General features: G+C 38.9%; 1 protein-coding gene across 1 annotated transcript; it reads right to left on the reverse strand.

Moving 5' to 3' along the window:
- Window positions 1-3438: 3438 nt before the first annotated feature.
- On the reverse strand, window positions 3439-32283 carry VPS4B (vacuolar protein sorting 4 homolog B). The gene is made up of 11 exons (XM_026675368.2): window positions 31983-32283; window positions 23619-23730; window positions 22417-22567; window positions 21170-21237; window positions 18694-18813; window positions 16274-16430; window positions 14445-14593; window positions 14147-14228; window positions 13138-13357; window positions 10930-11067; window positions 3439-5857 (listed from the first exon to the last, which is right to left on the reverse strand). Exons 1-11 carry the CDS (start codon window positions 32004-32006, stop codon window positions 5756-5758), a joined length of 1323 nt encoding a protein of 440 aa, XP_026531153.1. The 5' UTR covers window positions 32007-32283; the 3' UTR covers window positions 3439-5755.
- Window positions 32284-52096: the final 19813 nt, after the last annotated feature.

Raw genomic sequence — 52096 nt, forward strand, 5'->3', positions numbered from 1 at the left:
CTGAAGAGTAGAGGAAAGCAAGCAAGCAAAGAAAGAAAATCATTCTGCAGTGTGTGTGTGTGTGTGTGTGTGTGTGTGTGTGTGTGTGTGTTTTGAAGAAAAAGTTTAGCCCCAAAGCACAAATGCGCAACAAATGGTCCCGCAAAGCAGCTCCTAAATGCAATCAGACCATCAGCAAAAAGCCTTTCAAAGGTTTCCAAGTTCTTTGTGGCAGGGGTGGGATTCAAATTTTTTAACAACCGGTTCTGTGGGCATGGCTTAGGTTGTGGGCATGGCTTGGTCATGTGACTGGGTGGACATGGCTTTGGTGGTCATGTTATTGGCTGGGCGTGGCCAACTCAACATTGCTCACATCGAGGCACGCACCTCCTCGCCTGGCCTCTCATGACTGTGGGGATGCTGCAACAGTCGTAAGTGTGAAAAATGGTCAGTCACTTTTTTCAGTGCCGTCATCTCGTTTAAGTATGAATTACTAAAATCAGTTAAATGATTGTTTAATAACAATATTAGGATATACAATTGTTGATTGATAATATGAGTTACTATGTAATATAACTACTATGATGGTTATGAAATAGATGTACAAAAAGGAGTGATAAACCAACCGATGCACTGTCTGTAAATATATGAATAATGATGTTTTTATGTCATGTCTTATGTTGTTTGTGTTTTTGTTTGTTGTTAAAATCAATAAAAAAAAAACCTTTTTTTAAAAAAAAGTAACTTTGAATGGTCACTCCACACAAGCAAAGTACCAGCAAAGGAGGGGGAAAAAACTCCAGAGGAGTTCCAGAGACAGGAAATCTAGTCCTGCCAAGAATGTAATAAAGGTTAATGGAGAGGCAGTTTCTGTAAGCAACACCAGAATGTTTCCTTCCTGCCTTCCTTACAAGATTAGGACAGTAATTTCTTCTAACAACTGGTTTTCCCAACTGCTTAGAATGTTAACAACTGGTTCTAGAGAATAGGTGCTAACTGGTAGAATCCCACCCCTGCTTTGTGGTCTGGTTCCCTTTAGGACTCAGCTTCTGTTGCATGACATGACCATTTGATGCATGAAGAAGTTGATGCATGCATAAAACTGGAAAAAAAAAAACCCACCAGAATTAAAAACCTCAAAAATGGTTCTGAGAAACAAGACAAACTACAAATAATTATTAGAGCAATAAAATAAAGTAATTAAAAAGGCCTAGGGCAAAGTAGAAAGATTTTAATTATGGGAAAAAAAAATAATGGAGGCATGACTAACCTCCAAGGAGCTTATATTACTGACACCAGTGCCTAGAACTCCTACTTTGCACTGTTTCAAACCAGGTATCAGCAGTGCCATTAGCTATTATATTCTCTGTAGATTATAAAAAACAAAGTAGCCCCAAAATAAAGCAGGGTATTTCCGTGTACAGCTTGGTCTTTGACTTTTAGACCCATTTAAGGCAGCTCAAAATACCCTGCTTAGTAGCTAACAGGTAACTAGGGCAGATTTTATAGGGCAGGCGCTACGTATAAGGAATCTACTGAAGCTACTGTATAGCATTCTAAGTAGAGCCCCACCTACCATGTTTCCCCGAACAGGCACCAGGTCTTATTTTCAGGGGAAGTCTTACCTGCTTACCTTAGGACCATCACAGCCAGGCCTCCCATGCCCTGACATCTGATGCGCCACTGCCGAACTTCTTTTGCAGCTACTTGTGGCTGCTTGAGGCAGGATGCCACATGCTGTGTTGCACCAGTGCTGCTGCTCATGGCAGGAGGCCACATGGCATGCCAGGCCAATGCTGCCGCATGCAGCAGGAGGCTGCGTGGTGTGTTGTGGTGTGTGTGAGAGCACTGGCATGGCACAGCATGTGGCGTCCTGTCACGAGTGGCGGCACCGGTGCGATGTGGCATGCGGTGTCCAGCCATGAGCAGCTGCATCAGTGCCATGCACATGGCATCCTGCCGCAAGCAGCGGCACCAGCATGATGCACCACATGACATCCGGCTGTGACTAGCTGCGTCAAGCAGTGGCATGACAGGTCTTGGGGCGTGGGATGCCTGGCTGCAGCGGTCCTAAGGGAAGTGGGAGCAGGGCACGTGGGGCAGCTCCACCCTCCCCACCCCCACCATACCTTGATTTTTACTCATCACCCCACCTCATACAACCAGACAGTGGGATGGAGTGGGCGGGGTCTTAACCAGGGCTTATTTTTAGGGTAGGCTTACTTTCAGGAAAGCATTACAACAGAATCCAATCCTGAAGTCATCAGTGTATATTCTTCTCTGACAAGGTTACTCATATCCTGGAAAAAACTTCAGTTGTAGAAACTAAAATTGTAAACAGTGGAACCCCGCCTGCCCCAGCCTTTAATCAGACCTTTTCTTTTCACATCTCAGACAAAAACCTGATCAAGAATCTGACCTCTCTGGCCAATTATGCATTGAGATGACTCCATCACAAAACTACAAGTTGGACTATTCAATGCAACCTCAAGGCTATTCCCACATACCACTACAGTTGTCTTCACAACCATACAAAAGTGACTAAATTCCACAATATGAAAATAAGCTTATTTGGGAGGCAGACCAGGAAGGAAAGGTACAGGTAGTCCTCAGCTTACAAACATTTGTTCAGTGAATGTTCAAAGTTAATACAGCACTGACAAAATGGACATACAACCAGTTCCCAAATTCTGGCCATTGCACCTTGTAGTCACAATCCAGAGATACTCAGTTCATGACTTCTGCATGCAGAATACTGTGGACATGTGATTGCTATTTGTTACCTTCCCTGCTGGCTTCCCATAAAGAAAATCAAATTCCACCGCAGGAAAGATCTTCAATTGCTTGTGTCACTCGCACCTGAAGTACATTACTGCCCACATGAAGTTGGCCTTCCCCAACTCATGCCTGACCTTCACCTGGTCTCCCACATTCTTTCAGTCTGCTTACTTGAGACTCCCATCTCTTCCCGCTTAACAACCTGCATATCCTGTGGTTGTGACAGCTACTGGGTCAGCTGGGATTGCCATCACTGAGATGGTCACGACATTGTGCTTTATGACTGCATTGATAGGTTGTTAAATTCGTAAGTCACACACCCTCAATTCTAAAATCGAGTTGAACAGTAGTCAGAACAATCTTCTCACTAGCCAGATATTATCCACTTCACTGATGCTAAAATGTAGTTCCTATCATGTAGAAAAAGAGCCCAAATGAAAACTACCAAGCTACCAAAAATTGCAAGTCTGAGCAGAGGAATGATGGAATGATGCCTTGCCAAAATTTTCCAATTCTTCATCCGTGGGAAAACAGGATGGAATCCTACATTTTGGAAGGTTCAAGATTCTACAGTCAATAGATGAAAAAGTCAGTGATGCTCTATTGGTACTAAGAATTTTTGGGTATAACTCCCACTTGGGAATCACTTGGCTGGACAAAAAGCAGTAATTTTATCAGAAATACATATATAATACCAAATTTATTTTAATTTAATTTTATATCATTTGAGAACTTTGGTGACCTACAGTTTCCATGGTAAAAGTGTTGAATATTTAGTAAATATGCCCATATAGCAGTACTGTAGTGAATCTTTATGAAATATTATAGCTGTTTTCAAGACCTTGTATTTTTCAAAACAAATATATTGCAATAGGCACAGGAAGCAAGCTGTGAAAAATTGAAGGAAAAATGGCTGGACATAGATTAGGAAGACTCAGGTTCAAAATCCCACTCCATGTGGAATTCACAGGGTCCAATCATCTCTTTCAGCACAATCTACCTCACAGAATTGTTCATGGGATATTATGAAATGTGATCCTTGCACTTTGGCTTGAGTTCCCAGAGAAAAGGCAGGGTATAAAGGCAATAAATAAAAGCATAAACGGGATAGCAAACAGATCTGACAAAATGACATGAGGATAATGTACATGACTTTACAACTTGGACATGTTCTCAAAAGTTCCTTTCACAAGATTTCAAAGTATAATTTGCAGAGTCATATTGAGCAAAATAGTCCATATATTTAACATAAAGGTATATATGATTCTAACATTAGAAATGTAAACTAATGATATCTTGCAACTTACTTCATCCAGTGACAAATTTCAACCATTCCTATGATTTCAGAAAGTACACAAAATACAGACATGAGAAGGAGACAAAACCTCTAAGATGACCATATAGTACTTTACAGAGAAATCTGCAACACCATAAGCATCTACAAGATACATTTCCTTAACAGAAATGCGATTTGTGTTACATAGATACTACAGCACTCACTTATCTACAACCAGGGCAAATTTCCAAGGCACAAATTCAAGTGCTGTCATGGCTGCATTTGAACACAATTCAATATGACGAGAACAATGTTCTGGATTTGCATATTTCCTTTTTCTCCCTCACAACCTGGCCAAAATTTTGGAAGTTTCTGCTTTTTATTAACCAGAGGCTAATGTTTGTTGAATCTTAAATTCTGATTAATTTTAACTCTGGCATATTTAATAAGGCTTCATTACCCATGGTTTGAAGCTTGCTTATTTTAAAACATGTATAAGATTAATTATAATTTATTGATTTTGGAATGCAAGGCAGACTGCACTTAAAGTAATCCAGAAGCAAGAAACTTGTAACTGCACCTTCTGTTATATGGAAGGAGGAAGACTTTAAGCCTGAGGTTCAGTAAAAACTTTTTTAATGTGATGTTGAAACTGGTCACTGTTATCTTATAGATCGCACTGAGAATTTATTTAAAATGCATACTTTTTAACAAAAGGCTTTGGGAGCAAAACATGCACTGTGCTTAATATTTAATATAGTTTATCTATTAAACTAACAATATAGATTTTCTTTCTAAATTTTTAAAGGTAAATCTTGAAGAACAGCATCGCTCCTGAGCATCCTTAGGAACTTCAGGCTGTTTAGCACTTTGTTCCTAGAGCTTCTTTCAAAACGACAGTCAGTTCAGAAAATAACTACTGTCAACAAATGACTGGTTAAAAACGTGGATTTCAGATTTCTCCATGGAATTTTAATAGAATATGTCCCTTGCTTGGTTTAAATTCCTATAGAGAATAAAGCAAGATGAAATCAGACAGGAAGAGAAATTGTCTCACACACTATTTACATTTCAAGTCTATTCTCTGGTAGGTTGCACAGTGAATGTCTGTGAGTTATTCAGAACAATGCTTGATGTTTTTAAGGCAATACCATATTGCAGAAATAAAACAAAACAAAACACCAGAACTTGAATTCTGCACGCAATTAAGTATTGACCTTCAGTGCCTCCTTCCTTCTGAAACCCCAACTGATAGGAACATTTTAATCATATGCATTACCTAGTTCCAGATGATAATTCAAGAGAGAACATTTGTTTTGAAAGTAAATTCACCGATTATAAAAATCAACACTTGACAACCAAATAGAATTCAGTTTAAAAAAATACTTTTGAAGTATTTTTTAGGCCAACAGGAGCTTATAAATACTTCTGACTTGGGGTAGCATATATTATTTCTTACTGAGAATTTTTCCAAAGGGGCTGTCAAATGTTAAAATATATATACCACATTAGTCCATTCTTTTTTTGCCAACAAGTCCTATTATCGTGCTCCCGATAAATGACATTTAATAGATATTTTTGGAAAGTGATATACAAGCCCGAAGAGCTTTGCAAGAGGCTCTTTAGTTCATATGCAAAAGAAGGAACGAGCAATCTATTTATTGGCAACACAGAGGCAATAATGCCAAATAAAGAAATAATAGGATTAGAGAGCTGTTGGGATTAGCCTTCCTGTCCAAAATCTTCTGTGAACTTCTTTAGTTTTTCCAGGTCCTGCTCATTTACTGTTGGTTTTGTATTGGCTAGTGACCTCAGCATATCAGCCTGCACATAAAGGAAAGGAGAGTTAAGAGCTGCACATTTCTCCATCATATATATTCATATAGATAGCACACACATTACAATTACAATGAGTTATGGCATGGGAGAAGAAAAGCAAAAGGAGCTATAAAAACAAAGAAACCATAACAGCCTCTAACATTTCAAACAATTGTTCAAATAATAATCACAAATCAGAAGTCTAACAATATTATTGGAAATCTAACAATATAAGCTACCTCTCCTCTGTATTACTGGTACAGGTAGTCCTCGACTCACAACTGTTCATTTAGTGACCCGTTCGAAGTTACAATGGCACCAAAAAAAGTGACTTGTGACAGTTTTTCACACTTATGACCATTGCTGCATCCCCATGGCCATGTGATCAAAATTCAGATGCTGGGCCACTGGTTCATCTTTATGACGCTTGCAGGGTCCCGGAGTCATGTGATCACCTTTTGCAACCTTGTGGCAAGCAAAATCAATGTGGAAGCCAGATTTACTTAACTACTGTAGTAAGAAAGGTCACAAAATGGAGCAAAACTCATTTAACAACTATCTCGCTTAGCAACAGAAATTTTGGACTCAACTTTTTTTTTTTTTAAAGTCAAGAACTAACCGTGTTACTAACATAACAACTGCAGCGATTCATTTAACAACTGTGGCAAGAAAGATCGTAAAATTGGACAACATTCACTTAAGAAATGTCTCGCTTAGCAACAGAAATTTTGGCCTCAATTGTGGCTGTAAGTCAAGCACTATCTGTACTTAGAAGGAATGCATTGCTGTAAAATGATTTTATTGCTTACGATTAACAGCAGAGCCCTCTGCTTCTACTCAGAAGCTAAGTTCACTTAAGTGGTTTACTTTCAAGCACTTACTTATATAGTACAGCCTAAACATTTCCAACCAGCAATCACATTTCACAATGCTTTACTACTTTGTGTGTTACAGCCCAAAGGGTTGTAGATTTCATTCTTCCTTAACTCAGAATTTTAAAATACTCTAGAGAAAGATTTCAAAATGCAGATTTATAGGAAAACAAAATAACCATGGGATATTTCACTATGGATAGTTATTTCTATTGCAAACAAAGTGAAGTGAAGAAGTTAACTGCAGAAATGTAATAGGGAGACTAGACAAACACCCCCTCGATGGCATAAGTTAGCCTCTTCAGAGATGAAATCAAAATACATTTGTAGTCAATGAAGAAAGCCTTTCTCGTAATTGTTTAAAACAGCTTCTCTTTTTCCGAACAAGTTTTGAAAAGAGAGGTGGTGGCTTTGAGTTGGTCAGATTATCGTTATGTGTCATGCAACCTCAATGGGAGAGGATATTTTTCCTGGCAGAGCAGGTCTGCTGATTGAATGGGAAAGAAAGGTATGTGACAGATAACTTAGGGAACCCAAAGGCGATTCAAATCTGCAGTCTCTGCATAGAAAATACAATGCTAGTAGAACTAATGCCACATCTGGGAGATTAAATTATGTGCCTATGAATGCTTCGAACTAGTACATTTAATTACATTCTTACACAGAAAGATCTTTCTATGCTTTGTAATTAAAAAAAAAACCCCATAAAATAGGCCATCATCTTGTTATGGTTCAGCAATACTTTCTCAGGTCTTTGAAACAGAAGGAAGATAAGAGTTCAGAAAGTCTCTATTGAGCCCTAAAGAAAGAACATGTTTGCACTGCTAATTTTGTATTCTATATTTGAAGCTCTTGCTTCAAATTAAATGTTGCATATGCTTCTTTACTTCAACTCTCTATATCATTTTTCTTTGGGGAAGGGTGTGCATTTGAATCAGCTTTGATCCTTGGCAATCACCGGAGGTTTTCTTGGCAGCATTTTCAAAAGACATTTGCTATTGCCTTCCTCCTAGAAAGGGAGTGACTGTACTAAGATATCCCACTGCTTTTGTGCCCTAAGCAAGAACTGATGATCTCCCAGTTTCTAGCTTGGTGCCACTCTCTCGATAGATGCTTAGTGTTAGTATCTACAATGAGAACCATTATATATCATTTCCACTAGGTTCCAGAAACTTTATTTGAAAGCTTAGTTATACTTTGGTCTACTGAAATCAAGAGGACGTTAGATTGATCTGTCTTAAAAGGGATAACTTTGATTTAAGTTGAAACATTATATTAAGCCATAATTGTTTAAGCATTGAGATACACACCACACATACATGAACACATGCAATAATTAGATGGATTCATGCAATATACGAAGCAACTGGAAAACAAATTGGATTTTGAACTAACATGGTATGTGAACCCAGCTTCGGTCTAGATTTACTTCAATGTTTTGTAACATAAAATTATTTAAGCTGGTTTTTTAACATTGGAACTTTTAAGTTTTTATAAAGAAGATTTTTTTTTTTAGCATTTCTCAAATCAGGCCGCCATTTTAAAAAATCTTTTAAGTAGCATCTAACGTAGTGTTTGTTTGCTTGTGCAACAATTGTTATCTGGATATATAAACAAGCAAGAGATGAACCCTAGATTTGGATTAAGTTATTAAGAAGGCTGAGCTGTTTTGCATCACTTTTGCAAAAGGCAAGGTCTCCTTTAGTCAACAATGGAGACTTTGTGGGCAGCTGTTTAGCAACATTAGATCAGAAACTTGCCTTCTGCCTTCTTTTACGATATTTTTCAACTTCCCAGTGCAGCCTACAGTCCTGGTAGTTGCAAGTCTTCTTCCATTCAAGTATTAAACCACTTGGAGCCCTGATAAAATCAGCCAAGTGTTGTCACCTACCGAAGCATGTTTTTGTAACTAAAATCATTTCCCCGCTTTTGAGAGAGGCATACTATTACTTGCTTAGAAGTTGACAAAGTATGACTGCAAGCCAAGAGCTCATTTTGTAAATAACTTCAATTGGTGTTGAAGGAAACTATTCCTGTGTGTTAAGGTGAATGAACTGATAGCAATGCTTTTTAATTCATGACAGATACAGTCATGTGAAAAAGTATGGTTAGTCACATGGTATTGGTTGCATAGTGACTGTTCAAAGTTACAATGGTCCCATCTGGGGATACTTATGATCTTTATTTGAAGTTAGAATGGTCATGTCCCCATAGTCACGTGACTGACCTTTGGCCTCTTGGAAACAGGACCACATTTATGGCTGTTTGCATGATCCCATGACTGTGTTTTATGATGGTTTTGCCAAAAATGGGTAATTCCGGTTTTTAGTAAAATTGCACCCATAGTAAATGACTGGTTTACTTAATGATTACATGTGCCTAACCATTAAAAAAAGCTGTAAAATCAAATTGGACGCATGAGCTACCGTGTTTACCACCATCATGAATTATGACCGTGATGGGCAGGCTCCATTACAGTCATAAATTGAGGTCTACCTGTATAGCAATCCACTGAAATGCTTGGCTTTGCATTTATGTTCATTAATCTATACAATGGATTACAAAATGTAAATGGTATATAGTACTAGCACAAGCATGTAGACTTATATTACCACTTCACAGTGCTTTACAGCCCTCTCTAAGCAGTTTACAGAATCAGCATATTGCCCCCAACAATCTGGGTCCTCATTTTACCCACCTCAGAAGGATGAAAGACTGAGTCAACCTTGAGCCCGTGACAATCTAACTGCTGGCAATTGGCAGATTTTGCCTGCAATATTGCATTTTAATCACTGTGCCACCACAGCTCTTACATATTTATTATATCCCCTTTATCTATTAGTATTCTTGAAATGATCAAATATTTGTATATTTAAATATATCGAAAAAGTTAAAAAAAATCAGTGGGGTGTACTTATTTCTGCATATGACTGTAATTCTTATTCATTTTTATCTATTTGAGGAAATTAAATCACTGAGTTCATATAACACATTAAGCCATAATTTAATTGGGATCCTGAAACTTGTTATGCCATAAGCCAAAGGTAGAAAAACTTTCAGTGGCTGAGGGCTACATTTCACAAATATTTTAACAGAAACTAAAGATTATCTTTCAGACTAGATAATCTGCAAAGAGATTATTACAAACTCACATCACTGTGTTGCAATGCAAGTAACCTAATTCTAAATAATGATGCAGTAGGTTTTTGGGTAAGAATCTTGAATTATTGATCTTCTTTGCCTACATTATTATGTTCCATATTTCATATTCAATCTTTACAAGCTTTATGATAGCAAAAATTCTCGAATCATTTAAACTTTAAGGTTAACTCAGAATTCTAGAAGAGAATTCTGAAAATTAGAATTAAGAATTAAGAGAATTCTTATTTATATTATATTAATAATATAATATTAAGCATAAATTACACTATACAATTAAAAAAACTTATCTAGTACCATACCCGATTTGTATAAAAAAAAAATTCAGTTCAATTATTAGCATTTTCAAAGACTTAAAAAGGCTTCATTTTGAATCTTGAATTACTGATAAGTCAAAGCAACTAAACCTAAGTTAAATGATCAGGTATCTACTTTGACACAATACATTCCTATGTATTTATACATAAACATAAAGAACAATTTTGGTATAGTGGTAAAGTTGTTGGCGTAGAAACAGGACACTGACGTCTAGGCCTACTTTAAGCATGAAAACTATCTGAGTGACTCTGAGTCATTCTCTATCTCAATCCAAACCACCTCAGAGTTTGTTGTGGTTAGGGAAACAGGAGGCGGGATGAAATATGTTTACAGCTATGAGTTATAATTAACATAATAGTAATAATAACCCCAGCTTTAAAATTTTGTCTATAGGGTGGTTGTGAGCTAGTATAGTAGCCATTAGGATTTATAGATTGATACAGAATGACAAATGTACACAAAAGTTTTTGATTATCAGATGTAAAAAAGGACATGCACTGAAACAAGAGGGAGGTGCTCAGCCCAGGCAAGGTGTATCAGGATAAGTATAGGGTTCCATTTGTTCTGAGCCAGGCATCCTTTGCAATCTGTCATGCCACTTTGGCAATCCGTAAGGATTTAGAAGTTACTTGAGGTCTCTGAAAATACTCCCCAATTGAATCTGTGATCTTTATTCTAAGATGCTACAGCAGGCCAAAGTCAAAATATTCATAATAAATAAACACTGACCATACAAACAACAGGTTCCAGAAGTTTATCTCCTGGTACATCCATCCAGGTCATTTCAATGGCACTGGGTTCTCCTGGAGAACACGGGGTGAAGAGATCTACTAGAACATTCGGATCTGATAGCGATGGTCCTTTCACCTTTGAAACAAACAAGAATTTTGAGGTCAAGACTGAAAATATTTAGAGGCATATACGATTAAGAAGAATAATGGTCAGTTCATCAATACAGGTGTTTCATTTTTGTCTAATCAGCTTTAACATTGCTCCTAAAAAGGTTGAACATATAGAAATCTCTTTGACAAAAATAGTAACAAATATAAAAATTACTTCCCATCTTTTGTCTAACCAGCTTTAACGTTATTGCTAAAAAGATTAAATATATAGGACTCTTTGACAAAAAACAAAAACAAAAAAGCCTATTCAAAAACAATTATTTACCAATTTGGAAACACATTACAGAACTCGTTAATGAAAGAAATTACATTTGTCCTGGTTAGGAAAACTTGCAGCAAAAAGATTAATATTTTTACCAAGACAATTATTTTATTTCATATTATTCCATCTCATATTGATAAGGTATAAACAACTAGAACACAGAAGTATATGGTCTAATAAAAGGCCAAGGATTAGATACAACAATCTGTAATCTACAAAAAGAAATGTGGTGGCCTCGCTAATCATACTATTATGCCAATTGTGTCATATGGGCTTCAAAATGGATTACATATATCTCCTTACGGTTTCATGGCTTTAATGGAAAAAAGAAGACCTTCCACAGATATATGCGGGTTGCAGATCTGCAGTCTGCAGATATATGTGGGTTGATATACACAGAAATAAACAATTTTGAGAGACTAGTACCGAAGAACTTTCTTACATTTGGTTAAATATAAGAAACAATAAACAATAAACCTAGATTTCTAGTTCCTCCTTGAATTTCTATTTTATGAACAACTGAAAAATAAGAAATTTGCTCAGTGGAGAGACAATAGTCTGTTTACATTACAACATGTTAAATATGTTATTATTAATAGGGTAAAAGTAAGATATTTACTCTTCCACATTCAGTTATTTTCAATATTCTGAAGTTAGCAGCATTGCAACAAAAAAACTGTGGAAGTAAGGGAGACTGTTCAGAATTTAACTGAACTTGAAAATCTTCTAATTGATATTGAACATTTAATAGTGAACATTTAGCAGTTTCTGTTAGGTACAATCTATTACATACTGTATATACAATTACTATATACAATTCAGTTGAACTGAAACAGGTAAAAGTCTATTATATAGAAATAGAAAGAAAATGTGAAAACAGTTATAAAAATGGAACAATTTCAGTGGGAAAATAACATCAATAACATCACCTCAAATGTTATACTTAGAGAAAACTGGTACAAAATGTTTTATTGCCGGTGTATTATTCCAGTCATAACTGCTAAATGAGTAGCTTTTTCCCCCACCCTCCCAAATATTGGAAATGGAAAAATAGGTTGGATCTTTCTCCCACATGGGGTAGTAATATTGTAATGCTCAGTAATATTATAAATTAATTTATTGAAGAATGGAACCAATTTTAAAAGTAGTAATTCCAATTTAACCAGGGAAATTTTGATAAAACTTCACTTTTAAGCCCAGAGTAAATCAGGTATATATTGATATCAGATGAAACCACAAAAAAACAGTTCAGTCTAAGAAACCTCTCCGCCATCTTTGCACTATGCCATTGTATGTTGCCAGAACTAATGTTGTACATTGCCAGAACTAATGTTTCCAAACCAAACATACCCCTTTAGTAGTAGTAAAAGAACTAAGAGATAGTAGATGGAGAGGTTGGGAAAAGAAAGAGAATATTTTATTTAACTCTCTCAATAGCAACTCCAACAGCTCCTCTCCCAAGAGACCTGAGCTTCACAAACAGGCCTTAATTCTTAAAACTGAGCTTTACAAACCTTTTTTTTTTAAAAATCCAACCTGTAGGAAAACTTCAAGGAAAAAGTTTGAGTTAATTAATGAGCTAACTATTGCTTTCATTCATCCTCTTCTGCTCCAAGAATAGAACTTATTGAGTGCTTTCCACCACAAGCACTCTCAAGTTAGACTGAGATGAGGAAATCTTGAGTTCATGCTGCATTTCAGAGACATGGTATCAGGTCCCTTAGGCAATATTTTTTGATTCTTGGCAAAAAGAAAAGAAATCCAGCTACTCACTTTTTTGAAATGTGTTGCTGATTGAACTTTCCTAACTGGTTGCATTAGAGCATCACGTACTATGATGCTAACATCAGCCCCCGAATAGCCATCAGTTCGCTTTCCAAGTTCCCGATAATCTGATTCAGACAAGGTATTTTTAGTAGTCCCAAGATGAAGCTTAAACATTGATGCTCTTGCATGATCTTCAGGTAAGGGAATATAAATCCGCTTCTCAAACCTTATTTAAAAAAAATCACAAATATTAACTCTTATCCATGCCCATAATACAGCATTTCAAATGCTGAACATGACGGTCACACTCCTTAGAGTATTTAATGTAAATTAAATAATTTACCAAAACAAGTTTTGCAAGACAGCAAATAAAGAACTAAATTTAAAAAGTCGCTTGGGGTATAACATTCCTGGATCGGCAACCAGAACTGGGAATAAGAATTAAGGCAGAATATTTCCAGTATTATTTGCCAAGTTTGAGCTTCAGTCCTAGTTTCCTTTTAGACAGACACTGCTTCCTGTTATGTGAAAATAATGTTTTTAATAAATAAATTTGCCTGTTAAATGGAACAAAATGTTCTATCTCTGCATTGTAGTGGTGCAATGGTTAGAATGCAGTATTGCAAGCTCATTCTGCTTATTGCCAGTAATTCAATTCTTGCCAGCTGAAGGCTGACTCAGCCTTCCATTCTTCTGAGATGGGTAAAATGAGGACCAAGACTGTTGGGGGCAATATGCTGATTCTGAGAACTGCTTAGAGAGTGCTGTAAAGCACTGTGAAGTGGCACATAAGTCTATTGCTATTTATTATAAGATGTAATGTTATACTACCCCGGTGCCCTTTTTTGATATTGATAAAATAACACCTCATTTATGCGGATGTCAAAAAAATCTCCTGTTTACATAAACAAAGGAAATGCTTTAACTATGATGTAAAATCAGTTTTCCAGTCAAAAATGCTCTGAAACCATGAACCATTCTGGCTCAAACCGTAAGAGAGAAGTCAATTCTTTACCTCCTCCTTATGGCAGAATCTAGAACCCAAGGGATATTTGTAGCTCCAAGAACCAAAATTCCTTCATTGTCTGTTCCAACTCCTTAAAAAATAAATGAATTTAATAAGCGCCCATTTGTAGAATCTTTAGCATAAAGAAGTTACAAAATAAATATACCGTAAAACTTTCAGCTCCACATATTATATATTAAACACGCTCATGCACGTAGTCATTAAACACCACTGTATTTTATTATAGCCTTTACGTAATATACACTCATGCTTTAAAGTACTCTAATTAACTACTTTAATAATTTACCTTGCATCTGAACCAAAAACTCTGTTTTAATTCTCCGAGCTGCCTCACTTTCATTTTCACTTCGGGAACCACATAAAGAATCGATTTCATCAATGAAGATAATTGAAGGTTTATTTTCTCTGGCAAGTTGGAATAGATTTTTCACCAGCCTAGGGAGCAATTTAAATTGTATTAAAGAAAAGGCAATGATAAAGCACAGGAAGACAACCACTTTTTATGTGTGTAAAATGTGAATGTAAAATGTCAAGCTACCACATGTAGGAAGGTATTTAAAGCTTTTGCAATTAAATTTTAGTTAAGGTAGTCATTCAGATAAAAATGACTTTCATTCAATTGCTTTATACATGTTTTCATAAATTAAATTGTAAAGTCATAAATTCTTGGAACAGCTTTTAATGATCAAACATCCTTTCGGCAAAGGAGTTAAATAATCTGTGATAAATAGTTGTTATAGGAATTGGATAGCCTTAAATATTTCTAAAATAAATGTTTGTGAAGGACACATGTTTTAGGGAGTAATTCACAAATTTATAAGACCATCTTTCCTTCTGACTCATTTTATTGTTATCTATTCTTTAATCATCCTAACATCTTTTTATTCCATCATCTTATTCCTTGATCACATAAAAATTGCATAAAATTTACCTTTAATTCATTCCACCATTTTATCAAACAATGAACAATGAATGGTTGAGAGGACATGGGGCCCGGTAATTAAAAGCAAAAATGCTTATTCTGATGAAGATATTATGGAACGGTTTATCTGAAAATAGTGCTCCGGGGAGCAGAAGATGGCATTTGTCCTCTTCCAGCAGACAGTAAAATTGTAACAATGCCTAGATTTGGATCAACACGCAGCACACAGAGACTTAGACATTAACAGTGGTTTACAAGCAAGATTTCTTTTTCTTAACACACAGAGAACTTCTGCACTGAATACTGGACACAAGGAAAAGGAACCATGTCCTCTAATGGCTGCCATTTATATACACACCTCTTAAAGGGATTTTTAATTTCCAGTCTTAAAAGGAAATACCTATACTATGCTGAATCACTCTTGTTACATCAGCCTATATTACATCAGATTCACAGCACCTGGCAGCTATTCACTGCTGGTCAGTTCTTAAATCTCAATACCTTAACAAATTGCTGGTCAGAGAATAGCACATTGTTTAGCTAAATAGTGTAAGAAGACCATAAATCAGTTAATGTAGCTGTTCATTCAGCTGTGCATTCATTTTTTTCCTCAACAAGATATCCTAACTCCTAGCATTTTCCCATCAATGGGCATCACGAAACATGCAAAACCATCAAATTTTCTTTACACCTGTACAGAAGTATAAATTATTTTATAAACACCACTGTTTTACTTCTTCATCAGTAAGAAATTCAGGATTATAAGTCTGATTTTTTTCTTGATTTTTTTTCCTTATGGTACATAAGGAATAATTATTTTTAAAAAAGAGTAACTATTGTAAAATGGGTCTTGCTGCTGTGAATGATACATGAGATACATGACAGAGCAATGGAGAACAACAGAATCAGTCCTCATAAGGATAAATTAACCAGAGATACAGATAGTTTCTGTTTCATAGGATTCTGGCATAGATTGAATATAATAAATTGGAGTGGGGGGAAGAAGAAAAGCTTCATGCTAGAATATTGCAATTCTAGTCAGGTATCAGTGGCTGCTTGCCTACCTTGATCCACGGTGTAATTATTTCTATATTTACTTTGAACATTTTAGGTTAGGCAATAGTTGGCTATTTAAATTTATTTATGGGTCTAAGATTCCAAATGTTTAAATTGTTTGATCAGTTACTACTCACTTTTCACTTTCTCCCAACCATTTTGAGACAAGATCTGAAGATGATACAGAGAAGAATGTAGAATTGTTAGCTTCCGTTGCAACAGCTTTTGCCAAGTAGGATTTCCCAGTTCCTGGAGGTCCAAAGAGAAGGATCCCTCTCCAGGGAGTTCGCTTCCCTAAAAATAAATGGGTGACATGATATGTGTGTTTTAGAAAATCTAGTAAGTTGCCTGCTCATTGAGCACGTACAAAGCAGTCACACACTTCTCAAAAAATATTTTAACAAATTTTAAAAATCCCTTTTGCATTCCCTTTTTGCGCAGGCTTAATCTGAACAGCTTGGTCAGCTTAGTGGTATTGTTATTTAATTCCTGGTCAGAACTTAACTGTAGAGAAGGAAGTTGAGCTGCATTTATTAATTGGATAGAGCTGATGTCACTGGCTGAATTTTGTGCAACACTCAATACAGGCTGGATCATAGGTGTGATTGTGGGACAGTTACTGTAATCCATACAAACATGACCATCCTTAACAGGATTTCTTTCTGTCCAAAGCTAATACCAAGTAGAGACTCATAGGGACAAAGTAGAGAAGCTACTTGTATTCCACATACCAAGCCATGCTTGTCTTGGAAGTGGAATCACAGAATCCCAAAACTTGGGGGATTAACATCCATACTAAAATAACTCTGACCCTGGAACATTATGTTCTTCATTATCACAATGATGAAATTGTCCCAATTGTCATTAGACCATACTGACTAAAATACTGCAATTATCCCAATGTATTTCAATAGTACCATATTGGGGATGGCTGGTCTAAATAGCACCAGATTGGGATGGCTGATCTAAAACAAGAAATACAGGTAGTCTTCAACTTACAACAACAGCCCAAAATTTCAGTTGCTAAGTGGGACATTTGTTATGTGACTTTTGCCCCATTTTATGACCTTTCTTGCCACAGTTAAGTGAATCACTGTAGTTAAGTTACTCACATGGTTGTTAAGTGAAACTGGCTTCCCCATTGACTTTACTTGTCAGAAGTTTGCACAAGGGGATCACATGACCCTGGGACACTGCAATTGTCATAAATGTGAAATGTAAATAGCCAGGTGTCTGAATATTGATCATGTGACCATGGGGATGCTGCAATGGTAGTAAGTGTGCAAAATGGTCACTGGTCACTTTTTTCAGTGCCATTGTAACTTAGAAGGGTCACTAAATGAATTGTAAGTAGAGGACTACCTGTACACAAATTTTGTGTTGACCAATCTTCTTATCTACAGTGAAACCAAAGTTCAGTGTTTTTTATGGGCTTCTATTAAATAATAATAGCTTTTGTAGTTAGAATTTCTTGGCAGAGTAAGATTTTACTTAAGTTGATGAAAAATATTACTTTTTATTCTTCCCTTCAAGGAACATGGCTAGTACATAATGCCTCTTCTCAGCCTATTTTATACCCAAATATAGTTAATTAAGCTAACTGGGAGATACTAATCTGGATGTTTCCCGTCTAAAGTCTCACTTCAGTGAGCTCTACATTACACTAGTTCTATGTATTTGATGGAAAACTCCAAAATTCAACAAGTTCTTCAGTGATAAAGATACAAATCTCAGGCATTAGCTCAAGAATTAGCAGTCTATTCAAGCAGTCACATGAATAGCATAATGAACAAAAAAAAAATATTGTACAAAAAAAATGTGAACAGAGATTTTTACTCCATTACCTAGCAACAAAATTCCACAGATACATGTAACATTAAGTAGTCCAAAATCAATCAGGTAATTCCATACATTTATATTCTTGCATTTAGCCATAACTATTATTCTTCCTTTGAGAACACATTTCTTAACTATATTGCCTCACTTACACAGCATGTATAGCTGTGTGAAAAAGTCCTGCATGCTTTCATTGTCACTAAAGATCACGTGCAAAGGCTTATACAGTCTATGTCGAAGTGATGCCGCCTAAGGCCTGGCCGATTTCATATTAGTAACCATGTTACTAATATGAAATTGGTTCTTTTCGGGGCCACAAACAATAAAAATGTTAACAGAACACTAGCATCGACCTTAGTAATTCCAACACTGGGTATGCATCAGTTAATCTGTTTTCATAGTCATTGTAAACATGCATTGTAAGCATGCAAGAAAATTCACAATCCCCATCCAAACAGCACCAAATTGCAAAAAGCTTATGCTTTCACTTAAAAACCACCAGTATTTATTTAAATATAACAATATTTGCATAGCAGTTAGCATAAAATATCATAAAATCAATGGCCTATCCAAAAATGTCATAAATCGTAAAGCATGCAGGACTTTTTCACACAGCTGCATATTTCTTATGAAAGCTAAATGACCTTAGTTGTACTCTCTATCTCAAACACCCAAGAATTAGGCTAGGAAGACGCTGATTGCATATTCACTTGCTTTTCACCTGTAAAAAGATGAGGAAATTTAATGGGCAATATTACTGCTTCTTTAAGGGCTTCTTTTGCTCCTTCTAGTCCAGCAACATCACTCCATTTTACATTTGGTCGTTCCATGACAATTGCACCTGTAAAGCAAAAGACCACAGGTAACCACATTTCATACTGTATATAATTCCTTAAAAATTAAATCAAAATACCTCCTTTAAAGTAAAATCTGAAACAAATTTTTTGACAATCAATAGAAAGCAAACACAGCATATTATGGTTTACTTCAGACAAAAACAAGTAAGCAAGTTATGGTCATTTCACTACTGGAAATACTATTCTAATCCAAACTAAGTGCAAAGTGCTACAATATTAATATAACAATTTCACCAAATGATTGCCAAATGTCCTATATGTTTTTCTTTAAATCTGAATTTTAACTAGCTATTTATTTCGTGCCCTTAGATTGCTGTGAAATCCATAAGACAGCCCATGCCGTTTTACATGATTCATATCAATTCTAATAAAGGAGAATAGGATTGACATGATACTTACTATTATTATATTCTATGGTAGAATATAAACTGACAGAAAACTGCACTCTTTACTAGCACTGATGATGTTACCTGGTTTGGGTAATGAAACATCTGCAAGAAAACAAGCACGCTCATAGAGCATAATGGACCCCTCATACCAATTCATCATAGGTACAGTGATGCTAAAAGGTTTGGGGATGCATTTGAATTTTTAATATTTCTGCATAAATATGAACTAAAATGGGATCTGTTCTCCAAGCAAGTCCTAAAACTAGACAAACAACCAAATTAAATAAAGGGGTCAAAAACATTACGCTTGTTTATTAGTTGAGGAAAATGATCCAAAGTTAAATATCTGGGTGTAGCAAAAGGATATGAATCTCTAGGATTATAACTTTATTTGAAGGGGAAATTAGAGTCAGGCATTTCAACCAACAGAATGATAATCAGGGATAAGTGAGGGAGGAGATTCTTATTTTAAAGAACAAAATGCTGGATGTTCTCTATCGAAGTCTGTTCTTCATAAGACAAGAAGGGTGCCATGGTTCAAACCAAGGAGATTTTTGAGCACTTCCAAAAAACAGTTGTTGATGCTCACTAGACAGGAAAATGTTACTGAACTATTTCCAAACAGTTCGGATTCCACCAGACCACTGTCAGGCAGATCATGTACAAATGGAGGCAATTTAATGTCACCATCTAGTGGTTGACCAACTAATATCACACCAAGAATAAGGCATGTAATACTTAAGGAACTTAAAGCTTGCTTTTGAGAATGTCAATGAACACTCAGCAACAATGGTGTATATGGTAGGTTTGCAAGGAGAAAGCTGCTACTCTCCAAAAAGAACATTGTAGCCTATTTACAGTTTGTGAAATATCATGTGAATAATCCAGAAAGCTATTGGGACAATGTTCCAAAATAGAACTTTTTAGCTTCAATGCAAAGCATTATGTTTGATAAAAGGCAAATGTTGCATTCCAGCGTAAGAACCTTCTTCCATCTGTCAAACATGGTGCTGGCAGTATCATGATATGGACCTTCAGACCAAGACATTTGCTATCACTGATGGAACTGTGTATTCTGAATTCTATCAGCAAATTCCACAGGAAAATGTCAGGATATCTATCTGTGAACTGAAGCTCCAGAGAAAGTGGTCATGTTGTAAATGTAAGACAACAATCCAAAACACACAAGTCCTATGACCAAAAAAGTGGTTAAAACAGAAAAAAAGTTAATGTTTTGAAAGTCCTGATGTTAATTTTATAGAAATCTTACAAAGTGGCCAATTCATGCAAGGAACATCCTTGAATTGAAACTGTTCTGTAAAGGAGAATGAGTCAAAACTCCTCCGAGCCAATATGCATTTACAGTAAGATTGATCAACCATTATCAGAAAATTTTAGTTCAAGTTATTACTAATCAAGGGAGGGCCACCAGTTATTGAAAGCAAAAGTTCAAATACTTTTGTCACACTATTTATAGCTCTGAATCTTTTTCCTCAGTAAATGAACAAATAATAGAGTTGTCCTCATAAAACATCATAAGAGATAGCAGAGAATGATGCCAGTAAAGACGACAGCTATTCCTTACATTCCTTAAACTTTTCATAATGAAGATTTTCCTCAACCTTCCCACAAAAACGAAGTCAATTAGTCAATCTGATAAACTGTACAGCAGCAAACCATCATCTTGCTCACTATAAAAACTGAAAGGCTGGGATCAATAAGAAATCAAAATTGTTTGAAACAGGAATAATTATTTACAAATAGTCAAAAAGCAAAAGAGTGTATGTATTAGGTTTGAAAGTATCCTATGTGCCTTTTTTACTTATGAAATCCACTATATTATAAGGATGATAGGAAAGTGTGCTTAATATTTAATATCTTGCAACTCTTCATCTGACAACTTAATAGAAACATTTTTGTTCAAAATATTAAGAGCTTCATGGAAGGCTACCTTGAAGTTGATTCTGTAGCTTCTTTTTTTCAGGATCATCTGATTCTCCATCCCCATCACTATCATTCCTAATTTGGGTGTAAGTAAAGCACACAGCTAAAACAGAGATAGAGTATTTTGCTCAAGATTGATTCATTTCTAACACAAATAGTCTTCCCTCAGAGAACATACCAAAAAATACCAGAAGTTCAGGTTCTTATACATCTTAAAGTATATTATTACCAAAAAAATAACAAAAAAGCTGCTTATAGAAAGATGTAATTTAATCTGCTTTCTTAAGCAGATTCTTACTCTGACCTGGTCCCTTACTCTTCTAACTCCCACCTCCCAAATTATACAAGATTTCTCAATATGCTGAGGAAGGTATGCATTTATTCTTAACATGATTTCCAGTAAGTGTGAGAGTTAAAGTTTGGAAAGCTACTGCTGGGAAAAACCAAATAAGTTCAGTCATTACAAAGCTCTCTCCAAACAGCATGGAAGTTGTTTTTCTGCCTTCAACAGGAAAAAGCACTGAGGCCCAAAATTCATTTGAGTACAATAGATGCATCCGATTTTAAATCATGTTTGGAACACATCCAACAAAATCAACAGCCAATTCTGAATCCAATCCGATATTCTACTGCTCACTATTTCATGATTAGAAACAGTAAGTCTATCACAATTTTAAAAAAAAAAATGCAGAGAAAGACAGGCAGATACCAAAAACCTCCCTACCCCCCCCCCCCCTCCCAAGATAGCCGAAACAGATACAATGGATATCATTCAACTGCTGGTTTCAATTCAGCAGATGGGAACCATTTACAAAGTACCCCTGACAAAAGTTTATATCCAAATAAAGTCTGGCCTAATTAACAAAAATCAAAACAGTTTTTCACTGATATTTGACTCCATTCCTTTCCCCTTTTTGCTTCTTGATCCATTCAGATATATACATGCATGCATAAAAAACAGTATTCTGTACTATGTTCATTATTTCCTAACCTCTCTGGGAAGAACAAATTAAAAGACATCATAATGCACATAATTCTTAGAACCAAATATTTTAGAAACAAGTACAATGACCATGTAAAGGAAAACAATGATATGTAAGTTAACTGGAGTCAGAAAAAATTGGTATAAAAATACAGAATATACTGTAACATTTCCATAATTTGCTAAAACCGAATAATATTTTTGGAGTACTTTTTTGCATGACACAGAGAGAAACAAATTTTAAAATCTTGGAATAAATGAAGACAGCATACCCTTTTTCATCAGCTGGACCAGATTCTTTCACTGGCTTAAGAGGAGTTTTCTCCTTCTTTTTCAAATAGTCCTTCAACTTTTCTGCTCTGTCCAAATATTCAGTACATTTTGCTCTGATGCTTTGTTTTGCTTTGTCACCCTGTGCCTCATCTGATAATAAGAAAAAGTCTACTTTTACTTCTTAAAGAAATAGCTACTCAAACACCCCCCCCCCCCAATCTTTCTCATTAAACCACTATAAATTGTTATCAGTGAACAAAGATTCTGGAATAGCTTAACAATTATTTGGTTTTTAAAGAATGTTGGTTATTTTATTGAACTTAAAGACAAAACAGATTGGGATATTTTTAATAGATTGGGACCTATAAGCAATCAAATATGTACAGCTTCTATACTTCAACAAACCTTTCCTCAGGGAAAAAAAACAATGCCATAGAAAATAAAATTAAAAAAAAATGAATTAACTAAATAGTAACTAAATTATTAGTTATTTCTAACAAATTGGAGTGAGCAGGAAAGGTAAAATAACTTTCTAAATGTCTAAAACTTTCCATTGAAATATTAGATGGTCTTCTGATAGTCCAGAAAATGTAGCAAGGCACAAAACACAGATTATAGGTAAGACGAGTTGACCTCTTTTAGCAATACTTCAATGTTAAGTTTATGTATCTTCTTCCTCATTTTTAGTACTTCCCTGTCCTGCTACTTTTTCTCAAGTTAATTAATTTCCTATCTTCACTGCTTTTTCTTACTCTTTATAATTAATCTTACAATTCCTTTGGGAGGCATTCTTCACCCAACACAGAATATATCCATTTTTTGCCTTTTGCTCTCACTGGTAGCCAACTTACATTTCTTCAACTGTCTCTTTCACAACAAATTCTTAAGTTCTTCCTTAAAATGCTAATGAACTTATTTCAACTGAAAGTTGTGACAATTCACGTATTATTTTAATTTATTACTAAGTTAGTATTTCTACCTTTAAAGGGAATCCTTTAAGGGACAGTAGGATAGGATCCTAATCAGAACAATTAATCACATCCTTCTCTTGAGACCATTAAAAACTGTAAAGTTCATCTGTAGTTTTAGAAAACATCCCAACAATTCTAAAAGCCATTAGGGAGTGCATTTAATTCTGCTTCTAAAACAGGGAAGAACATGAAGTTTATTTCTAGCTACGTATGTTTAGCATAATTCTTACATTTAACAACATGAAGAAAATACTGCACAGCATGTTGATACAAACGTAGGGCTTCCTCAAAGTTCCCTGCTTTATCTTCTTGTGCTGCTTTGCTAGCAAGGTCTATTGCTTTCTAGAAAAAAAATTAAAAAAAATTAGGTCAATTGTTCTTTAAGTAAAATAGGTTTTCAACATATGAACCCAAGAATATAGTAAGATTACATTACAACTCCATTTTGTAACAGCCTTAAACTATTATTCTGTTATTAGTACTGTTAGGTATAACATCGATACCAAATATGGTTTGGGTGAATAAATATATAAAACTTAGATATCATGGTTTAAGTGCTTATCACTTTAAGCACAATGCTGCAGGTAATTAGCCGATTAAGGGTGCGGTTAGAAGTTACAATATAAGGAAGCATTAGAAGCTGTAAAGCTTACTGCGACTTACTGTGACTACCTGTGACTTACTGTGACTAACTGTGAATACTGATTGTACTGTGCCCGAGATGATCCTGTCTGCTACTGTTTGATGATTTACTGCGGAATTCAACTGTTCTACTGTTTGAGCGTCTTGCTGAATATCCAGCGTTTGTTTCTCTGGAGAGAGGCACCGGAGGAGGAGAAGATATCTTTATCGGCTGATAAAGATATTGTAAGGACTCTTAACTTGGACTGTAATAGTGAGTCTTACTGGATGGAAATATAGTGAATGACAAATGGACTGAATGACAATGCTTTAAACTCTAAATGGATTAAAAACTATTTAAACTACAAACAGTGTTTGTGTTCAGTGTGTGTATACTCTGGGGCCCTTCCACTCTCGTTTGGCTGCCTGGCTTGACTACTGCTGCAATACTCTGCTAGGGGTTAATCCCCAAACCCTAACATTGGTTATGGGCCCAGCAGCATAGTGGAACTAACCAGGATATAGCAGAGAGAGTTGGTGTGAGTTGCACATTACTGTAAAAACAAACTGTTTTAATTAGTTTAAAATAGTCAAAATATCTGAAGAGTAATGGCACAAGTAAATTTGTCACAACTGTCCATGATATCCAGGCTGGATGGAACAAACTATGTTTCATAGTCAATGAAATGTAGTTTACTTCTACGCAGAGAAGGTTTGTGGGACATTATAGCAAACCCACCAGATGTGAGTAGCTGGGATCCTGCTGATGATGATGATAACGAAAAGTTACAAGACTTTAAACTGAAAAATGAGCAGGCTTTATGCATCATAGGACTGACTCTCTGTGATCAGTAGCTTGACCATATTCGTGGAGAAGAAAATGCTGCAAACTTCTGGGAGAACCTCAGGAAGATTTATGTTCGGGACAGTGTAGGAGCACATATAAATCTTACACGGAAGCTTTTTGAACGCATCTTCAGAGGAATGGAGATATGTTAGTTCATTTAAACTGTATGAAGAGCATTTTTCAAGAATTGCAAGAAAAAGAGCTTATATTTAATGAACTGCAACAAGTCTACATCATATTATCTTCATTAGATCAAAGCTATGATGACTATGTGACTTCGTTAGAGGTATTGCCAAAAGAAAGCCTCTCATTAACCGACATAACAGGCAGGCTATTAGAAGAAGCTAGAAGAAGGCGTGAGCGTGACGAGCTGAGAGAAGATAAGAAAGAAGAGAAATTATCTTCAAAGCTTGAAAGAAACCAGCTTAGCAAAATACAGCACATGGAAGAAAAGAATTTATCTTCAACAGCATACACAATTAAAAATGTTTTAATTGTGGAGGAAGAGGACATTTGGCAAGTTTCTGCAAAAAGGAAAAAGCCAGAATGTAAAAAAGCCAAAGAAAGCATTTGAACTAGCCATGTTTAGCAACTCTGATGTGAAGAATGATCTATGGGTGGTTGACAGTGGCGCATCCCACTGCATCACAAGAGATAAGACAAAATTTATAAAAATGTCTACAAGCTCTCAACATATATCTCTTGCTAACGGCTGGAATCTGAAAGCGAAAGGTGAAGGTCTTGCACATTGTCCGTGCATAAACCAGGATATAAAAATGTTGTATGTACCGCAACTAAAGTTTAATTTGCTTTCAGTAAGGGTATTAGATAAATTAGGTTATGTAATTACTTTTAAGGATAATAATTGCATAATTGAAAAAAGATAACAAAAGGGTAACTGCAACTTTAAATGGAACATTATATGTCTTAGATAATAGTAAGAAAGGGAGGCACAGACTGTATTTAATAATATAAAGCCTCATAATGAATGTATCCATTTATTGCATAGGCGTTTGGGGCATGTAAATTTTAAAATGCTAAAACGCTACAGTTGAGTTATCTGAAGGAATAAGGTTAAAACCTTGTGATAAATATTTGCGTTGTAATGTTTGCTGTGAAGATAAGAGCAAAGTATTGCCTGCAAATAGGCTAAATGGTTTCAAAACAAAAGAACCTTTAGAAGTGGTATTTGCAGACATAATAGGTCCAAAGAAACCCAGTATGGGGGGTGCTAGATATATACTGAGCATTATGGACCATTATTCTAGATATGGGTTTTGCTATTTAATGAAAAGCAAAACTGAAACATATCAACATTTTTTCAATTGGCTTAAGTTTGCTGAAAGAAAGTCTAAACGGCAACTGATAACCCTGGTGACAGATAATGGCACGGAATTTATTAATAACAAATTCCAGAACAGACTTAAGGTAGCTGGAATAGAGCATAAGAAGTCTGCTCCATACAGGCCAGAACATAACGCTTTTATTGAAAGAAGAGGCCAAACACTACAGGCAATGGTTAGAACAATGTTAAATGATTCTGGGTTACCTGATTATTTGTGGGGGGAGGCTACAATGTGTGCTAATAACATATTGAACAACGTTGTTAACACAACGACAGGTGAAATACCATTCACCAGGTGGCATGGCAGGAAACCTGACCTAAGTTACCTGCACACATTTGGTGCACCAGCATGGGTGCATATTCCTGCACAACTCAGAAAAAAAGGGCAACATAGAGCTAAACGATTTTTTCTTCGTTGGTTATCAGGCAAACCATAGGGCATATAGATTTTGGGAGAAAGGCACATCTAAAGTGTTATGTAGTGCTAGTGCCCAATTTCTAGAACATGAAGGATGGGAGAAATTAGAACAGGATACCAATAAAGATGTAATTATTGAATCCTATAGAAATCCCATTAGTTATCCCTGTAACTTTAAAAATAAAGTAAAGAGACAAATACAGGATGAAATAGTGCCCATAAAGGAAGAAACAGATTCAATAGCTGAACAGGATGAGGAAGATGAACAGGTAGTAGTTCAACAAAGTCCTCCTGTAAGCCCTGTAATTCCCAGAAGAACTACACGTGTATCTAGACCGCCTGATAGGTACCAGGCTAACACAGTGTGCCAGATTAATCAAGTTCCTAATTCTGTAGAAGAAATAAAAAAGTATCCTACTAAGGAAAAAGAAAGTTGGTATGCAGCAATGAATAAGGAACTGAATTCATTAAGAGATATGAAAGTGTATGAGAATGCCAAATTACCTGTAGGTAAGAAGTCCATTGGCTGCAAATGGATATTTAAGGTAAAAACAGATAAAGATGGTAATTTAATCCATAAGGCAAGGTTAGTAGCCCAAGGTTTTAGGCAGAATGCTAATGACTACGATGAGGTGTTTGCACCTAGTCTTAAGGCAGCAACCTTGAGGGCAGCTTTAGTGTGGGCAGCTAGTAAAAACTATATAGTTAACCATCTAGATGTGGAAACTGCTTACTTGCACGCCCCATTAAAACATACTATTTATATGAAAAAACCTGTTGGTATTAAAAGTGAAAATAAGGATAATAATGATTGTTGGTTGTTAAAGAAAAGCCTCTATGGTCTTAAACAATCAGGCTATGAATGGAACCAGTATATTGTAAAGGAACTAAACAATATAGGATTTAAAGCTGGTTTAGCCGATCCATGTCTGTTTAAGAGGGAGACAAATGGGAAAGTATCATTATTATTGTTGTTCACAGATGATATTGCATTGATAACTGAAACTAATGATGAAGCAAATAAAATAATAGCATCATTAGGAAGAGAATAAAGATCAAGCAATTAGGGGAGATAAAGAAGTATCTCGGTTTGAATATAAAGAAAACACAGAAAGGTTTTAAGATATCTCAGGAAGATAAGATAAGCAAATTGCTAAAAGATTACAAGATGGAGCTTTGTAAGCCAGCTAAGACTCCAATGAGTCAGGAGTTTAGCAACACTGATGAACAAAGCCCGGAGTTTGATAAGGTGATTTATCAATCTTTAATTGGTAGTTTGACTTATATAAGTAATTGGTCTAGACCAGATATTTCGTACTGTGTGAATCAGTTGGCTAGATTCAATTCTGCACCGTGTGAAAGACACTGGAATGCAGCTAAGAGGATATTAAGATATCTTAAAAAGACAATGAATTATTCATTGTATTTAGAGCCAAAAGGTGATTTAATTCTGAGTGCTTATGCAGATGCTAGTTTTGCATCAGAAAGAGACACTAGAAAGTCGACTTCAGGAACAGCCATAATGCTGGGTAAGACATTAATAGGCTGGAAGTCAATAAGACAACAGCATATAAGTTTGTCTACTATGGAGGCAGAATTCTCCTGTTTATCTCTGTTATGTACAGAATTAATAATGTATAAACAAATGTTAATTGATATAGGTATAACTGTGGATTATCCTATAATTATACATGAAGATAATCAGGAAGCAATTCAAATGGCCACAAATATTGCAGTAAAAACAAGGAGCAAACATACAGATCTAAGATACCTAAACGTGAGACAATCTGTAAGAAGTAAGATGATTCAGCTAGAGTATTGTATGTCGGAGGACAATTTAGCTGATAATTTTACTAAAGCCCAAGGTGCCAGTAAGCACCAGGAGTGTTGTGAAAACTATGGGGTTAGATTGTAAAGGTATTATATATTTATTTCACCCAAAAGGGGAGTATGTTAGGTATAACATCGATACCAAATATGGTTTGGGTGAATAAATATATAAAACTTAGATATCATGGTTTAAGTGCTTATCACTTTAAGCACAATGCTGCAGGCAATTAGCCGATTAAGGGTGCGGTTAGAAGTTACAATATAAGGAAGCATTAGAAGCTGTAAAGCTTACTGCGACTTACTGTGACTACCTGTGACTTACTGTGACTAACTGTGAATACTGATTGTACTGTGCCCGAGATGATCCTGTCTGCTACTGTTTGATGATTTACTGCGGAATTCAACTGTTCTACTGTTTGAGCGTCTTGCTGAATATCCAGCGTTTGTTTCTCTGGAGAGAGGCACCGGAGGAGGAGAAGATATCTTTATCGGCTGATAAAGATATTGTAAGGACTCTTAACTTGGACTGTAATAGTGAGTCTTACTGGATGGAAATATAGTGAATGACAAATGGACTGAATGACAATGCTTTAAACTCTAAATGGATTAAAAACTATTTAAACTACAAACAGTGTTTGTGTTCAGTGTGTGTATACTCTGGGGCCCTTCCACTCTCGTTTGGCTGCCTGGCTTGACTACTGCTGCAATACTCTGCTAGGGGTTAATCCCCAAACACTAACAAGTACTTTGCCCAGATCTCTTGAATGCAAATCGTGAAGTGTGCATGTCCTGTTTATGTTGCATTATTTTCTATGAATCCCACAAAAACATTTCTGCTGGAACCAAAAAAGTTTCAGCAAAAGTTTTCTTTCTCTTCTAACCTGAGGATTTATTACCTCATACAGTATGACAGTTTGTTTTTGTAACTGTTTGCATTTATTTACATTCCTACCGATACTGAATCCTGAAGCACCTACATTGCAATTGAAAGCAATGAAATTGTTCTGTAAGAGATTATTAAGGGAAATAAATTGTCCCAAATATAGCATGTTGTATTATGGATATAGTGATGATTAAAAATTATGATGACCAAGAACATTTCACTGATCTGAATGTGGCCTGTATACTATAGAGATGTTTCATTCTTTATATGAAATGTGTATCAAAAATCCTTGCAAATATTTTTTAAAAGTAGCTACTTAAGTTTCCAACATTCTTATAATATAAAATGTGTTTGCAAAAACCAGGAAACATTTTCTTTATGCCACACAAAAACTTCATTAGTATATAATTATTATATACATATTTATTGGAAAAATAGTTACATTAAAATTGTGATAAGGTAATAATCACTTTGCAATACATGCATATTTACCTGTGTTTTCAAGTAAGACTTTATATTTATACATTATAATAAAAGTTATATTAAGAACATAATGAAAGAGTAACCAATTCATCATGCTACTAATAAACATTTTTTTTGTTTGAGCTGTATGTTAAACACCTCTAATCAAACAATAACTTGGTTTAATAATACAATTAAAGATGACCACTATACTTCCTGTGTGGCTCTGCAATGGAAGTATTTGTGGAAGATAACTGAGAATCAAGGAGTGTGGCTATGATTATGCTATGGAACCAGAGGCATAATCAAGTTAAGTTAGAATTGTTTCCATCAACCGATTATGAAGAGGAATAAATAAGAATACTCCTTACATCTCCACCCGCATACAGGTAGTCCTCGGCTTAAGTGAATCTGGTTTCCCCTTTGACTTAGCCAGTCAGGAGGTTGCAAAAGGGAATCACATGACTCTCAGATACTGCCACCATCATACATTGGAAACAGTTGTCAAGCAACTGAACGTAAATCCCATGACCATGGGGGATGCTGCTATGGTCCTAAGGCTGAAAAATAGTCCTAAGACTTTTTTTTTTTTAGTGGCTTTGTAACACCCAACAATCACTAGGTGAACAGTTGCAAGCAGAGGACTCTGCAGAAAAAAAGCAATTACTACCCACCTGCCTTCAATTGAGGACCTGTATACTGCACGAGTCAGAAAGAGGGCTGTGAAAATATTTACAGACCCCTCACATCCCAGACATAAACTGCTTCAACTCCTTCCCTCAAAACGATGCTACAGAGCACTGCACACCAGAACAACTAGACACAAGAACATTTTTCCCCGAAAGCCATCACTCTGCTAAACAAATAATTCCCTCCACACTGTCCAACTATTTACAAAGTGTACACTACTATTACTGTTCATCTTCTCACCACTCCTTCTCACCCATCCCCTCCCACTTTACTGTTTCCTAGTGATTTGATTGTTGATTGTACCCTATGACTATCATTAAGTGTTGTATGTTATGATTCTTGATTCTTAATGAATGTACCTTTTCTTTTAGGTATACTGAGAGTATTTACACCAAGACAAATTCCTTGTGTGTCCAATCACACTTGGCCAATAAAGAATTCTATTCTATTCTATTCTATTCTCTGTGGCAGCTGAGGGGCTGCCATAGAGAGGAGGGGGTCAAGCTATTTTCTAAAGCACCTAAAGGCCAGACAAGGAATAATGGATGGAAACTGAACAAGGAGAGATTTAACCTGGAAATAAGGAGAAACTTTCTGACAGTGAGAACCATCAAGCAATGGAACAGCTTGCCCTCGGAAGTTGTGGGAGCGCCATCACTTGAGACTTTCAAGAAGAGATTGGACTGCCATTTGTCAGAAATGGTGTAGGGTTTCCCGCTTGGGCAGGGGGTTGGACTAGATGACCTACATGGTCCCTTCCAACTCTGATTATCTGTTACCTGACTACCGGCAAGGAGAACAAACTCCAAATTTTGAGTCCCTCACCCCGACTCTGACCTAGGGAGGCTTCTTGAGCTGTTTGACAGAACAGAAACAAACAGGATAATAACACCACCCGGCCGTTGCCACAAGGCATTTGAACTTCAACCTTAATTTCTTGAACCTAATAACCCAGGACCAGAATATTACCAGAATAATTTTGGTAATGTTACTTCCTTCAGGAAACACTTTTCTCCAAGCCACGCCTTTGGCTCAATTCTCCTCCTCCCCCTCTCTTCCTCCTCCTTTTAAACTTCCTGGCTTACAAGACCAGGATTAGAGAGCGCTGGATCAGAGCGAAGGTCCCGGGGTTGCAACGTCCCGTTCCTCACACGGGCCAATCAGTTAGTTACTCAACTGTGAAGGCCCAATTTTTTAAAAGAGGGGCTTTTCTCCTGAGGGTCGGAAAACTTGGTCCCTATTACCGGGTTAGTCGGGGGGGGGGGTAGCAGGACCATAGTAAAAGCCACCCCGGAGGTCCCAGGTGGAACTCAGCCCAACTCAGTCTTCCCCCCCCACCGCCCGAGCGGCTTGAAGGCGCCCCCCCCCACCCCATACCCGGTCCCTCCGAACGTCACGCTTTTTCCTCCCCCTCCCTCTTGGAATGTGGGCGGCGCCTTTCCCACGCGACCACCCTCCCCCACCCCCACTCCCGAGGTCCCGGCCAGGAAACGCTCACCTGCAGGTTGGAGTTGGCCGCCATGATGGGCGGGCGAGGGAGCGGAAAAGGACAAAAGAAACTGAAAGGGAAACCTAATGGCGCGCGCGCCCCCGCCTTAAGAAACACCGGTCGCCCGCCCCCCTCCTCGCCCTTCCGTCGTTCTGCGGAGACAAAATTATCTCTTTTTTTAAAAAAAAAAACCAACAACCCCGAGTAACTTCCGTCACTCGGTCCTCGCAGCCGGGCGAAATCGACCCAAACGGCTCTTCCGCATCCGCTGAAAGGTGCTGACGTCACACACCGCGCCTTCGTCGGAACAGGACCGACAGGAAGTCAAAACCGGAAGTGCAAAATTATGGGCCGCTTCGTGATACCCGGGGAGGCGCATGCGCGGCAGGCCGTCTTGTTTGTGTTCCTGTGCTGCCTAGTAGTGTAGAGATAGTGGAGTTCGCAGTTTTGCGGATGATTGCTTCCTCTGTTGTAATATAAAGGAACGCGCCTTTTGTTTAAAAGCAACTTAAAAAAATTATTAAGTTGCAATCCTACTTACTGAGTAAGCTTAGCTTAAATTAATGCTAAATATAATGAGGACGACTTCCTTCGTAGGAAATGGAGATTGCACGGTTTGTTTTATGGATTAGTTGTTCTTGCTCCGTCAAGAAAAGCACAGCAATGGTCCTTAGTGCCAAACAAATGAGCCCTCTTATAGAATGAAGCTCTTTGAACGCGTGTTGGGCGTCATTGGCATATTGATGACACTAGTGGAGAAAGCAACAAAAGGCACCCCTCCCCCCAAAAAAAACCCATACCAAAAGACAAGATGAGAAACAATTAATGGAAACCAACCAATGAGAGAAGCAACCTAGAACTATGGAGAAATTTCCCAGTTGTGAGAACAATCAATGGAACAACTTGCTTTCAGAAGTTGTTGCTCCACGAGGCTTCCAAAAAGACTGGACAATCATCTGAAATGGTATAGAATTTCTAAAATTCTGGACTCATGCAGGTTCACCAAAATGAAGGTGTTCCAATTTCAATTTCAAGCCTTTGTTGTCAATGCACAACATGTACAATGAGATTGTCTGAGCCTCCCTTAGTGCACCCCGCCCCCACATAAATACATCTCAATAGCTCACAGTGAAAGAAAGAAAATCCCTAACCCAGTAAATCATACTAACAAACACACAATTCTCTACCTATATGTGTGCATAACATATTGCATCAATGTGAGCATATTGCACATTGCTCTGGCCCTGCGAATCTAATTAAACTACATAGTTATGATATGTTGCATTCTGACAGCCCACAGATAAAAGCTGTTCTTCAGCCTGTTTGTACGACTGGCTATACTTCTATATCTCCTGCCCGATGGTAGGAGAGTAAAGAAATGCTGACCAGGGTGTGAATCATCCCTGAGGATTTTCCTCACTCTGCTAAGGCAGCGAGTCCTGGCAATTTCATCCAGTGATGTCAGGGGACAACTCATGATGTTTTGTGCTGTGCTCATCACCCTCTGTAATGTCTATCTGCAGCTGTCAAGCCAGCATACCATACCGTAATGCAATAAGTGAGGATGCTTTCTATCGTCGACCGGTAAAAGGAGGTCATCAGTTGTTGTTCCACATTGTTTTTCCACAAGACCCTGAGGAAATGGAGTCTCTGTTGGGCCTTCCTGGCCACCTGGATCATATTATTTTTCCAGGTGAGATCTTCGCTAAGATGGACTCCCAGGAATTTGAAAGAGGAGACCCACTCCACACAGCCCCTACTCATTGTAAAGTGAGGCAAGTTCCTCTCTCTTCTTCCCGGAAGTCTAGCACCATCTCCTATGCCTTGCTGATGTTTAGGTGCTAGATGTTTTCTGAGCACCATGTGGATAGCTTTTGAACCTCTCCCCATATCCTGATTCGTCCCCACCTGTAATAAAACCCAATTTGGTGGTATCATCTGCAAACTTGATAATCACATTGGATGGGTCAGAAGATACACAATCGCGTGTACAATGAATACAGGTAGGGACTGAGCACACAACTCTGAGGAGAGCCAGTGTTAAGCTTCAGGGAGGAGGCTATTCATGCTGGGGGTAAATGCCACCTGTAAAACATCTTATACAAGTTCTCTTTATATGCTATTGACATTGTTAATTTATAATTTCAAGACCATAATTTTTGCCATTTATCTAAATCTATCCCATATCCAAAATTTCTCCCCCAGGCTATCATTGTTTCCTTAACTTGTTCTTCCTCCAATTTAATTCCAAGTAAATAACCATAATTTTTAAAATCATTTTCTCATCAGTACCTGTTAAAATTTCATCCAGTTCTGTAGGTTTATTATAAAATCCCTCTGTTTTGCAATCTTTATCATACCTAGAATGTATTTGCACATAATTATACCAATTCATCTTCATTTCTTGCTCCTCTAATTCTAGTTTAGATTTGCGTTCATCCTTTTCATTTAAAATTTCACCATATCTAACCGCATGTTCCATTTTATAAACAACTAGATATGCAAATGCTAGTTGACAACCAGACTGGTATTTTCATGTAATGTTGTTTTCTTGTCTTCTCCCATATCAGCAATAAAGCATCTTGTATATAATGTCTCTTAAAGTACCCATGAGTTTTACTTTCTTTATACCATAAAAAAGCATGCCATCCCAGTAATAGATCATGACCTTCTAGTGTTAATAATCTAACATTCCTTAACAAAACCCATTCTTTAACCCATATCAATGCTGCCACCTGATAATATAATTCCCAGTTAGGTAAGCCAAATCCTCCTCTTATTCTAGCATCTTGTAACAACTTAAGTTTAATTCTTACCTTCTTCCCTTGCCATATGTATTACAATATTATTTTATTTAAATCCATAAAGAATTCTTTCCCTAGCTTAATTGGAATGGTCTGAAACAAATATATGATCCTTGGTAATATATTCATCTTGATTGTAGATATTCTCCCTATTAAGGATAATTGTAGATTTTGCCAATTTTTTAAGTCTGTCGCAATCTGTTAAGTTTAACATAATTGTCTTCTTTCAAAGTTCCACATCTTACTGTTAAATATATTCCTAAATATTTTACTTTGTTTGTAATTTGAATATTCAGTCCTTCTGTCAAAACACTCTTTTGTTTTCCAGTCATATTCTTAGCTAATATCTTGGTTTTATCCTTATTTATTTTCAATCCTGCCACCTGTCCATATTCTTCAATCTTTTCAAACAATTTTGGTGCTGATTTCAATGGTTCCTCCAAAATAAAAACCAAATCGTCCGCAAACACTTGTAGCTTATATTCCTCCTTTTTTATTTTCATTCCCTTTATTTCCCTATTATCTCTGATATTTCTATTTAGCATCTCCAAAGTCAATACAAACAATAATGGCGACAAGGGATATCTTTGTCTGGTTCCTTTTTCAATATTGATATTTTTTGTCAAATCTCCACTAATCATCACTTTAGCAGATTGCTTTTGATATATTGCCTCAACTGCTTTCATAAATCTTTCTCAAAAGCCCATCTGTTCCGTTTGTAGTATCATGAACTGCCAATTTACATTATCAAAGGCTTTTTATGCATCTAAAAATACTAAGGCCATTTGCTTCTCTGAGTGCATTTCATAATATTCCAAAGTGTCCAAGATTATTCTTATATTATATTTGATCTGTCTCTTAGGCAGGAATCCATTTTGATCAGCATGTATAAAATAATTCAAGTATTGTTTAAGTCTTTCTGCCATTATTGAAGCAAAGATTTTATAATCCGCATTCAACAGGGAGATGGGCCTATAATTTTTAATCTGTTGTAAATCAGTGTCCTCTTTTGGTATTAAAGTAATATAAGCTTCTGTCCATGAGTTGGGTATTTTAGCTTTCAACAAAACCTCATTCATCATTTCAAGCATTATATTACTCAATGATTTCTGTAGAGCCTTATAAAATTCTGCTGGGAGACCATCCGGGCCCAGAGCCTTCCCAATATTTTGTCTGTTTAACACTTCTGTCAGTTTCATCATTGTTATTTTCCCTTCTAACATTATCTTAATATCTTCAGGTATTTGAGGTAACTCTGCAATTTGTAGATATTTTTTAACTTTTTCTTCTTCAATATTCTCTTGCTTATATAATGTCTCATAGTACTTCTGTACAATCTCTTTCTTTTCTTCATTTCCACTACAACTCACACCTTAATCATCAATCAGTTGTATTATCTTTTTCATTTCTCCTTTTTCAGTTTGTATGCCAACCATATATAAGGTTTATTCGTGTTTTCAAAGAAATTTTGTTTGGCACTTCTAAATGGGCAGATTCAATTCCATGTCAATTGAGAAAATCGTTAGCATCTAGGGATTTCCTAGAATTCAGACAAACTGAGCCATTATTAGGCACATAGACCACATTTATGCACCATTCAAAAGAGACAATAATAAAATCTAGGATGGAAACAAGAAACTAGGTTGCATCTCCTCCAGCAGCCAATATTCAAATAAACAGGGATCAATACCAGATGATGAGGCAGAAAACAATCCTCTAATCAAGGAAACATCAAGAAGCAAACCACACACCCACAAAGGAAAGCATGCACTCGCCAATAATGACAGGCCAAGCTGCTGTATATAAAGTATATATTATACGATGCATAAACAGGTAGCAAATCTCTTACTCGCACTGATATTATCTATTTGGAAAATGAAACATCTGCAAGCAAGCAGCTAAACTCTTTTGGAGCACCAAGGATTCAATCCCAAACTACATTCTTCTGTTGAAAGGTTCATGTTGCATACCTTAGTTTACAGTTAATGTTTAAGTACACAATAGCTTTTTTTAAGAATCAACAGACTAGATTAGTATTAAATATGTACCTTTTTTAGTATTATCCCAAGAATTAGTGTTTTGTATTAGCCAAGCAATTCTTTGCTTATGACTGAATGACTATAATTGCAATAAAAATAATGGGGAGAAATCTACTGAGAGTATATTGGGAGGTTTGACTTAACCTCAAAGTGATTAAGTGCCAAAGAGAGCAGTTATCTGTGGATTCAGTGTTGCTTTTTAATGAAAAGTATGGGTTCAAACATTGATTCAAAGAAACTTTTTATATTTTCCTTCCAGTGATTAATTTCTAGGCATCCATAGGAAATGGATGGATTTCTCTCAGATGCAAATAGCTTCAGACAAATATTTTTGTCCGCATAGCCTAAAGGAGAGAAAAGAACTTAATTTCTACTCCCATCTGATAAGGTGATGTTAATTCAATATTCTCCATAAAGGAGAACATAACTCAGGGTTGAAATAAGGGGTCCTTGATGCTCTCTGGGCTTGGTTGTTTTCTTGCAGATGTTTCATTTCCCAAATTAGGTAAATCATCAGTGCTCTTCTGTTATTGTAATTGCCCTCTTCTGGATTTTTTTTTCATTTTAAGAATATGCAGATAAAACATGGAGATGTATTGTTTTCTAGTACAGTTTTTTCCAGCAGTGTTTTCAAAAAGGTGTAATTAAAAAAACATGATCACAATCTATTATTAACTGTTCAGAATGAAATGACAGGCTTTTCCTGAACATGTTTTTATGCACACGTGTATTAGAGGCAGGTTACTTCAATTACCAGCATAAACCCTTAAGTATGAGTTCTGTAGTTCTTTATTTATTTATTTATTTATTTTATTTTGTTTCATTTTGTCAAGCGATTATTAGATAACAGGTATAAGTATAAACATGGTTATGAATACATGAAATGGATACGAATAAGAAAGAAAAAAGAAAAAATAGGACAGGGACGGTAGGCACGTTGGTGGGCTTATGCACGCCCCCTAATCTTGGATAGAAGACTGAAATAATTACTAGAATATCTCAATGCCCCTCAGACCCAGAATTAGGACCCGTAGTGGTAAAAAAAAAAACTTTGACAAACTGCAATAACACCCTTTGAATACCACAAGCCCCCATCACAGAAAACCCAAATCCCCCCCAAATAAAAATCACAAAAACTATGTGTGTTAGTCCACAAAAAAGGGAAACCATTTGTATTGAAACACTCAGTGGGCATAGATTTTCATAGCATAAAATGGTCTTCCTGTTGTCTGCTACTTGAAAAGAAGTAAACTCCTATGTCAGGGGTCACCAACCTTTCAGACCTCGGGGACCACTAAATTCATAATTTTAAATCCTGTGGACCACTAATATGATCTGCCTAATGACCTGGGTGGGCATGGCTAGGTGGTCATTTGACTGGGTGGGCGTGGCCAACTCGATGTCACGTTGAGAGGCGCCTTGCTGGCCTCTACTTGCCCCTCCCCTTTCCTCTCAGCCACTCCTTGTCTGCCCACCTGGGCTCCTTAGGGCCCCAACAGGAATCAGTTGTTGGAGTTAAGCAGCCACCACGAGAAAGAGTTGGCAAAACAGCTGGCTCAGTTCAAATTGGATGTGACCGAGAAGGAGGCTCAGCAGAAGCACCTCACTGAGGACTACGGGCATAGGCTTTCCAAGCAGAAGGAAGACCCGTGGGAGTGCAAGGCCAGGTGCCGGCGCCTGGAGGCTTAGCAGGCTGAGATGTCAGCCAGCTCCAGGCCATGATGCAATCCCACTGAAACAAGGTCCTTCGGCTTTTTGCCACTGGCGGCACTTCCCTCCAGCCTTCGTCCAAAGCCCCACACCAGGAGGCTGAAGCAGACCCTAAGTCGGAATTTCTGCCCCCCCTCCAACTCACACAAAAAGACACCAAAGGGGTCTGCAGCAACATAAACGTTCATTGCATGTATCCGGACCAGGGGCTGTAGTTTGAGGCAATATAATTTAGTGAAATATAAAAAATGCAAATAATTTTTCTGCAAACCATCAAAATTTTCTCACAAACCACCAGTGGTCCACAGACCACTAGTTGGTGACGGCTGCCTTATGTTGCCCTCTATCCTTCCAAGACTAATATTGAGAATATTAGAGAATATTGAGAAAATAAAAGGTTCATTCTCATCAGTGCAATGAGGAATTAGAATTAGCTAATTTTATCATGAGGACATCTAGTCCACATGAAGCCCTCAGGTGAATTTCAAACTGTTTACTGTTCACTTACTATTATTAAATTGTAATAGTAAGCAAAGAATATGGAATGACTTAGGTGCATCACATATGATCAACCTATTAAATTCTAATCCAATGATTGGATTAGATTTGTATAGATTGATGATTACAATTTACAAAATCCAGTAGCTTGCAGATTAATCCGTGATGGCTAATAATTTTTTTGATGATAGAAATGTAAATAGTTTGCTTCTAATTATATTTTTCCCTCCCAGTTATAGGATTTTGGTTGAATCTTAATCCCAAACAATTCATACACAATTACTAATACATTGTTTTTTGGACAATTTCATTTCATTACATTTCATTCCTCTTTGTGCATTTAGGTTTGCATGGCATAACAGGGTTTTACAAGCGTAACAATTAAGAGGATAGAAGATAATATATTGCTCAAATCAATAGGAGAGTGGCTTGAAGCCCAGAAAGTAGCACACTAAATTCAAAGAAAAATAAAAAGGTTTCCTTTTGTTCCCACTCCAACTGGCTTGAACTGACAAAGGCCCAGAGGCTGGCAAAGAAATAGGGGCAGTTCAAGCCAGTTGGAGTGGGAACAAAAGGAAACCTAAAACCTGTTGTAATAAAGCCAGAATTTTGGAGATTTCTTACCATAGTAAAGAAGGAAAGATAACACAAGAGAGCATTCCTACACACCGCACTAAGGAAGAACATCTTCTGCTCAACTAGCATTTCACTTGGGAATGAAAAAATAAATTACCTTACATAGAAAACTACAGGACAAAGAAGCCCAGACCTCTGGTTAACAAAGATGTTTCATGGAAGATCCAGTGTTTCATGGACAAATTAGGCCTATTTCTCCTTGAGAGGAATTGTCAGAAATGAATTCATAACGTTTCCATTGTTTTACCAAGATCTGTCAATCATCTGTGTAATTGGGAAGAATTGGTGCCATCTTAGTATGAAGAAGTCAACCTTGGGTCCTGTTGGAAGAAATATCCTTCTGGGTTCAGTTCCAAGTGGGGAAAAGACACTGGAATCATGGAAGTTGCTTGGAAAGACGGACAGGACCACATGGCTTGGACATCCTGGATGAAAAGGGTGATCACCAGAGGTGGTATTCAGCAGGTTCTGACCAGTTCTGGAGAACCGGTAGTGGAAATTTTGAGTAGTTCTGGAGAACCGGCAAATACCACCTCTGACTGGCCCAGACCCCATCTATTCTCTGCCTCCCGAGTCCCAGCTGATCGGCTGGGTCTTCTTTTGTTGCCCTGCATAGGAGGACAGAGCTGGAAAGCAGGTTAGTGGGGTGGGGAGGGAATGGGATTTTGCAGTAACCTTCCCCCCAGGAATGAGGAGGGAATGGAGATTTTGCAGTATTCTTCCCCTGCCATGCCCACCAAGCCATGCCCACAGAACCGGTAGTAAAAAAATTTGAAACCCACCACTGGCAATCACATGCTTCAAGATGTTGGGTGAAGAAAAAAAGGGCCAAGATGCTGAAGAGTGCCTGAGTTTTTTTTCATGTTCCTGTGTAAGAAATGTATCCCATTGGCTGTCAGACTCCCAGGGGGCGGGGGTCTTAGCTAACTTTGTAGGCTTAGTCTGTGTCCCAAGGCTTGTTTTGAGTGCTGGCTGATGTAATCTTCCCAGGTGCCATGTGGTGAGATGGGTAGAGGGCTAATCTTACGTTTTGTTATGTAGAATAGACTGGCTCAGGCCCTAATGGCCCATTGACAAAGGGGAAGGCTGAGTTTCTGCTCTCCGATTTTCTACTTCTCTTTTAGGGGAAATATTCTGCCCTTTTAGTAGATCCTAAAATATTTCATTTCTCTAGGAGAGGGGTGGGTTATAACTTCCAACAGTCCCTTTTAACCTTCTTTGTTACTACTAGAATTGCTCTACCAGGGTGCCATTGAAGGCACCTCTTTTTCCCTAGAAACTGGCATCGTCTTCTCAATTAGACATGCTTGCTAGATTTGTGCATAAATTTGTGCATAAATCCAGCAAAAACCTTATCCCAAATTGGGGGTGTAATAGAAAGGTTGTGGGAATAAATCATGTAGCAGTTTCTCCCCCATCCCCTTCCGTTAAACAGAAGTCACCTGGTGTCTTCCTAGTTCAAGCACTGAATTATAAATGAGCATGCATTATTACAGCCTGCTTCAGTTTACTTAACTCTTGGGTAGATTTTTTAATAAAACAATAGCGCACAAGGCCAAAATCACTTCAAAAAGTGAAAATGACTATACAGGGATGCAATAGGAACGAAAAACGTTACCGGTAGTCCTCCACTTACAACAGCTCATTTAGTGACCATTCAAAGTTATAACGTCACTGAAAAAAGCGACTAATGAGCATTTTTCACACATAACAACCGTTGCAGCATTCCCATAGTCACATGATCAAAATGCAGATGCTTGGTAACTAACTCATATTTATGAAGGTTGCAATGTCTCGGAATCATGTGATCCCCTTTTGCTACTGTAGGAAGTGAGCATCCACACTTCTAGAAAATTGAAATATCCTGGGAAATATTAAAAAGGCAGAATAGTTCCCCTAAAAAGAGTAGAAACTCAGAAGCAGAAACTCACCTCAGAAGCAGAAACTCACCCCCACCTTTGTTAATGGGTGGGCCATTAAGGCCTGGGCCAGAATACTTTACATAACAAGGATCTGCAGGTAAAGCTATAGCAATTGCCAAAAGCCCTTTTAAGCAGGGGTCCTCAACCACCGGTCCGCGGACTGGTACCGGTCCGTGGAGCACTCTGTACCGGGCCGCAAAGAAAAAAAAAAAAAAATGGCGGCTTTCTTCGCCTTCGGTGAATGCTGCTGGGATCGGGATCAAGGACACAAATGAAAGAAGGGGAGGGAGGAAGCAACCGAAGCCTGTCCTGCTCTCTGGCTCAGCAGCTTCGGTTTCCTCCGCCTCGTTCCTCTCTCAGTCATGCTCTCGCTGCTCCACCAGCCCAGGAAGAAACTGCTTCAAAGAAGCCGGGGTGGTGGCTTTTCCTGTCGCCGCAGCTCCTCCGAGCGCCGTTTACCCCACCCGCCCCGCGCTTCAATTCAGTGCTCCGTTCTGCCTGCCTGCCTGTCTGGTTGGTTGGGAGCAGCTTCGGCTGAGAATAATAACTATTCGCCTCTTTCTATCAGCCGAAGCTGCTCCGAAACGAAGGCAGGCAGGCAGGCAGGCAGAATGGAGCACTGGGTTGAACGCGGGCGGGCGGCGGGTGGGGGTAAATGGGCATTTGGAGGAGCTGCGGCGACAGGAAAAGCCACCCCACCCCGGCTTCTTTGAAGCAGTTTCTTCCTGGGCTGGTGGAGCAGCAAGAGAGCGACTGAGAGAGGAACGAGGCAGACACCTGAGGGAGGGAGGGAGACACCTGAGGGATGGGGCTGAGGGAGGCAGGGCCGAGGCGCTCCTGAACTTGGTGGTTTGCTGGCAGACGTTTTATTACCCGACTAGGTAACAACATCAGATGTTACCTAGTCAGGTAATGAAACATCTGCAAGCAAACCACCAAGCTCGATTCTTCCCCCCCCCCCGGTCCTTGAAAAAGTGTTTGTGCTTGAAACTGGTCCCTGGTACAAAAAAGGTTGGGGACCACTGCTTTTAAGGGCATAATCATCCAGCAAGGCTCAACCAAGCCTGGAACTCAGGACAGCCTACAGAGTTTCCCCTGGAAGTCTGACAACCAATCAGAATACAAGCTCAAATTCAAATCCCAACAGAGGGTATAAAACCCAGGCACTCTCAGCACCTCAGTCCTTTTTGTTGATCTCCTCCTTCACCTTGAAGCATATGATCATCCTTCCTTTTCACCCTGGAGCTCCAGGCCATGTGGTCCTGTCCACCATTAAACCTTTCAAGCAGGCTCCATGTTTCCAGTGTCTTTTTTCCCACTTGGAACTGAACCCAGAAGGATATTTCTTTCAACACCACTTTCTGGCAAGCAAAGTCAATGGGGAAGCCAGATTCACTTAACAACTGGATTATTAATTTACCAATTGCAGTGATTCACTTAACAACTCTGGTAAAAAAAGTTGTAAAATGGGGCAAAACTCATTTAACAAATGTTTCACTTAACAAAAATTTTGGACTACCTGTACAATGGCTGTTCCCATCCAACTAAGCATGCAGGCTAATTTTTCTAATTTCAGTTATTTGCCACTTTTTAATGACTGAGGAGCTTTAAGCTTCCCTTATATATTGGTATAAAACTAACAGACGCAAATGAAAGAATGGTTGACAGGCTAAAAAGATCTACTCTAGGATAGGAAAAGAGAAAATCAGAAGCAAAATTGGCACCAAACCTTAATTATAAAATGTTTTGTTTCTATTCCAAGGACATTGTGGAAAAACACTGCATATTTATGAAGGTTGCAATGTCTCGAATCATGTGATCCCCTTTTGCTACTGTAGGAAGTGAGCATTTCTAGAAAATTGAAATATCCTGGGAAATATTAAAAAGGCAGAATAGTTCCCCAAAGAGTAGAAACTCAGAAGCAGAAACTCACCTCAGAAGCAGAAACTCACCCCCACCTTTGTTAATGGGTGGGCCATTAAGGCCTGGGCCAGAATACTTTACATAACAAGGATCTGCAGGTAAAGCTATAGCAATTGCCAAAAGCCCTTTAAGCAGGGGTCCTCAACCACCGGTCCGCGGACTGGTACCGGTCCGTGGAGCACTCTGTACCGGGCCGCAAAGAAAAAAATAAAAAATGGCGGCTTTCTTCGCCTTCGGTGAATGCTGCTGGGATCGGGATCAAGGACACAAATGAAAGAAGGGGAGGGAGGAAGCAACCGAAGCCTGTCCTGCTCTCTGGCTCAGCAGCTTTCCTCCGCCTCGTTCCTCTCTCAGTTGCTCTCTCGCTGCTCCACCAGCCCAGGAAGAAACTGCTTCAAAGAAGCCGGGGTGGTGGCTTTTCCTGTCGCCGCAGCTCCTCCCAGCGCCTGTTTACCCCACCCGCCCCCGCTTCAATTCAGTGCTCCGCTGCCTGCCTGCCTGTCTGGTTGGTTGGGAGCAGCTTCGCTGAGAATAATAACTATTCGCCTCTTTTTATCAGCCGAAGCTGCTCGAAACGAAGGCAGGCAGGCAGGCAGGCAGAATGGAGCACTGGGTTGAACCGCGGGCGGGCGGCGGGTGGGGGTAAACGGGCATTTTGGAGTAGCTGCGGCGACAGGAAAAGCCACCCCCGGCTTCTTTGAAGCAGTTTCTTCCTGGGCTGGTGGAGCAGCGAGAGAGCGACTGAGAGAGGAACGAGGCAGACACCTGAGGGAGGGAGGGAGACACCTGAGGGATGGGGCTGAGGGAGGCAGGGCCGAGGCGCCCTGAACTTGGTGGTTTGCTGGCAGACGTTTATTACCCGACTAGGTAACAACATCAGATGTTACCTAGTCAGGTAATGAAACGTCTGCAAGCAAACCACCAAGCTCGATTCTTCCCCCCGCCGGTCCTTGAAAAAGTGTTTGTGCTTGAAACTGGTCCCTGGTACAAAAAGGTTGGGGACCACTGCTTTTAAGGGCATAATCATCCAGCAAGGCTCAACCAAGCCAGGACAGCCTACAGAGTTTCCCCTGGAAGTCTGACAACCAATCAGAATACAAGCTCAAATTCAAATCCCAACAGAGGGTATAAAACCCAGGCACTCTCAGCACCTCAGTCCTTTTTGTTGATCTCCTCCTTCACCTTGAAGCATATGATCATCCTTCCTTTTCACCCTGGAGCTCCAGGCCATGTGGTCCTGTCCACCATTAAACCTTTCAAGCAGCCTCCATGTTTCCAGTGTCTTTTTCCCACTTGGAACTGAACCCAGAAGGATATTTCTTTCAACACCACTTTCTGGCAAGCAAAGTCAATGGGGAAGCCAGATTCACTTAACAACTGGATTATTAATTTACCAATTGCAGTGATTCACTTAACAACTCTGGGAAAAAAAGTTGTAAAATGGGGCAAAACTCATTTAACAAATGTTTCCCTTAACAAAAATTTTGGGGTCAATTATGGTCATACGTTGAGGACTACCTGTACCATGGCTGTTCCCATCCAACTAAGCATGCTAATTTTTCTAATTTCAATTATTTGCCACTTTTTAATGACTGAGGAGCTTTAAGCTTCCCTTATATATTGGTATAAAACTAACAGACGCAAATGAAAGAATAGTTGACAGGCTAAAAAGATCTACTCTAGGATAGGAAAAGAGAAATCAGAAGCAAAATTGGCACCAAACCTTAATATAAAATGTTTTTGTTTCTATTCCAAGGACATTGTGGAAAAACACTGCAAATATAGCATTGGATATTACAAAGTGCAGAGGTTAAACAAGAATATTCAAGAATCATGCTGAGTGTCAGTCTTCCCTTCCTTAATTCTGTACCCAAATTAAGAATTGAATAAATGACAAGTAAGGGTCTTAATTGCTAGAGTGGCATTTCTCAAACTTGATAACTTTAACATGTGTGGACTTCAACTCCCAGAATTCCCCAGCCAGCCCTTAAGTCCACATGACTTAAAGTTCTCAAGAAATATGTTAGAGCAGGGGTGTCAAACTGGATTTACTTCGAGGGCCAGGTCAGCATTGTAGTTCTCCACGGGCCAGCTGGGGTGGGGGGAGATGGGACAGACACCTCTTGCTGCACCCTGCTGGCCAAAACGGAGCACAGGGGACCATGCACGGCCTGTCCATGCCTCGTGTTTGGCCTGGATGGCCTCCTATAGCACTTTGCTGGCCAAACTGGGGCATGTGGGCCATGTGTGTGCCTCCACAAGTCTGCACCACACTTTCATTAGTAGAGGCACCACAGGTTGGTCCTTTGCTATTTCCAGGCCGGCCCGGGGGGCCAGATTTAAGCACCTGGATCTACCCCATGGGCCTTGAGTTTGACACCCTTGTGTTAGAGGAATCTGCCCAGGATCTTCTTTTTTCCCTGTTTCAGCATTACAAGCATGTTTCTCTTCTGAATGTACAGTGTTGATCAGGGAGCAATTCCACAGGGCCAGTTGGGTTATCTTGATAAGAATATAGACCAGATGCTGGTGAAACAAGAATCCTTGAATATAACTGCTCAGGACACATTTTTCAGATTGCCAATAGCAGTTGCCTGTAATGGGGGACACTTGCCCCCCCAGAAACTACAATAATCTACAGTGTGGGGCTCATCTGTACATTTCACCCATGCCGATATATTTCTTCCATGATTTTTGCCACTTCTTGGAAATGAACCTCTAAAACTCATCAGTAGGTATGAAAATTTCCTCTTTTTTTTGAAGTTTATAACATGTATGTATGTATGTATGTATGTATGGTATTCAGCTTTGTTTGGGTATTTTCCCACGTCATTATAGTTGTGCTTTTAAAGTTGTAGCAACGTTTCGGCAGAATCTCATCTGCCATCATCAGGCTTCTGTATAGTGTTCGTCTGACATATAAATACCGCGAAAACTTAAGAAAATGTGTGTGTGTGTGTGTGTGTGTGTGTGTGTATGTGTGTATGTATATTCCACGATAACTCTGGAATGCCTCAAGCAATTTCAACCAATTTGGTACACAGATGACTTACCCCCTGGAAACAAATACCGTGTTTCTCCAACAATACGGCCTCCACCAATAGGAAAGCCCAGCATGTTTTTGGGCATAAAATCAAATTAAGCCCCTCCCCCAAATTTAGGCCTATTTTAAAATATGCAAAATAGGGGGAAGGCCGAGGAGACTTGCCGTTAGGAGCGCCATTAGGAGCGCCCGAATTCCTTGCCACCAGCCGCTCCTAACGGGCGATCATGGCCAAGCACAGAGAGCTCCCTACTCCCACCTTTGCTGCAGACACCTTTGGCACCCGCCGCTGTTGCTTTCCTTCTGCCCATTACGCCGCCACGTTTGGAGCTGCCGCTTCCGTGTTTGAGTGCCGTCCCCATTTGGAGCTCCAAACGCGGAAGTGGCAGCTCCAAACATGACGAGGGCAATCTTTTATTTTGGTCTGCGCGAAGTTCAAAGCGAGCAAGAGTGGGAGACTGCGATGCCTCCATCCGAGATGGCAACCTCACTAGTGGATCACAACGTGGCTGGAAGCCCGAATCGGCGGGATACGATGGCAATCTTTTGGAGCGAGAGGAAAGGGAGAGAAGAGTTGCGGGCGTAATTTGCAGGAGGAAGTAGGTGTACCCCACGGCAGGGAGCCCAAGGAAGAAGGGCCGGTAGGCAATGGAGAGCGTCCGTAGCTCCGGAAGCAGCCTAGAGACGTGCCTGGGAAGAGGCGCAGATGCTGCCTTGTAGTCCCCAAGCCAACTGCGTGCGCCGCCTTTGTTATGTGCGCTCCGCGCTTTTGGGCATCTCCGTGTGATCGCGACCCTGTCCTTTCCACCTGGCGCCCTTGCTGCTTTCTGGCTCTTTAGCAACCGGCTTCATGTTTGGAGCACTGCCGCTGTTTGGAGCTCCAAACGGCGGCGGAAGCTCCAAATGCGGAAGCTCCAAACATGACGGTGGGCGATCTTTTTATTTTGGTCCGCGCAAGTTCAGAGCGAGCATGAGAGGGAGACTGCGATGCCTTGCTAAAGAGCCAGAAAGCAGCAAGGGCGCCAGGTGGAAAGGACAGGGTCGCGATCACACGGAGATGCCCAAAGCGCGGAGCGCACATAACTAAAGGCGGCGCACGCAGTTGGCTTGGGGACTACAAGGCAGCATCTGCGCCTCTTCCCGGGCGCGTCTCTAGGCTGCTTCCAGAGCTACGGGACGCTCTCCGTTGCCTACCAGCCCTTCTTCCTTGGGCTCCCTGCCGTGGGGTACACCCACTTCCTCCTGCAAATTATGCCTCGCAACTCTTCTCTCCCTTTCCTCTCGCTCCAAAAAGATCGCCATCGTATCCCGCCGATTCGGGCTTCCAGCCACGTTGTGATCCACTAGTGAGGTTGACATCTCGGATGGAGGCATCGCAGTCTCCCTCTCTTGCTTGCTCTGAACTTGCGCGGACCAAAATAAAGATCGTCCGCCGTCATGTTTGGAGCTGCCACTTCCGCTTGGAGCTCCAAATGGCGGCGGCACTCCAAACACGGAAGTGGCAGCTCCAAACGTGGCAGCGGAATGGGCAGAAAGGAAAGCAACAGCGGCGGGTGCCAAAGGTGTCTGCAGCAAAGGTGGGAGTAGGGAGCTCTGTGCTTGGCCATGATCGCCTGTTAGGAGTGGCTGTTGGCGAGGATGCAAGGGGGAATTATCACCCCCGAAAAGACGGCCTAGCCGTTTTTCGGGCTCAAAAAAATAAGGCCCGGCCTTATTATGTGAGAAACACGGTACTGTGGGGGTAATACTCTGTGTGTGTGTGTGTGTGTGTGTGTGTGTGTGTGTGTTCCAGCAAAACCCTGGAATGCCTGGGCCACTGAAATGAAAAGGAATGAATTATATCTATAGTGTCAAATCACAGTACTTTTGACAGCGAAGGTGTGCATTTTGGATTCAAGTTCTGTTAAGAACCAATCTGTTGTGCCTTAAAATGGCTTCTACTGTACAGCACAGCACAGTGCAGTTGCCGTGGTAACGGCTTCACAAAACTCCACAACGGTGCTCCCTCTGGTAAGGGGGATTGGTTCTTACAACCCCCCCAACAAACACCCTAGGCCCTCAGCTTCAAGCAAAGAGGGCAAGTTGTCAGGGGAGGTGCCTGCTAATACAGATAATCACCTCAAAGGCTGTATCCTGTAGAATGTTTCCAAGGCTGTTGGCCAGAGCAATTAGGTCCCTAATTCTCTCCACAGTGGTTGAGGTTATAGGTCCAGGCCCAAGTGTCTTTTTCTTACATTTACTTTATTGTCTTCCACAATAATATATTTCATTGCTGTAATGATGCCTCCAAGGAAACGTCAGGTAATTGGCCAAGTGCAATCAAAGGCTACAAAACTAAACACCAGTATAGACAAGAAACTCCCGAGGAGAGGAATAGAAGACTTGCGACGCTGTGCGAGAGAGCTACTACATCTAGAACTTCAGAGACAGTACAACAGTGTGAGGCCCGACTAAAGAATAAGAGAGATAGATTTACTATATCTAGAACTTCAGAGACAGTACAACAGTGTGAATCCTGACTAAAGAATAAGAGAGATAGAGCTGTTACATCTAGAGCTTCAGAGACAGTACAACAGCGTGAGGCCCGAATACTATAGATATTATTCATTCCTTTTCCTGTCTAATACAGGGTTGGGATAAATAAATACTCGGGCCACGCCAGGTTATCAGCTAGTATTTTATAGAATAAAATACAAAAATACAAAAGCAAATAGTAGGACCCAGTGAGGAGGGGAAGGGGAAAGAAAAGTGAGGAGGAGAGAGAGAAAAGGAAAAAAAGTGTTGACTTCTGAAAATGTCGCTGATCTAGAACTCCCAATGAAATCAAGGCTTCTTCTCCTAATATTAAACTTGTAAAGAATTTTTTTTTCTTTTCTCCTTTCCTGGGTGTCCTTTGTTGATGTTTTAATACTGTAGTACATACCTGAGAACAAATTTGCTTCATTTTCTATAACGTTATAATTCCAAATCTATTTTTTTTCCACCTGCAAGCCTCTTTTTATCTGGCCTACAGGAAACAAAAGTATCCTTTGTCTGAAATATACTTAAGTTCAATATTTTGTTTCCTTGTGTTAAAAATAAAGAGTTACTAATATTAACATAAGACATACGAGACACAATATTTTGTTCCCAAAGAGTCTCTTCATAGCAGAACATTTAGAGATACATTTTACCAGCTGCCGGAGACTCTATTTTTCAACTCCTCCTGGTTCCATTACCGCTGAGCCATTTCTCCCAGACTCCTCCTGATTTATAGCAGTGAGGAGCTACAGTACCTCAGTAAATAAAAAATAAGCATAGAACAAATAAATACTGACATTTAACTGTTTGCATTTAACTAGTCCCATAAAACTGCAGAGACTAGTCCAGGCAGTCACTAGCAGTGAAAACTGAAGATGTGCATTCGCATGTGCACATACACATGTGGAAAGGGAATTTCACGAAGGCAATAGTGTCACAAAAAACAGGAAAAGCCCAAGGGGAACTTCAAGTCAGCCAGAAAACAAACTTACATAGGAAAAGGAATCAAATAAAAAGTATTAAAGAATCCCTATAGACAAAAGCCTAAGTAATTAAGAAAACTAGACAAATAGGAAAAGGAAACAAAAGGTAATTTAGAAAACCCTTACAAACACAGGACATACCAAATAAGCAAAACAAACAGACAAAAGACACAAAATATAAATTACAAAAGGGACAGACAGGAGATTGCCACAGAACAAATATGAAAAACTATCTTAAAGCTAAAAGAGATTACAGAAAACCAATAATACAATCTGGCCACCCTGCGGAGTTTGCCTTCTGCACCCCGTGGAGTTTGCCCTCCGACGGAAATAAAGACAAACTCAAACAGGATTTGAAACATTAGGCACAAATACAAACACTCACACAAAATCAACTTACAAAGGGAGAAAAGGGTATAAAAAACCAGGGGCTTACCATAGCCCAGGAACGCAGACTTCTTGCTGTTCTCCACCTTCCTGAAAAATAAAAAGATCCAGCTTTCAAGCAGTTGTCCGTATCTTTGCGCCGGAGCTCTCCCAGCGGGAAAATCGAATCCTCGAAAGAAAGGCATTTTGACACCTTTCAACACACACACACACACACACACACACACTCCTTTTTGTAAACCATTACCATCACTGCTGGTTCCAGATTTTGGATAGTCTTAGAAAAGCACCTTTTAAGCTTGAAAACAAAGCCTTAAAGTTAAAGGCAGGTTTCAAAGCTTTGTGCTAAATGCAATGACCTTGCTGTTGGAGCATTGGGCTCTCTGCCAACATCCCTGGATGCCTTTCCTGTACTGATTTGTTCTGTGCTTCTAGTGTTACAATGAGGCCACCTTGTGTCTAGAAAGGGAACACCCATTTCTATTAAATCTTGGTGGGGAAAAGGTAAGATAAAGGTTACCCTTGTTCAGTCGTGTCCGACTCTAGGGGGCAGTGCTCATTTCCATTTCCTAGCTGAGGGAGCCACCATTGGCTAAATATGTTCCCGTGGTCATATGGCTGGCATGACTATATGCTGAGTTGCATGAAGCATTGTTACTTTCCCACTGAATTTATTTATTCATGTTTGCATGCTTTCAAGCTGCTCGGTTGGTAGGAGCTAGGGCAGGAATGGGGGCTCACCCTGTCTCACACAGTGTTGGGTCTTGAACTGCCAGCCTTCCAGTCGACAAGTCCAGCATCTTTAGTTCTCCTCAAATGTTGTATAGTAAGCCTTTAGAATGATACCTAGAGCGCACTTTCCTTTTTTTAAAGCTCACAGGACAGATACAGATATTACATTAGGTCATACCTTCATGTACTGGTAGTCCTTGACTAGGGACCAGTTGCTAAGCAACCATTCAAAGTTACTACCTTCAGACAGTGTGACCTGGATTCAAAGTTCTGATGACCAGGGTCCCACTGCAGGGTTGTGACCAAACTTCAGGTGCTTGGCCAGATGGCCACACTGATGACCGTTTGCAGGTCCTGTGGTCATATGACAGCCCTTTTTCGATGGTTTTGTTGAAAACAGGCACTTCAGATTTTTGGCAAAACTGCACTATTAGTGAACAATCGGTTTGCTGAATGACCATGGTGTTTGTTTTATGACGGCAGTGGCTGCCTTATGATTGCTGTATTTGCTTAACGACTGCTGCAAATAAGGTTGAAAAATTGGTCACATGACCCACCCATTTTAGGACAATGATCACGATGATCACAAATAAATAATATTTATTTGCCACAGCTCTTGCCATGAGGCTACTCTGACAACCATAAAAAAGAACAAATAAAAAAGAAGTTTAAACAAAGCGAAAGTAAAATAGAACAATAGAAACAAAATAACCAAGGAAAAAGAAAACAAAGAAAATACATAGTAAAAAAAGACGATGAGTGAGGAGCAGAGAACCGGGGAAGGGGGTGGAGGTGACATCTGCTATCGATCTACCCTTTTGGGTCCCCAAGCAAAGGCTCTCTGATAAGAGGTTGCGGGCAGATTTTATTTATTTGATTTTATTTGGTTTGTCAATTGCTTACAAGATAATAGGTATAAGTGAAAA

This window comes from Notechis scutatus, chromosome 3 (assembly GCF_049901735.1).
Source record: "Notechis scutatus isolate UNSWTSFEM ecotype Mainland chromosome 3, rNotScu1.2, whole genome shotgun sequence".
NCBI classification, from domain to species: Eukaryota; Metazoa; Chordata; class Lepidosauria; order Squamata; family Elapidae; genus Notechis; species Notechis scutatus.

Bases quoted from the DNA above. Each gene is read 5' to 3' on its own strand.
- VPS4B (XM_026675368.2), bottom strand. From the start codon at position 32,006: ATGGCGGCCAACTCCAACCTGCAG. The intron at 18,814-21,169 runs GTAGCCTTCCAT...TTTGCTTTACAG, and splicing joins GCTACAGAATCAACTTCAAG to GTGCAATTGTCATGGAACGA. The intron at 16,431-18,693 runs GTGAAAAGCAAG...ATTTATTTTTAG, and splicing joins ATTTCCTCATCTTTTTACAG to GGAAGCGAACTCCCTGGAGA.